General features: G+C 38.3%; 1 protein-coding gene across 1 annotated transcript; it reads left to right on the top strand.

Annotated features, from left to right (window-relative positions):
• The first annotated feature begins 41,425 nt into the window (after positions 1-41,425).
• LOC137736726 (protein SHORT-ROOT-like) lies at positions 41,426-42,796 on the top strand. Its single transcript, XM_068475966.1, has one exon. The coding sequence runs from the start codon at positions 41,426-41,428 to the stop codon at positions 42,794-42,796; it is 1,371 nt and encodes a 456-aa protein (XP_068332067.1).
• The last annotated feature ends 29,293 nt before the right edge of the window (positions 42,797-72,089 follow it).

Below are 72,089 nucleotides of genomic sequence, written 5' to 3'. Positions count from 1 at the left end.
CTTGCTCCTGCTTTGCTCTTGGGAATGTCAGTTCCTAATTACCTTTGGGGACATGCAGTTTTAGCCTCGTGGTATTTAATCAACCAGAATCCTAGCTGAGTCATTGATTTTCGCACTCCTTTCGAAGTTTTACAAGAACATGTCTCACCTATTGCTATCTCCAAACTTCCTCCCAAGGTGTTTAGATGTGTTGTGCATGTACATATTTATTCCCATCAACAGAGTAAGCTAGATCCATGTGCTATTCGATGTGTGTTCATTGGGTATTCAAATACTCAAAAAGGTTACAAGTGTTATCATCCTCCTACTCAAAAGACTTATGTTTCCATGGATGTCACCTTCCCTGAAGAGGTCCCGTATTTTGCCTCCTCTTTTCCTATCTCTCCACTTCTATAGGAGAGGGTTTGTGAAGTGTTAAGTCAAGGAGACGAAGAGAGTACAAAAAATAGTGATATTGTGGTCTGCTCGAACCGATTCGTCGCCCTTCTTCCACCGAGTAGTCGCCATGTACTAATGAAGAAGTAACATGCTTTGATAGTGAAATTATGCATGGAAATGTTGATGAGCAGTCGCCATGCACTAGTGAAGAAGTAATATGCCTTGATAGTGAAATTGTGCATGGAAATGTTGATGAAGATGTGCCAAGCAGTAGTATTCCACCCCCACCCCCCTTTTGCCCTACCATTGTCTTAAACAACTTGTGAAGATGAAAGTGATGCAAATGAGGTAGTTTATACTAATGTGCCTATATCTACTTATGAGTTTGTGAACACGAAAGTTTCTTTGAAACAAGAAACCAGAATAACGTGTACAAAATAATATTTTTGTGTTTATGATTTTGGGGTTACGATCTCTCTCAAATTTGGTCCTCTGATTCTATCTTCGTAGGGTGTAGGTTTGTGGATGAGTTGTTGATCCAAAGGGCCGTAGGGACTTGATCTAAGGATGAACAGTTGATGAACGGATCTTCAAGGGGCGTTGGGCTTGATCTTGAAGAATGGGTGTATGGATTTCTTCAAGGGGCTTTTGGGCTTGATCTTGAAGGTTGATGGATGAGCAGATCTTCAAGGGCTTTTGGGCTTAGTCTTGAAGAACGATTGGATGTGTGGATTTGTTTGTGCTGTTGATCCAAGGGGCCGTTGGGGCTTGATCTTAGGATGAACGATGAACACTTTCTTCGAGGGCCGTCGGGGCTTGATCTTGAAAGAGGATTTAACGAAGAACGAAGAGAGCTTTCTTGATCCTTCGGAATTCTTGGGAATTTGGATGGTTGGAAGCTTTGGAGTTTCAAAGCTTCAAGGATTTGGGGAATTCTCTTCTAATTTTGGAGTAGAGAAATGTATTTGTGAATTCCCTTGATGCTTGATACCTTGATGGAGAAGCCTATTTATAGGCTTTGAGAATGAATCACCACCACAAAATATTTTTTTCCTTTCCAAGCACCATTGCCTAATTTTCCCACTTAATGCAATATTGAAATTGAAGTGGTGTAACTTATGGCCTAATTTCCCACTTAATACCATTTTAAACTTGAAGTGGTCTAACTTATGGCCTAATTTCCCACTTAATGCAATATTGAAATTGAAGTGGTGTAACTTATGGCCTAATTTCCCACTTAATACCATTTTAAACTTGAAGTGGTCTAACTTATGGCCTAATTTCCCACTTAACACCATTTTAAACTTGAAATGTGTATGCTTTGTCATTGCCCAAAATGAGAAGAACTTGCTTTGATCCGTAATGGATTGAAGTGTGCTTGCCTTGTCATTGCCCAACATGAGAAGAAAAACTTGTTTTGATCCTCAATGGATTGAAATGTACTTGCCTTGTCATTGCCCAAAATGAGAAGAAAAACTTGTTTAATCCTTCAAGGGTATTTCTTCCTATTTTGTTGAGTCACACGCCATGTGTACAATTTGTACAACACGTGGCGTATGCCATGTATGCCTTGACACGTCAAAACTTTAATGCGTTGGTGAACATTTGTTTTACTGAAATTTCGATGTCTACAAGTGCCCCCACTTCAAGGCGCGTCGTAGACATGTGCTTGTCACGTGTAGAAGATGCGTTTTGAAGTCCCTTAATGTAGATGTCAACCCAAGGGCCGTCGAGGCTTGATCTTGAATTGGGCTGGAAATTTCTTCAAGGGCCATTGAGGCTTGATCTTGAGTTCGACTGGAAGATTTTCTGGTTTCCTCCAATTGTTGATTTTCCACAGGCTTAGTCTTGAACTGGGCTGGAAATTTCTTCAAGGGCCATCGAGGCTTGATCTTGAGTTCGACTAGAAGATTTTCTGGTTTCCTCCAATCGTTGATTTTCCTTTGTGCTACTCTTGAACTGGGCAGCAGGAAATTTCTTCAAGGGCCATCGAGGCTTGATCTTGAGTTCGACTGGAAGATTTTCTGGTTTCCTCCAATCGTTGATTTTCCTTTGTGCTACTCTTGAACTGGGCAGCAGGAAAATTCTTCAAGGGCCATCGAGGCTTGATCTTGAGTTCGGGCAGCAGGAAAATTCTTCAAGGGCCATCGAGGCTTGATCTTGAGTTCGACTGGAAGATTTTCTGGTTTCCTCCAATCGTTGATTTTCCTTTGTGCTACTCTTGAACTGGGCAGCAGGAAATTTCTTCAAGGGCCATCGAGGCTTGATCTTGAGTTCGACTGGAAGATTTTCTGATTTCCTCCAATCGTTGATTTTCCTTTGTGCTACTCTTGAACTGGGCAGCAGGATTCTTTTGGTCTCCCCCGAAGGTCTGAGCTTTACTCATTTTTTCTGTTTCTTTGTTCAATCTCTCCAATTCGTATTGAAGAGGGTTAGAGGATAGCTCAGCATATGCAGTTGTTGCTTGTCTCCACATGCTTTAATGTATCATTTTCACTTGCCTTACTTGCTCCCCTTTGCAGAAGTGGTCCCTTCTCTGGAAATGTATCAACCGTTGAAGATGACTACTCGAGAGCAACGCTAGGTAAGCAACCAGGGAATAGATTTCAGGCAGTCGGTTCCAGATCGGAAGACTGACTCCAAGTGCCGGCTGATTGCTTCTTTCACTTTGCCATGCGAGTAAGAACAAGGACAAAGAAAAAAACAGGGAAAAAGCATGATATGAGATACTTTTGCTTTTGACCTTGATGATATGAGATATCTTTGCTTTTGAAGAAGCGGCGAATGGATCAGCACATGTATTTGTTGTGCTTGTCTCCACATGCTTCAATCTACCGTTTCCTCCTGGGTCATCTGTACTCCAGGCATCTGGTATCTTCTTTGGGGAAGAAGAAAAAATTGAGTATTTCGAAAGGCTTTGCTGGGAGTGCGCCCTCAGAGGTGAGGAAGAGTTGGGCATTTTTTTTTTTTTTTTGCAGGTCTGCCTTGCCATAAAAGATGAAGGTCGACATATATAGGGATTTCCCAATAGCAAGTGGTGGTTATGTTCTTTTACCCTTGTCGACAAACGTCTCTTCGATTTTTTAACAAGCGTCTCTTCGATTTCTGAGCGAGCGCCTCTTCGAAAAAGTAGTCACGGGTGCGGCTCTGTCACCACGCTTGTTGGCAAAGGCGCGTAGTTGGGATGATAACCTTCACGTGTTTTCAACTTTGTCAGAGATCTTTTGACAAAGTTGAACGCGTTATCTGAAAAGCCGCGAAAGCGTCGCCGAACTTCACACAGGAAAATCCGATTTTTTGAATCGGTGGTCGTGTCGCCTTGGCTTTTTATAGAGGTATCGATCACCTCCAACATGCACACTTTGAAGATCGTCCGTTTGTGAAAATCGTCTTCGGCCTTTTCTGATTTTACTCCATCCACCTTTCTCTTTTAACCTTTTGACAATGGCTAACCCGTCTAACATTTGCTTAGATTTGAGTCTCAGCAGTTATCCGAGTGCGCCGCGTCAGGTAAATGTATGGTGCCCTTCTTTCTTATCTTCTAATGGCCCTTTGACAGGTGAAGATTCTGTGATGAAGGACGCAACAACAGCTACGATAGTAGCTAGGAACTTCCTCACTCCAAAAGATAGTAGGCTGCTTTCAGAACGGTCCGATGAGTTGGCCGTTCAAGAGTCCCTAACTCTCAGTGTTCAGTGCGCAGGCTCTGTGTCCAACATGGGCCAACGCCTACTTGCTCGATCCCGCCAAGTGGAATCATTGATGGCGGAGGTGGAAACTCTTAAGCAAGAGATCAAACAGCTTAAGCACGAGAATAGAAGTTTGCATGTGCTTGCAAATAACTATTCGACGGGCATGAAGAGGAAGCTTGATGAGCTGCAAGAATCCAGTGGTCGAATTCAAAGTGACCGTCAAAGTGACCGTCAAAGGCTTGCTGCTTTCTTCCAGAGGCACCTTTTTCCTGGCTCATCTAGCGTTCCACCAAGTATTGAGGCCTCTTCTTTGATGCCTCCCGCTTCTGTAGTTTTCCCAAGTAGTGGGGCTTCACGTGAACAACCTTTATGAAAGCTCCATCTCTTTTTTTTTTTTTTTTTTTTTTTTTTTTTTGTACGCACTTGTAATTTCTCGGAGATCAATGAACATGCTTTATTTTATTTAGTGTATTGTGCTAAATACAGATAAAACATATACATCACCAAGATGTGTTATTTCCCTTTTTTTTATTTTATTTTATTTTATTTTTTTTATTTTGATGATGTGACTGTACTTGAAGTTTTGAAGTTTCAAGTTGCCTACGTACCCTTGGTTGAGGAGGGATCAAGTCATGACGTAGTTCAAATGAGTGATGGTTTTTTTTTTTTTTTTTTTTTTGATGATTTTTGCCGTACACAGTTTATGCTCTTGCGGGCCAAGAGCGTGGTGCGTTTGCTTTAGGGGTAGTAGCGCTTCAAAAATCTGCCGTTGATGTGGTCGATCTTCAACCCGTCTTCTGCCATGATTAAGTAGGCGCCATTGGTGTAGATCTCTTGTATTACGTAGGGTCCATCCCACTTTGATGTGAACTTGCTTTTTGTCTTATGAGTTGTAATGATAGGCCTACGCAATGCCAGCACGAGATCTCCGGCTTGGAAAGACCTTGGGCGGACTTTCTTGTTGAATGCCTTGGATAACCGTGCTTGGTAGCATTCCAAGTGTTGTTGAGCTTCGAGCCTTCTCTCATCCAGCGCTTCCAACTCCTGAAGGCGCAACTTTGCATTTTCTTCATCAGTCAAGCCTTCTTGTATAGCCATCCTTAGTGAGGGAATTTGACTTTCGAGCGGTAGAACAGCTTCTACGCCATATACGAGAGAATAAGGTGTAGCTTGGGTAGGAGTCCTATGTGTAGTCCTATATGCCCAAAGTGCTTCACTTATTCTTTCATGCCAATCTCTCTTTGTTCGGCCGATTACCTTTTTCAGGAGGTTGCACAACGTCTTGTTGAATGCTTCCGCGAGGCCGTTGGTCGGAGCATGATACATGGAAGACTTGTGCTGCTTGAACTTGTATTTGTCGCAAAGCTCGTCCACGAGTCGGTTGGAGAACTACTTTCCGTTGTCAGTGATAATGTAGCGAGGCACCCCATATCGGTGGATGATATGCTCCTTGATGAAACGAACAACAGTTTCCTTTTTTACTTCCCTTAAAGGGATGGCTTCAGCCCGCTTGGAGAAGTAATCTGTTGCAGCTAGGATGTAAGCTTCCCCTGCAGATGACTTTGGCGTAATTGGTCCTACAACGTCCAATCCCCATGCGTCGAACGGCCATGAAGCAACTGTAGGGTGTAATGGTTCAGGCGGTTGATGTATGAAGTTGGCGTGGAATTGGCAGGCTTGGCACCTTTTGGCGTGTTCCAGGCAGTCCTTCACCATGCTCGGCCAGTAGTAACCCATTCTTTTAAGCCGGAAATGTAGCTTTGGTCCAGACTGATGTGCCCCACACACACCTGAATGTGCTTCTTCCATGGCTAGATTAACTTCTTCCTCACCTAGGCATCTCAGGAGCACTCCTTCAAGAGAGCGTCGATAGAGTGTTCCTTTGTAGTAAAGGAAGCGAGGTGCTCGTCGACGTATTTCGGAACGGTGTCTGAGATCATCTGGAAGCTTTCCGTGCTCTAAGTAGTCGATCAGCGGCTGTCTACACTCTTCAGCATCGACTGGAAGTACTGAGATGACATTTGTATCATCTAGTGACATTTCATTAACGAGCGGAATCACCCATCTTTGGCAAACTGGCACGTCTGCAACTTCATCTTTTCCTAGTGTCATACTCGAGGCTAGATTGGCGAGAGCGTCTGCCATTTGATTTTCCTTTCTTGGCACATGTTCTAGTGTCACAGCTTCGAACTTTTGTAGCAGTTGGGTCGCTAGCCGGAAGTATGGGACGAGATCATCTTTCCTCACCTCATATTCAGTTAAGAGTTGATTGATTATGAGCTTGGAATCGCCATATACCTCAAGAGCTGTGATTTCCATGTTGATCGCCATTTGGAGCCCGATGATCAATGCTTGGTACTCAGCAACATTGTTGGAGCATAGCTCATTCAGTTGGAAGGAGTAAGGTAGTATTTGCCTTTGTGGCGACATGAATACCACTCCTGCCCCCGCTCTGTCTGCTCGTGCGGATTCGTCGAAGAACATCGTCCATGTTGGGAAGATGTCGATGTAGAACACCTCCTCGTCAGGCAAGTAGTGTTTGGTGCTGTTTGCAGTTTCAGCTCGTGCAGGCAAAGAGCGTTTGGTGCCGTTTGCAGTTTCAGCTCGTGCAGGCAAGGAGCGTTTTGGTGCCATTTGCAGTTTCAGCTCGTGTAGGCAAGGAGCGTTTGGTGCCGTTTGCAGTTTCAGCTCATGCAGGCAAGGAGCGTTTGGTGCCGTTTGCAGTTTCAGCTCGTGCAGGCAAGGAGCGTTTTGGTGCCGTTTGCAGTTTCAGCTCGTGCAGGCAAGGAGCGTTTTGGTGCCGTTTGCAGTTTCAGCTCGTGCAGGCAAGGAGCGTTTGGTGCCGTTTGCAGTTTCAGCTCGTGCAGGCAAGGAGCGTTTGGTGCCGTTTGCAGTTTCAGCTCGTGCAGGCAAGGAGCGTTTTGGTGCCGTTTGCAGTTTCAGCTCGTGCAGGCAAGGAGCGTTTTGGTGCCGTTTGCAGTTTCAGCTCGTGCAGGCAAGGAGCGTTTGGTGCCGTTTGCAGTTTCAGCTCGTGCAGGCAATGAGCGTTTTGGTGCCGTTTGCAGTTTCAGCTCGTGCAGGTAAGGAGCGTTTGGTGTCACCTTTTAGGCTCGTGCGAACGAGGAGCTTGTGGTGTCGTTTGCAGTTTCAACTCGTGCAGACAAGGAGCTTTTGGTTGTCACCTTTTAGGCTCGTGCGAACGAGGAGCTTGTGGTGTCGTTTGCAGTTTCAACTCGTGCAGACAAGGAGCTTTTGGTTGTCACCTTTTAGGCTCGTGCGAACGAGGAGCTTGTGGACAAGATGGTTGCTGCTTGTCCAATTTCTTCGAAGCGATCTTCGAAAGGCATTCCTCACAATCTTCATAGCAAGGAGCCTTGATCGAGAAATTGAATAAGTCTTCGATGAAGAAGAGATCGCGCATGAACGATCTTTGTGTTGAAATTTTCTTATCTTCAACATTTTCACATTGCTTTGGAGGTTGGCGAAAGCTGCTTTCCCTCCTTTCTGATTGGTGCACTTGTGGAGAAGACATATGTTTCTCGTGCAGTTTCTTCGGAGTGACATGAGTCCATCCTTCAATTTCACTTGACTTGGAGCATGCCCCCAACAGTCGAGGTGAAGACTTTGAGTCGAAAGAGCCAGAAGTGACATCTTTCTTAGGGATTTCATCTTCAGTGCCGTCCTCTTGGGTTTGTTGGCATGAAGATTTGCCAGTGTGGACGATGATGCGCCTCCTTACTTTCAGTGGTCCTTTTGTGTCGACCTCTAGGATTGCTTGGCGCTTCATCCTTGAAGGAATCAAGCTTCGAACGTCGCCTTTTTCTGCTAACCCATCGAACTTTTCTTCCTTTGGTGTTGTCTTCCTCTTTCCAAAAGGCTTCTCATTATCTTCAAATCTTTCCGAAGCTGATCGTCGCAGAGGAGAGATAGCTGTGTTGCTTTGTTTCTTAGGCTTTAACAACCTTTCAAAAACAGAGCTTTGGGATGTTGGCGCGTTAAGCCTCTTGAAGACAGAGGTTCGGCCTTGACTACCAATGCGATTAAGCACTGAAATTCTGGAGCTTGAATGGCTCATCCTATCGAAGACCGACGTCCGAGGGGCGGGTTTAGGCTCTTTTTGGTCTTGTTCAATGCTCACGCTGATGTGTTGAGCGCCAGCTTTCTTCACTTTGCTTGAAATCTTCACAGGTGTATTTGGTGTGAAGCCAAGTCCAGCTTTGTTGTTGTCAACTCCGTAATCATGCTCCTTCAACTTCTTTTGAGTCTCGGTAAGGTCACGATCTTTGTCATTGACGGTGTTTGAAACCTTCTTTCCAAGATTTGAAGAGGAAGCAAAGTCATGCCTAGCCTTTGACATGAGTTCGTAGGCATTTGGGTTAAAGCCTTCTTCGGTCTTCTTAGTTGGAAGAGAGCTTGGTTTCATTTTGACGCCATGCTGTGCCTCCAGACGGTTGATGAGTCCGGCGGTTTGCAAGTTTTTCTCCTCTACAGTCCGTGTGAGCTTTGCGATTGCTTCATTCATCTGAGCTAGCTGCTCCTCGATTGAAGTTACTCCAGTGGTCATGACTTGCATGGTTGTACTGCCGCTCGAATCAGCGTCGGAGAGCAGGGACTCTGAGTATTTCCTCGGGCTTTCCCCTCTTGATGCCCTTAGTGAGGCTAGGGTGATCACAGACTCGTGCCTCAGGTGCTCTTGTTCCTTTGACAGAGTTAATGCAGGGGCGGAATCCGCGGCAAAAAGAGCTCTTGCCTTACTTCGGGTTATGGTGCCCGAAATATCACCACTTGCGGCGATGATGTTCTTGTTCTTTGCTTTGATTGCAGGAACAGCTTGATCCTTTCTTGATGCCATTTGCGTTTTTCGATGATTTGAGGATAGAGATGAGAGGTAGAGATGTCCCACTGGGCGTGCCAAATTTGTGAACACGAAAGTTTCTTTGAAACAAGAAACCAGAATAACGTGTACAAAATAATATTTTTGTGTTTATGATTTTGGGGTTACGATCTCTCTCAAATTTGGTCCTCTGATTCTATCTTCGTAGGGTGTAGGTTTGTGGATGAGTTGTTGATCCAAAGGGCCGTAGGGACTTGATCTAAGGATGAACAGTTGATGAACGGATCTTCAAGGGGCGTTGGGCTTGATCTTGAAGAATGGGTGTATGGATTTCTTCAAGGGGCTTTTGGGCTTGATCTTGAAGGTTGATGGATGAGCAGATCTTCAAGGGCTTTTGGGCTTAGTCTTGAAGAACGATTGGATGTGTGGATTTGTTTGTGCTGTTGATCCAAGGGGCCGTTGGGGCTTGATCTTAGGATGAACGATGAACACTTTCTTCAAGGGTCGTCGGGGCTTGATCTTGAAAGAGGATTTAACGAAGAACGAAGAGAGCTTTCTTGATCCTTCGGAATTCTTGGGAATTTGGATGGTTGGAAGCTTTGGAGTTTCAAAGCTTCAAGGATTTGGGGAATTCTCTTCTAATTTTGGAGTAGAGAAATGTATTTGTGAATTCCCTTGATGCTTGATACCTTGATGGAGAAGCCTATTTATAGGCTTTGAGAATGAATCACCACCACAAAATATTTTTTTCCTTTCCAAGCACCATTGCCTAATTTTCCCACTTAATGCAATATTGAAATTGAAGTGGTGTAACTTATGGCCTAATTTCCCACTTAATACCATTTTAAACTTGAAGTGGTCTAACTTATGGCCTAATTTCCCACTTAATGCAATATTGAAATTGAAGTGGTGTAACTTATGGCCTAATTTCCCACTTAATACCATTTTAAACTTGAAGTGGTCTAACTTATGGCCTAATTTCCCACTTAACACCATTTTAAACTTGAAATGTGTATGCTTTGTCATTGCCCAAAATGAGAAGAACTTGCTTTGATCCGTAATGGATTGAAGTGTGCTTGCCTTGTCATTGCCCAACATGAGAAGAAAAACTTGTTTTGATCCTCAATGGATTGAAATGTACTTGCCTTGTCATTGCCCAAAATGAGAAGAAAAACTTGTTTAATCCTTCAAGGGTATTTCTTCCTATTTTGTTGAGTCACACGCCATGTGTACAATTTGTACAACACGTGGCGTATGCCATGTATGCCTTGACACGTCAAAACTTTAATGCGTTGGTGAACATTTGTTTTACTGAAATTTCGATGTCTACAGAGTTGCCCCCACGAGTTAATTGTGGCAAACCTAAAATCCAATATTCTCCTAATATACATACAAAATCCAAATATCCCATTAGTAATCATGTGTCAACTCATCGCCTTTCTAAGTCACATGAGTCATATATATGTCAATTATCTACCGTATGTGTATTGACTAAGTTGCAAGATGCCTTATCTGACCCTAAATGGGTGGAAGCCATGGACGTTTAGATGAAGTCTTTGAACAAGAATTCCACATGGGATTTGGTGTCTTTGCCAAGTGGAAAGAAGATGGTTGGTTGTCGATGGGTGTTTACTTTGAAGCATAAAACAGATGGTTCAATTGATCACTACAAAGCCCGATCAGTAGTGAAGGGTTATACACAAACATATGGAGTGGACTACCAAGAGACCTTTGCTCCAGTTGCTAGGCTTAATACGGTTCGTGTCCTTATATCTCTTGCTGCTAACTTGGACTAACTTTTGTTGAAATTTGATGTTAAAAATGCTTTTTTGTATGGTGATCTCAAAGAAGAAGTGTACATGGAGTTATACATAAACCTATTGACACCCTTATGGAACAAAATCATAAATTGGCATTATATCCTGATCAGGTTCCTAGTAATAAGGAGCGTTATCAACGACTTGTGGGAAGATTAATTTACTTGTCTCATACGTATCCAGATATAGCCTATGCTATAAGCGTTATGAGTCAGCTTATGCATCTGCCTAGTGAGATTCATATGGATGTTGTCGTCTATATTCTCAGGTATCTTAAATTGGCTCTTGGTAGAGGTTTACTATTTTCCAAGAATGGTAATTTGAATATTGAAGGATACATAGATGCAGATTGGGCTAGTTCAGTTACGGATTGACGCTCTACTTCTGGTTACTTTACTTTTGTTGGTGGTAATCTCGTCACCTGGAAAAGTAAGAAATAGAAGGTTGTTGCTCGATCGAGTTCGGAGGCTGAATTTCATGGAATGGCGCGTGAGGTATGTGAGTTACTTTGGTTGCGAAAATTATTGAATGAGATTGGATTCAAGTCCAAGAAGGCCGTGGTTTTACATTGTGACAATAAATCTGCAATTGAAATTGCTCATAATCCTGTGCAATATGACCATACAAAACATGTGGAGGCTAATCGGCATTATATTAAGGAAAAGTTGGATTCTGGAGTTATTGATTTTCCTTTTGTATCGTTTGAAGAATAGTTAGCCAACATCCTCACTAAGACTGTCTCTGTTAGTGCTTTCTCCAACTTGCTCGACAAGTTGGGCATGCGAGATATCTTTGCTCTAACTTGAGGGGGAGTGTAGCGATTTGTGTTGATTATAGCAATTGTATTTAATTAGCACTATATTAGGGATTTTATTTGTTTCCTTGTATAATTGATTTATTTGCATAGGATTCCATGTAAACCTATATATACTCCATTCAGAGAGGAATAAAGATATATTATTTGCCCATATACAATTTGACTATCTTAGTATTAATTTATTTATTATTTTGGTGAGATTTTGATACTTTGAATTATATTTCTAATGTAGAATATTCAACTTCCTTTTGAGCAAAAATTATTCAAACGGATGAATTTTGGAGTGATTCCAATTGAAGGCTATTCGTGTGTCTCTCAACTTGTTCATATCAAAGTTTCATAATTTTCTACCAAGCAGTTTAATTATAGCGATGAAATAAAGGAGCAGCGTGCAGTGCTGTCAAAGTGACGTTTTGGGCTTATATGGGCTTTTTGGCATCCAAGATGATGTCTTTTGGGTTTGAGGCATTCTGCAATTATGTTCGAGACATCTCAAGCTTTAATTATAGCCATTTTGGTCCTATTTTGGAGCCCTAAAGATCTAGAAACATGGGATTCTTGCTCATTAATTCTTTTGAGTATCTTTGCCCCTATAATTTGATACCTATTCAGCGGATTTGTATTTCACCAATATAGTTGAGGCTACCGAACCTGTTATAAAGGAGTGATCTGCATAGCCTTGTATTTAGGTTTTAAAACCCATGCTGAGAGTGTTATTTCCTCAGCCAAGGCCATCTGATTTAGAAGTTAGGAGCGCATTCCATCACACCACCACAATTGGAGGTATTCGCCCGGCCGAGCTTGGTAGCGAATTGGCACGCTCACATCAACAATCAACCACCTAAGGACGTAGTTAGCTCATTAAGTTACTCTGCATGCATGCTGGCTGTGTAATTTTTAGGGTCAACATTTTTGCAAACCCATTGAGACCACATTTATACAAACCAGTGAAGCCCATATGATATTTCAAAATTCCAATCCATCTCTATTGGACGAAAATCATTTTTCCAAATGTTAATTGTGAAAGCACATCACCCTACAATAACAATAATGAAGATAGAACCTGATTTAGCGTTAATGCGTGGTTAGATGAGAAAACTTTATTTTCGTTTTCTTTATTACAAATCAATTCCATTTGGAGTGTGGTTGGATCAAAAGACTAGGGGAGCAAATGTTCCATTGCGGCTTCAATCAAGCCTCAGCGTAAGAAAATTGTCATTTTGGCCGAAGACGTTAGGCCACCTATTCCTTCAGTTAAGTCAGGAAAGTGGGTCGGCCTAGAAGAAAGCCGAATATAAAGATTGACTCAGGAGGTGATTTGCCGAGTCTTAGCAAAGAAACTAGGCCACCTATTGTTTCGTATAAGACAAAAAATTTGGTTGGCCTAGAAGGAAAAGTTCAAATTCCTGAGCCAAATATTAAAATTGGCTCAGAAGATGATTTTTCAGAGGTATGTTCTAATAACACACAAAGCCGAAACACGACCTCAGACGTAAAGACCGTGTCAATCAATATGATTATTGGAAATAAATCTGCTATGGAGTGAACCCGTTTGGCTAGGTTGTTCAAGTTAAAAGCCAAAATTGGCAAAGTGACTTGCACTACTTTGCAACAGACAATCAAGAATCTTTGGAAAAAAAACCATCTCAGCCCCAAATCGTGAAAAAGCTACTTGTTATTTCATGTCAAGTCCTAAAACAAAACAGATAGAAGATGATGATATAATAGGAGATTGACCAAGTAAAAAGCATCTTTGGCCTCCTCCTTTGGTTATTTGGTACGCTTAAATTTCTGTTGTATAAAAAAAGAATAAAAGAGTCGAGTTGTGGGAAATGATATTGGTTCCTCATTTTCTCGCCGAGAGGTTGTGGTTTCGGTCAAGAGAATCAATCGATTTCATTTCCTAGGTCATTCAGCTGCAGAAGCTGATATTCTAAGAAAAGAAAGTGATGTACTCAGTGAAAAAATTGTAGGCAATTTATTTCCTTTACCTTTTGGTTGGGCAAGCCGAAGCTCAAAAAAATTGGGGGACAGAGAGCAACAAAACACTCTCGGTCTCAATGTTGCACTATTGGCGCATATACTTGGAGTCGTTGGGTTTAAAAATTTTGAGCGAAGATTATCTTGAATGTGATCAAAGATGTCACCTGCATGGCCAAATTCAATTAAAATTGTGCGAAGATTACAGGAACATTCGGGCTGGCCACATTTCGGGGTTGGTAAAAGAAATTATAAAATCACAGAGAATATGGGATGAAAGCTTGCAAAGTCACTTTCAGTTCTAACCACTTCATCTCCCCCATTGTGATATCAGCCTGTCGAACACCCCTGCCCGCTTTAAGAGTTTGGATCCTCTTCTTCTGCTGCATACTCAACCAGCTTTGGTCGATGAGTCTCATAGTCTATTTCGAGCTAAGAGGTTAGCTTGCTTTTGCTTTCCTCCAAGACGGATATATGCGCCCTTAGTTCAGAAATCTCTCAACCGATTACGGCCATGCTATCTTTCTTTCCCTTGGTCTGATCTAAAATTGGTGCAATGATGATTTGAGTATTGGAAGCCTGCTCACGATCCTTCTCGGCCTGAAGTGCTTTCTTAAAAATTCCAAAGAAATAGCGGGTCTTCTCAGGTAGGGCTGAGAAATAGCCAACACTTTCATTACTAACCAACCCTTCGGCGGCCATGTCGTTGAGACATTCATCGACTGTGTTAAGATGGTTACCGGTCAAGATGTCCATCACCGAGCAATCAATGAGTTTTTGAAGTTTCACCAAAGCACTGATTCAGTGAGAGCCTTGGAGTTGCTAGCCATTCTAGAAGCACAGGCTAGCAGTGCACCAAGCTCGGCCGTCCACGAAGGAAGATGCTGTTGAAGAGGAAAACCCAAATTTGGATTAAAAAAAGGGAGTAATTAGAATCCCCTATGTTTTTTTTTTTTTTTTTTTTTCGCAACTTGTTTAGACTAAACATATGTTCCTTTATAAAATTTGATTAAAATCTTTGATTAATTGCCAACTCAACATTTTTTATTTTATTTAATACTAACCTCTCCGCACTTGCTCACGCACATGAGAGAGGCATTTTTGCATCACTGGCGCTACGCGCCCCAAAGATTTGTTAATTTAGATATTATTTTAATTATGAATTGATTACTAAAAATAAATAGAATCTCATTGCCAAAGATGTCTCGAGTTAGTTATTTTTCATTGTAATTGTGAAAATATATTTTTAATGTATTGCGCGTGCGAGAGGCATTTCTTTATCAGCCCTTGAAAATGTGTTGCTTTATTTTTTTTTCCTTATTTCTTAACTGCTTATTTATATTTTGTGCATGTGAGAGCCATTTCGAAGTTTTTGATTTTGAATTTGTGAGAGGCCAACATCCATCTTTCCTCCTATCTTTTTAATATATGCCTTAAACGTGCGTTTTTTTTACCTTCTGTTGAGAAGCAGTAAGCACAAACATGTAAGCAAGAAATATGCCAGTATAAAAGAACCAAAAGGAGAAAGAATTGCAAATATTTTCTTTTTGGTGACAAATACACGCCAAATTATCTAATCTTTCTACACGTGCTCTTGCACTATTTTTTTTTTTTTTGGTTTACCTTAGGATTAGACTTAGAAATACAATGTTAAGAGACAATTTATTTTACTATTGTGTTGGACAACGTTGAATAGAAGTTACTTTGCAATATTTTGTACTCTTATGCAATAATAAAATGGTAAATAGGTATACGATAGTAGTATATTTCTAAACAGAATAAAAATCATGGTCCATATATACACTTGTATTACATTTAATGCAGACCAAGAATAAAATGAAAATTTCTCTGTCTTGATAACTTACAGAAGTATGCATCTATAAGCATATTGTTTTATGACACTACAAAATAATAGGTGAGGCAAAAACATTATCTTTGTGCAATCAAAACTTATCGGTAGACACTTCAAAAAAATAGTTTGATTTCCACTAGCTAGTAACACCCAAAAAAAAAAAAAGAAGCAACTTCTCCTACATCAACATAAGGAAAAACAAACTCCATGCCACTTATTCTCTTTTCTTATTTTGGTGGGTAAAATGCACTGAAACCAAACTGCATGTAGGCATACTTTGTTCTAGTTCCATGATATATATGCACAAAGAGTAAAGCAAAAAAATTCCTTTAAGAATACAACCAAATATACAAAGTTCTCCGAAATAAGAACGTAAAAAGAAGGCATAAGGAACTCATAAAGCTATTAAATGAAGAAGAAGATAAAGCACAGAGCAATTTAAATAAGTTCCAATTAACCAAATATTAGAACTCTAAATGCAATTACTTAAAAACACAATTGTAAGACATATACTTGACCAATTTTATTGTTTGCACTTGAGTTTGTACCCAAATTGTCTCTGCTTGTGTCATTCTCAATCGGTTTTTGAGCCCCCAAAACGAAAGAAATTAAGCTAACGAAAATGAAAACCGAAACTTAAATTATAAAAGAAAAAAAAAACTAAGAAAACTTTAAAGCCAAAATATACATACAAAAATTGAAAATTAAACTATTTAGGGCATACGTGCCATGATGTCAAATTCACCCATTAATGATGAATCCAGGCATGTTGTTATGAAGATATCTAAGCAAAACTTTGTTAGAATGTTAATAAAAAATAAAAAAAGAGAAGTAATTAGCACGTTAATAGATATTGAAGAAAAAAGATTATTCCTTAAATTTGATTCGATCACTTAAAAAAAAACAATATTTTGTACCCCAAAATCAACTGCCCAACATCAAGGGCGAAAAATGAATCAGTTAAAACCAGCTTCAATCATATAATCATTAGCAAGAAATACCCAACCTTATTCATAAATCTGCAAGAACATAAAAAATATAAAAAAAATAAAAAAAGACCCCAAATGATAAATATCAGTAAACTTAAAGCAATTACCTTATCGCAACCTATATGAACACTCTCCAATGGCTCTCTTCTTTACTCATGAAACGTCTTGCTATTAGACAAAATAAACTCATAATTTTGTAAAAGCAGTCTCCAAAACCAATTAGAATGTTAAAATGAAAATATTGAATTAACAAAATTAATTATGAAAAATAAAAGATTCTCATGCAGTGAGCAATTCATATATACCCTGGAATTCTAATATCTAGTACAAATTATTCTTCAATAAGGAAATTGTAACAGTTCCATAAAAAATTGAAATAAAATAAAACATACAAAAGATGGAATTCATATATATATATATATATATCAATTTACAAAAACCAACATAAAAAGTACTCAGAAAGAGCGTACATAGTTGTGAATCCAAACCAACAAAATGTTGCTCTGCCTATCTCTTCCTCCAGGTTTCGCAGTATGGATCGTGCTTCTTTCCATCCGCTCCCTACAATAGATTTTCTATAATCTGAAATTAAAATGCAAGACGAAGGGGGAAAAACAAATCAAACACTAAGAAGACAAAAGAGAAGGAAAAAAAAGGAAAAAACTGGAGACCTAAAAGACTGAAATGATTCAGTTTTTGCGTGATGCAGTCCTCTTCATCTCAATTCATTTATATAAGTAAGGAACTAATTTGTTTTGTCAAATGTTTCTTTCCGCAACAATTTGTCCAAGAAAAATGACTGCTTGAAATTAAACTTCTGTTAGATACTCTGCCAAAATATATATGTTAATTAGCTTAGGGATTATAATCATGCTACCAACATTTGACCGAAAATTGAAAGGAAAAAAGTTAAAATTCTATGCATATAGTAGATAATTGATAAATTAAACTTTGCAACTGAAAGGTTGACAATGGCTTCAAAATTAACTGAATATCTAAAACAACTTGTAATCCTAATTGTATGGAAGAGGGTAGAGAAAAGCAAAGTGCTTCTACCCCAGGTTATGATGCTTTGCAGACAACTTATATCAACCTGTGAATTTCTTCCTAAATTAGCTAGCTCTTGAATGCACCAATAACATGTGCAACTGAGACTTGGATTACATAGCTCTCAATTCCATTGACTTCGTTTATTAATTTTTAGAGGGTTACCTATAGTCTTTTCAATGACAATCACATGGTTTACACATAAACATGGTTTTTTCTTATTTGTTTATCTATTTCTTTGTTTAATCTACACTTGAATCGATAAAATATGGCCGTTGCAATCATACGGCATTCACAACGATCATACTTTGATTTGTAATTTCTCTGATAATTACATCCCCGATCAAGCTGACTAATAGTCAAGCATAATTAAAAAAGTAGCAACAACGCTAATAAAAAAAATAATTCAGACTCATCAAACGATCGAGTTCCATACCTTGCATCGCAATTTGGCGTAAAATTTAACTCTTTAGCAATAACGAAATAATTCAGTTATCAAATGTAGGACAAACTAAAATGCATCTAATAACTTATCATAAATGGTGAAGTAGCAACCTGATCAAACAGAATGCTCGATAAAACTCGGGATTGAAGAATCTTAGATTGCTTTGAATGCATGGTGAAGTTCCTCCTCCTGAACCCCATGAAGAAAAACTACAGGCTGCAGGATAAGATTCAAAACATATTAAATAAAAAACCAGTACAAAATTCCCAACCCAACACTATTATTATGGTAATTTCAATGCAAGCCGCCTTCTCTAGTAGAGTTCATTTCCAAATCCCTACTACTTTGAGAGGATTTGAAAATTTCGGAATCTCTAATAACTGAAGAATTACACTATATAGTGAATAAGCTTGAAGAAAAGCTTCAAATTTGTATATAAAAAACTTTGAATTCGAACAAAAAATTTAAAAACTAAGTTGTTTATTAAGAAGAAGAATCAAATCTCACATGGCCATGAGGATTTCCAGACTAGTCCTAATAGATTGTGTGGATATTCGAAACCTTAAGAAACTGGGAACTGTATGGCTCAATAGTCGAGTACAAGCTCTGGTTCAACCCCGGAAATTCCTTCTCCGATTCCATCAAATCACTAGATAGTTTTGGCTCGCTCTCAAAGCCCACACTTTGCCTGCGCAAAGCTAAATTTCGAGAATTCCTCTTCCCTGCATTCAGAAACACACCGTGATTTAATTTTAGATTTTAGAGAGAGCGAGAGAGGGAGTGGAGATGGTGTTGGGAGTGAGGGGGAAGGATGTGAAAGAATAGGAATTGAAATCAAGGTGCCGGCTTTGATCTGGTTGGTAGTTCGTAGAACGTGGAGGGTTGTTTGAATCCCACGTTTGCAATTCTCATTCCTCATCCTGCAAAACTCTTCCGCTTTGATGCTCTCTCTTCTAGTTATGGTTTTTTTTACCACTTTGTCCTTCTTTTTTGAATTTTTGGGGTTTTGATTGTGAAAGAAACAAAGGGACAATTTTGGTATTTTGGAAAGCTTCACCATTTTAGGGCTCTCACTTTATATATATAGATTTATCCACTCAAGCTAGCTAACAATTCATTTCTTAGAATCTAGGAATTTAAAATTCATGGCTTTATAAAAAAAAATATTAATTTAATTGATTCCTCATTGTCACTAAAAAAAAATAGTAGCTTTTTATTTATGCTATTATATTTAATTAGTTTCTTTCTTCATTAAAAAGACATTAATACACTTATAAGAATCTGGGACCATGATTTTCTACGGCCTGAGTAAGCCTATAGTTACCTCAAAAGTCTAGTGATTGACTCACAAGCTCCGGGCGGAGTTGGATCAAATGGGATAGCGGTGCCACCATCACCTTATTCCAAGGGAATAGGTGGAGTCTTGGTGACTCAACTGGATGACCATGCTTGTTCTACAAGACATGTGATCTGATCCGGATATGGACACAATCAGATCTTTTTAAGTTTTAAAGTTCTTACAGTTTAGGAATTGGCATGCGCCCGCAAGTAATTATAACTCCTAAGAGGATGCAATATCTACCTCTAGATACCCTCTAGGATTCTCCCTGCTTAGAACAAGGATTTTATCCAAAAATTGTCTCTCTCCCTATGGTATAAGTACACCCATCTAGGGTTCATCTTTGGTAACACAAGCTAAACACTTGAATTCTCTTCCCACTGCTTGAGTCTAAAAAAATTCACTAACTTGATTGTTAGAAAGCATTTCGCCGGCACAGCCCCTAGTCCTAGGCTTACTGATGTGGTAGAAACTAACATACAAATTAAACCCTTTTTAGACAATTGTAGTATACGTAAGTAGGGATCGTTCTAGGCCGGGGATTAGAAGGGATGCTAATCAACACAAATTAGACTTAAAAACACAAAACTAGACTCTAATAACTCAAAATTGACCAGACTGACTCATAACAGCGCAAAACAAACAAATTGACTCAAAACAGGAACTAAAGGGTGATTTGGACGAATTCTAGACTTAACTTGACTCAAAATACTAACAGGGGACAGGTTTGATGAAATTTAAAACTAAAACTAAGTAACTTGCAGAAAACAAATTAATTGATACTAAATTGGGGTGAATGAAAGGGGTAAAAGGCTAGCTAGAGGATTCTTCTCCACACATGACACATATGCAACACAAATCGATTTCCAGTTATTATTCCTATAAACCATGAATGACAATGCCCCAAGTTAACCGTGAACTGCACAAATTAACCATCAGATTTTCCTAAATTCATTGAATTGGACTCAGCGCGCAATCAAATTGTTCTAATCAAGTTCCCTATATGAACTGCATGATAGAGATACATATCAAAGATCATTAAGTTCTATGAAAATCATAAGCATTGACATGGCATTTGTAACTATGTAAAGCATGATACTCCTGCCAGGAATTTACTTAACACAATCATGACTAGTGATTTCCACTACTTATAAATATAAGTTCATAACTATTAGGTGAAATTCCCTTATATTTTAGCATCAAATTCATGCATACAAACTAAGTAGGCCTCCTTAATCAACATACAAGAATAAATTATCAATCAAACAGATAAGTAAATTGCATTCACGATTTATGAAACAGTAACTGGATGTAATTAATTCATTTCACACATATGTTCATGGCTTTGAATTCACCTCTAGCTAAAATGAAATTAGTTCCACATGTCTATCATAACTGAAAACCAAATTAAAACAAACATTGAACTAAAAACTAAAGACAGAATACACCTAGAAATGCTCCAGCAATCCAAAGGCCTTGGATGGCAGGCACGGCTCCAAGCTCTCTTTCCTTGCAAGTTGCGACACACTTCTGTTTATTTCTTTATATTTTTCTCTCTAAAACTCCCCCCTGAGTTCTGCGGCAAGGGTGTACATTTATAGGGTAGACACACAGCACCAATCCTTGGAGGACAAGGATAGGGCACGACACAATTCTAGGAGAAAAGGAATTAAATTGTTTGCATGATTTCACGACTTCTAGAATCAGATATGCATTGTTAAAACATGATAAAGACTCCTAAATTCAGATGGGAAAGATTTAGAATAGGATAAGGACTCCTTTTGCAGCTGGAGATGAGTTTAGAAAATGTTGGATCAAATAGGATAATGTTTGGATAATATGGGATAAGATAAGATAAGACTGGATAAGATAGGATAAGGTTGGATAAGATCTCCTTGTTTTCAGCTGATTCCTTGTCTTCCAAGCCTTAACTTAATTCTTCCAGATTTGTAGACATTTTTAGCATCATTTGTCACCAAAAACGTCCATCCATTATGCTCCATACACATGTTATCCAATCCAAGTCCAAAACTGCTCCAAATTGCTCCTTTTGGCTATTTATTGTCATCTTCACCAATTGAGCCTACAATAATACAAAAATAAACTAAATCACTATAATAAATGGAAATTAACTAAGTAAATGCAAAGAAATAAGATAACAAAGTCGCATAAATATGCTCCTATCAAATTCCTTCACACTTAGCTTTTGCTAGTCCCCGAGTAAAATAAATAAAACAAAACAAAACAAAACCTAAACCTTCCAACAATTGCCTTAGGGATTTCCAATGAAACATGACATGTTAAAAATCACTACCCACATAGATTTTAGCCATCCTTACTTGATGCGATATAACATAGCACACAAATTAAACCTTCTTGTTGATAGTTGTAGTATGTGAAAGTAGGGATCGTTCTAGGCCGAGGATTAGAAGGGATGCTAATCTACACTAATTAGACTCAAAAACAAAAAACTAGGTTCAAACAACTCAAAACAAGCTAAATTGACTCAAATAACACAAAATTAAGTTAAATTGACTCAAAACAAGCACTAGAAAGAAGTTTGGACGAAAATTAAACTAAAAAGACTCAAAATACTCAATGGGGGTTGTTTTAAAACTAAATAGATTGCAGAAACAAACTAAAGTTGGTAAGAAATTTGGGTGAATTAAAGGGGTGAAAGGCTAGCTAGAGGGTCCTTCTCCACACATGACACATAAGCAAATAAATCGATTTCCAGTTATTATTCCTATAAACCATGAATGACAATGCCCCAAATTAATTGTGAACTGCACAAATCAACTCTTAGATTTTCCTAATTTCATTGAATTGGACTCAGTGACGCAATCAAATTATTCTTATCAAGTTCTCTATATGAACTGAATGATAGAGATACATATCAAAGATTATTAAGTTTTATGAAAATCATAAGCTTTGACAAGACATTCGTAACTATGAACTGCATGATACTCCTGCCATGGATTTACTTAACACAATCATAACTAGTGATTTCCACTACTTATAAATATAAGTTCATTACTATTAGGTGAAATTCCCTTATATTTTAGCATCAGATTCATGCATGCAAACTATGTATGCATCCTTAATCAACATACAACAATAAGTTATCAATCAAGCAGATAAGTAAATCGCATTCATGTTTTACGAAACAATAACTAGAGGAAATCAATTCATATAAAACATACGTTTATGGCTTCAAATTCACCTCTAGCTAAAAAGAAATTAGTTCCACATGTTTGCAATTAAACAAAACCAATCTAATTTAAACATAGAACTAAATCTAAGGATAGAAAAAACCAAGAAATGCTTCAGCACTCCAATGGCAGATTGCACAATCCTTGGATGTAGGTTGGCTCAAAACTCCTTCTCTCATTCCTTCCTTGTTGCAGCACAAAGTTATTTTTCTGATTTTCTCTCTAAGGCTCTCTCCCACATTTTCTGTGGCACAAAACATGTATATATATGCTAGGGTTCACGACACAAATCCTTGGAGGACAAGGACTAGGGTTAGGTGCAGCAGAAACTAGGGTTCCTAGAAGAGGGTTGCGACATAGATTTAGGGGAAAGGATAGTACTTCTAGAACCAGATATTTAGGTGTTCTAATGTGAAATTGATTCCCCTTTGCATCTAGAATTAAGGTGGGATAAGATTAGGTTAGGATAAGATAAGATAAGGTTTGGATAATGTTCCTTCATTTTAGCTAATTCCTTATCTTTAATGTCTTGAATCAATTCTTCCAAATGTTAAGCACATTCGTAGCCTCTTTTGATCTTCAAAAACGTCCATCCACCTTGCACCACACTTATGCTATCCATTCCAAGCCCAAAACTGCTCTAAAATGCTCCAAATTGCCTTTTCTTGCCAACTTTGCCATTTGGACCTACAAACACACGAATATAGCTTAAATCACTATAATAAATAGAAACTAACTCACTAAATGCAAAGAAACAAGCTAACAAAGTCGCATAAATATGCTCCTATCATTACTCTTGAGTATACACTTAACTGCAGTCATCACTCACTAGCTCGCATTTAATCAATTAAAACAATATTTGAAAGTAGTAACATGCCTTGGAGAATTCACTCAATTCCTCACTGGATATACTCTCTATTTTCACACAGATTTTCTGACTACACTCCCAATACTAAGTATATGTGAGAAGATTGATGTAGACATGTAGACTAGCACTCACATATGTTATAACAAAAGAAGGCACTTTCTAGAATTATTAATACAACGTGTGTATGATCTCATGAATGGAATGCCACTACTTAGAAGCGAGAACCAGGGATCCTATATGCTCGTACCAATTTCAAACTCCACATATTGAAACACATAACAATCAAGATAGAAGTTTAAGGGTTGTAACGGGGCTAAGGTATTGGCTAACAAAGAAGGGTTAAGGATAAACAAAGGTTCTTAAAGTAATAGTAAGCAACATAATGAAAGCAACACTTAGAATTCAACTTTTGATTGCAGCAGCCAACTTTAAATATAAAGGGAAGATTTATACAACTTTTAGGGTCAAATTCACATTTTTGGACCCTTCTTCAAAGCCAACACTTGTGAGCTCATTCTCACTTCTTTCCAACCTCTTTTTGTTTTTCTGCATAACTTTTTCTTTTCTTTTTCTTTTTCCACGTTTTATTTTTGTTCTTTCTTTTGAAACACAAAACGTACTCCTTCACCAATTCACAAAGACAAATTTTTCCCCCACACTTGTTTTTCTACATATTGTAGATCAAAAGGAATTCCCAACAAGTCATGCTCCACTATTCTTTAAGAATAAGGGTATGGATAGTCCTATACTAGGCTAGGTAGGGATAATGCAGCTAACAAAGAAAATGGGCTAAATAAGGCTCAAAGGGGTTAAACCTACAATACATATGCAATGGATAAGGCTTTTTGGCTTTGGTGGTAACTAAACAACTTCATCTTGTTATTTGTTATGCAATCAATTTTATGCTTTGAATGAAACGAGCATGAGTTCTAGTATTTGGAATTAAAATGATGAAAAAGCATTCTAAGTAGCAACCAAGCAAAGAAATAATGAGATCATGCAACGACTTTAGAAAAACAACAATATCATAGATTAATAACTCTCCAAACAAAGAATAAGCTCAAGTCTCACAGGGTTGTAGCGTTAGTTTGAGTTTCTTCCTTCAAGCATGCTACAAAAATTGATTTTTTTTCTTTTTGTGATTACATGTGAATTCATAAATGACAACTACAACTAAGTATGAACCAAAGAGCATATCAAACTTCCACACATGTTTGTAACTTTCTTTAACAGTCATGCAATTAAAAACCAAATCCTCATCATTGTGTTGGAAGATACCCTAAGACACAAACAATCAACAAAAACGAACGAAGGCTAGAGTTGAAGAGTAACACTTTCTGCCCTACAGAAAACATTTTACTACTAATCATCTTATTAGAGACAGCCTTTGTTTTCTCTTTGTAAATATGAGCGTTCTCATCCTTTGTTTTCTCCTTGGAAATATGAGCGTTCTCATAAGCCTTATTCCGAATTTCCTCAAGCTCATTCAATTGTAACTTCCTATGGATTCCAGTGGCATCAATGTTCATGTTGAAAGTCTTGACTGCCCAATATGCATGATGCTCTAACTCAACTGGAAGATGATATGGTTTCCCATAAATAAGCCGAAAAGGAGACATTCCAATTGGTGTTTTGTATACAGTACAATATGCCCACAATGCATCATTCAAATGTAATCTCCAATCCTTTTGAGTTGGTCCAACCGTCTTCTCCAAGATTTGCTTAATTTCCTGGTTGGAGACTTTGACTTGCCTACTTGTTTGAGGATAATAAGGTGTCGAAGCCTTATTTGTGACATATACTTCTTGAGCAGCGCCTCTATGGTCCAATTGCAAAAGGGAGAACCCCCGTCACTTATAATTACTCAAGGCATTCCAAACCTTGCAAATATGTTAGTTTTAACAAAATTTGCAACCACTTTGGAATCATTAGTACGAGTGGCTTTTGCTTCCACCCATTTCGACACATAATCCACAACAAGTAAAATATAATTGAAACCATGTGAGGAAGGAAAAGGACCCATAAAATCAATACTCCAAACATCAAAAATCTCAACAGAAAAGATAGGGGTTTGTGGCATTTGATCTTTTGCACCTATATTGCCCATTCTTTGACAACGATCACAAGTCATACAAAAAGTTCTAGCATCCTTAAAGATAGTAGGCCAATAAAATCCACATCCTAAAACCCTAAGTGTTGTACGTTGTGTGCCAAAGTGACCTTCATATGCATAAGTGTGACATGAAGTTAAGATTGAATTAAACTCAGAATCATGCCCACATCTACGACTAATTTGATTAGGGCAATATTTCCAGAAATAAGGGTCATCCCACACATAAAACCGTGCCATTTTCTTAAGTTTATCACGTTGGTGCCTAGTTATGGTGCTTGGAACTTGTTTAGACACAATATCAGCATACCATGACTCACCTACCTCAATGATCATCAATTGTTCATCTGGGAATGCCTCTGTAATAGGTAGAGGGTCTTCTTCATGTACCAAACGGCTCAAGTGGTCAGCCACTACATTCTCACATCCTTTTTTGTCCCTAATTTCCACGTCAAACTCTTGAAGAAGAAGCATCCAGCGAATAAACCTTGGTTTGGCTTCTTTCTTTAAAGTACTTCAAAGTTGCATGGTCAGAGTAAATTATAACTTTAGTACCAAGTAAATGAGAACGAAACTTATCTAAAGCAAACACAACAACAAGAAGTTCTTTTTCAGTGGTGGAGTAATTCAATTGAGCATCATTCAAGGTCCGGGATGCGTAGTAGATGACATGTTGCTTCTTGTCCTTCCGTTGTCCCAAAACAGCCCCTAAAGCATAATCTGGAGCATCATACATAAGCTCAAACAGAAGGCTCCAATATGGTGGAACAATGATAGGTGCCGAAGTTAACAATTCTTTGAGCTGATTGAACGCCTTCTCATATTCATCATCAAACACAAATGGCACATCTTTTCGCATAAATATTCTTCTATCACTTACTCACTATTGTTTATTGTTTTGCAGGTAATCGAGTTCGAGCACTTCTTCTACACACGGCGGTGCGCAATTTTGGTTCCAAAAATTGCTCATTTCATTAAGAGTGAACTATTATTCCTCTCGCATATCACCCTACCCTATGGAAACTCTACCCAGATGGTCACCTTACGGTCAAGCTATATACCTAGATAATGAAGATACTACTTTTATTGATCAAGTCTGAGATGATGTGTTGAAAATACAAGCATCAGTGAAAGATCTCAGAAAAAGTATGTGACCCAGAAAGTAGACAAGAATCTGTAAGCTAGACGATATCAAAGATGTCGTCACCTGTCTTGGAAATCCAATTGTCCAAGCAACCTCAAGGATTATTGATCAGAGCCCTAGAATGCTGACCCAAGAACTTGTCTTTAAAGCACACCATGGAAAGCCGTGAAGAACCCAAGATTTACCACTAGCCTGATTTTCTGGAAAGTGGTCATTTCCTGGAGTCAAAACACATATGGAGGAAAACATGAACGTTTCCAAAAGATACATAAAGGATAGAAGGTAGCACGTGAAGAACGTCATCCAAATGTCTCTACAATCTCTGTCACAAGACCAGAAATTGCCTATTTTTCCCTCGACAGAACTCTTACCTCCAAGTTACAAATCTTTGAAGCCATGGTCGACCGAGTTTTGATAAATAATGGATTAGAAGGCCACATCCTATCCAGGGGCACGGTTGAAAGAATGCATCTTCTGTAGGGTCAACTTTAGAAGGGCTACTATCCAAACCTTTGATAAGACCCTACTCTATACTATGGGGACGATACAACATATGGTATATGCAAAGCCGTCTGAACGTCTGATGACTTTTCATGTTATGGATTGCCCATCACCTTACAATGCCATCCTTAGTCGAGAATGGCTATATAGCATGGGCAAGGTTCCCTCGGTTGACAATCTTTTGCCCCACTATCTGAAGGAAGATTTGTGAAAAACAAGTTCATTTGAGCAACATCAACAACATGCAATTAACAATTAAAAGGCGGAATCATGTTTATATGCACTCAAAAACAAAACTTAACCCATGAACTTCAAAGCCTAGTAGATAGGTGAACCAAGACTCAACTCAAAACAAAGTGAGTTGAGAAATCAATACCTTTGTAGATTCCTCTTTGCATAAGCAAAGGCTAATCACCCAAAGAGAGGGCCTTCATTCCTTGCATCTTAGATCCATGGATTTGGATGGATGAAAAGGTTTCTCCAAGTTCCCAAAATTGAGAACCTCTAAGTCTCCACACCAAGGCATATTGTAGAAGAAATGAGTGACCTAGAGGAAGTAAGATTGCTAGATGTTTTCCTCAAGGGTGGCCGGCCATTTCTAGAGAGAAAGGAGAGTTTGTGTTTCTCCAATTTCCCCAAAAACAACCCTTAATGAATTTTGGCTATTAAGTCACACTTATACCTTAATTCATTTGAGTGGCAAACTTGTAAATAAGTCCAAAACCCACTCTTTCTCTAAATGGCCGGCCTTAGGGTATTCATTGGGCTATTTGGGCCTTTGTGAATCATTATTCATTAAGTTGTCACACAACTTACGTCAATGGACTTGACGTTCGAAGCCCATTGGGCCTTAAGGTCCAAAACTATCCCGAGGTCTTTTAACAAACTTATTCGTTTGATTAACTATCATATTAATTAATCCTTGCCATAAATAATTAAACCATTTAATTATTCTTACTCATCTCCGTTGAATCTTCAATCTCTACCTTACACGGTGTACGATCCATTAGGTTCCTTTTAGCGAGGCAGTGGGCGATTCAAACTCTTTCAAATCGATTGTGAATTGAAACTTACTTTCAATTCTCCCGTTAGTGATAATACACTTTTAGGGCTTCCACAAACCATGGTTGACGCCTAGCAGCATGTCATGGTTACCCAAGCTAATCAGAAGAGGTGGAGAACCTATTCAGTTTTAGGATTACAAATGCAATACGGTCTTTCTCTAATACAATACTCTTGACCACATTGTTTGGTTTGATAGTTTATTCATGTCTACTATCCAATGTGAGTCTTGTGCTTATATGATTACCTTGAATGTGATTTGGAACACATTCCTAAATCTCATTCATACTTTGGCCAAAGATTCTTAATCATATCATAGAGTATTCTCCCTCAAACAGTTTGAAGGTTAAAGATCCCTTGTTGCGCATTCACTTTCCTCCATGGCTAAGTGGCTTAACCCCAACAATGCCGTGGACACCCTCCTGATGGAGTGACTTTGACATAATCAAAGATTAAGGACCTAACCACAAGACAACTGTGATGCCTCAGGTCAAAAGACTAATTTGCATTATCCCAACCATGAGTTCTCATGTGACATGAATATGAGAACTCTTCGTTGATCGTGTTCAGTGAACTCATTCTCTATTGAGCACCTACGTGCTTGTCTTGGTGTCACTCACACCAATGACTCGAGACTAGTCACTCTCCCTGAGAGAAGACATAGCACGTACTGATCTTAACGGACTGTCAATGCCCAATTGACAATCCTATGATCAGGAACGTTTAGGATGTGTCAACGAAAGAATGGTCTCATGAATCTAATCTTCTTTAGATCGCATTCTCCCAATCACATATTCCTTGGACTTATCGTTTAAGCATATAACATTTATATGAGACGGCTCAAACAATAATGTTTGCCCTTAATATTAAACTAGATTAGTTTAACATGTGAAATGTCCATAAAGTATCATCATATGATTGGTTTTAGGGCACATTTCCAACAATCTCCCACTTGCACTAGAGCCAATCAGCTTAGTCATCAGTGATGATACCTCTTCTGTAGTCATTTCATAAATGGCTGAGTAGTAGGCCTAGACAATGGATATCTATATGTTATCCATAGAAGCAACCTTGAGAATAACGACGTCACCATTATACATGATTCTCAATCATGTGGTTCAGTCTCTCATTTGAGTTCGGACCTTGATGAGACCTTGATTCCTTGGCTTGAGCTATCGCCCCATTAGTGTCATACACTTTCTGGTTGGAACCGAATAGAGAGTTCATAAATGAACTTTCCCATCCAAACAACATTGTTGTAAACTTCTATATGGCAATATATTTTGCAATCATGATGGAACACATTAAAGTCATTACTTTTAACGTTTCCACCCAAATATCTCTTTAGTCATAATAAAGAGATATCTCATTATCACTTCATTCATAATGAAGAGATATTCTATGATGGATTAGATTCATAATCTAATACATTTACGCTTCCATTACGTTACTCTAATTCTTCCTCATTCTTGAGGAATCCATCCTTAGTATTTCTTAAATACCTAAGGATTCACTTGACAGTTGCCATGGTTCTGATCCTGGGCTTGCACTGATATCATCTTGTACCGTTCTAGGTACAACTTATATCAATGTTTTTCATACAATATGAAATACATAAATCACCTTTCTGCTTATGCATAAAGGATTCTATTTACGTATTATTTCTTTGGGAGTCAAAGGGTACATTCCCTTTGAGAAGAACAACTTCCTAGTCTCACTAGAATTGTCATTCTAATTGAAGTTTATCATCAAATGAGAAACTTCCTAGCATCTCTTGTCTATTTTAGGAATTGATATAATCCAATTATATCTTGAAATATATCATTATAGATTTCCATTCCATTATATAGACTATATCTCCCATATACATTCTATCGTTATAGAATAACTTTAACGAAGAAGTACTCTTTTCATTTCCAAAAATTAATATATCATATATATATATATATTTAAATTTAGGAATACGATTAACTCCCACTAATCTTTTGTAAACCTAGTAAACAAAAGATTCATTTACATCTTTATGAGAAATCAAACAATTGATCTTTTCTCATAAGACGCTTATAGCTCCCACTAGCTTGCTAAGATCCATGATGGATGGATCTCTACAACTAACCTGTCTTGTGATTTATAGTTTTAGACATATATTATCAAGACTATCTTAATAATGGTTTCGGAAACCCATATTATGTCCAAACATTAAATCACCATTTAGTTGTAGCTAGCAATCTTCGAATTAATTGAAACCAAGACTACGTCAAAGATGGTTTCTTCAAAGTCAACCATTCTCTTTGAGTGTAGTCACCTTAAGCTACCAATTAGCTGTGAAGGTTTCATTGTTTCGGGTCAAATGGTACTTTACCATTTCCTTGAGTATATATCGTATATACACTCAATGTAGTCATAAGGATTTTCATTCTTATTTCTTTCGAATTAAGAGGTGTAACTCTATGACATAGTCATAAAGTTCAAACCATTCAACTGAGACGGTTTATAAATCCTTCTGGACTACCTTGGAGCTTGTGGTATAGGAACTAGGTTGTCTTAGAAGTATATATCATATATATATGGGTAATTGATAATGTTCAACGAACTAAATCTTATTCATGTTCATTCTTCTCCTAATGGAGAAATTCATTATCTTACGATGCTACTTTCCTTGATATTTTTCAAGGAAATTAATCTAAAGTGTTACTTTTTCCTTGGATCAAATCTAAGGAGGTAAATACTTTAGACGTATTACTCATCTACTTACATTTCTTGAATTCTTTGAAACCTTTTGCAAAGTATTCGGACTTGTGTTTATTCAAAATAAACTATAGTCCAACCGAGAGTGATCTTCGGTGAATGTCATACAACATGAGTAGTATTCTTTTCATCGTATTCTAAAACAGTTAAACTACCACATCATCTCTACTATAGAGACAACCAATTTAAATTACAATAATCTAATTATTGATTAATAAAGAACAATGTTTTGTCAAACAAAACATTTATCCATCTCTACTATAGTGACGGATTTAAGTTCCTTAAAATTGGAATGTAAAGACAATCTTTAGTATTTTCCAATTTCTTTGGTAGTTCATATGAGGAAGCAAGTACAATCCGCTTTCGCAGAGATCTATATTTTATTCACTTTCCGAATGTGAAGTACTTTCTCTTCTCTCATTAATCTTCTACTTTTTATTAGCACACTTTTACAACAATTGTAAAACATAGTTACTAATATGGAATCAAGCATTCAAGTAGAAGAACCAACTGTTTTGAACTATTTCAAGAACATATTACAACACCTTCGAAAGGTGTGTTCTTGACACTTGCAAGACATTTCTTGCAAATACCCCTTCCAATGTCCATCCTTTCATAAAGAAAGTTTGTTCCCTTGGAGTTATTTTGCCTTCTTCATTTGACTTCCCTTTTGACTACAATAGTCATGGTCCCTAGACTCCCACTATCTCTCTTGAAACTTATTTCAAATGTGTTATACACATCAAACGATTTGGAGAGCGTGCGGTTATTGTTCACTATATAGTTTACAATAAACTTAGTGAACCATTAGGATAGGGACACAAAGGTGAAGTCCTTGCCTAGTTTCCGTCTCGTTAAGTGGTTTAACACTTCAACACTCAATGATTCAAAATCATTATAAGTCCATGTTGATGGACTATTTTTGTCAACCAACCATTATGTTCTAAACATAATTACAAACTTTCAAGAGTTGTTCAAGGCAACTCTCATTTCTTCATACAACAATTTGTTTTTGAAGAATTATGACATTAAAAGTGTTGTCCTTCTCATGTTAGACTTATCTAACATATTCTTCCAATGATACATTATCAATAGGAAGATTGTGAGGATGAGACTACTTAGTTACATCTACAAGCCATTAAAGACAATCTATGGGATTGTAGAACTAAGTCCGGAAATTAAAGCATTCGGCTTTTCTTTGTCAAGTTTTGGATAGCGTTTGCAAATATATTGGTAAACAAATACATAACCAATATAAATTGATTGATTTTAAGCCATTTGATTCGGGTCTTTAAATCAAATAGCACCACCCACTATTTTTGGCAAATTCCATATCCCTCATCGGAATTCGAGAGTTTTGGAGGAAACTCTTAGTAGGGTATGGGAGGCTCACTATTACCAAGCCCACCTCACGATGATACGATATTGGCTAGCATTAATAATAATGAGAGAGTACGCTTACTCATTTGCATCTCTTGCAAGTACCCATCTTATTTGGCCTCTAGAGAATGTTGCCTCACAATGATATGATATCGGCGCCATTGCACTTAGTTAAGTTATTCCCACCATGCTTAGTTCATGAAGGGGTTCAAGAATAGCCTCACAATGATATGATATTGGCCATCATCGTTGCCTACACTCACCTCATCATATGCGTATAGACTCCTCCTGAGTGTAAGCATGCACTTTGTACTCCCCCATGATAGGGTGAAGCCGGTGTACAAGTCACAAACGATTGGAGCCTACCACGGTGGAAGGCCACGAAGAGATATTCAAAGCATCTCTCGCTTATCAACTTAATAATGGTTTGGTTGAGGGTTTTAGGTCTCATCACATAAATATACATTCTAATCCAATTAAAACATTTTGGTCCTATTACAACTATTGGTCCATATGATTGATTTAGTAGTATATAATACTCCCACTATGCTTTTAAAACGGTTTTTAAAGCAAGACTATATGGTACTACTAACATAAGATTTGCATTCATTGATGGACTATATAGTTGCCTTAGGGCCTTAGGATGACTATGAACCTTTGATTCGATTCAACACGAGCCTAGTGTTGAATCTCGGTCTAGGGATGGTGATTGATTTTAGTTACGCGTTTAATCACATTAAGGCATGTTGTCTTATTGGGCGTTGGACCCAACTACTCCAATTTCATGCATATCGAATAAAACAAGAAAGGAGTACTTCAAAGTAAATAAGAGCTTATGCTCTTTTACAACAATTGATCAAATCAAATTACTTTAAAGTAAAGAAGAGCTTATGCTCTTTTACAACAATTGATCATATCAAATTACAACCAAAATTTAATCTACACATTCCCATGGTTCAAACAAATTTGAAACGGCCTTTCACATAGCTCAATTATAGTAGGCTTAGGTTCATAATCACCCTTTCTTTAATTAATTAACGCTTTAACTAATTAAACTTGAATGCAACATTTTCATTTGGTTTTTGTATCCATAGAATTGATTTAAATGGAGCTAAATGAAATGAAAATCCAATTCTCATTTAAAGAGACAAAACAATTTTGTTCTCTACCTAATTTGGGCCAAAATGCTATGACCTCAACTTTTGGGCCATTTTGCAAAACTTTAAACTTTTGGGGTCACTTTGTAAAAACACAAAAGTCCACTACTTCATGTAATTACAACTAGAACCCAAAAATTTCCACAAAAGCTAAAACTTCATTAAAGGAGCAAAACAATTTGTCCTTTTAGTGATTTTGGACCTTTACGTAAAAACGTAAACTTTTGGGTCAAACTACAAATACACAAAAGTATCAAAACTTTATGTAATTGCATAAAAGCCCCACAAGGACCCTAATTGAGTAGGGTGGCCGGCCATTGAAGCAAAGTATATAAAAAAATTTCAAAGTTTTGTAAGTGGGGTGTGTGAAATGGAATAAATCATTACACACCTACCCACTAAAATTTCTTTAATTTTTCAAAATAAATATCTAATATATTTAAACATAAGAAATATTTCAAAACAAAACTTTATGAAATAAATCAAAACTTTGAATCAAAACACCAAACCTTTTGTTCTTGGCAAGAACATATCAAGAACAATGAAGAACATTCATGAAAAACCCATAAGAGCTCCATGAACATTCTTCACCCAAAAACATCCCAAAACCACTCAAACTTAAGGGAAATAACATACAACCATACTAGGGTATATAGGGGTTCCATAAGTCACTTTAAAACACTTTTAACAAGTCAAACAAGAACCCAAAAATCCACCCTTTGGATTTGGCCGAATTTCCCCAAAAACATGGCACCAAATTTTAGCTCCAAAATTCATGCTCATATGAACTACATCTACAACATTTGAGATGGCAAATTTTCTAACAAAATTTACATTCAAAGAAGCACGAATAAAGCTTGTAACAATTACAACATTCAAATCACAAACTATGAACTACAAAACCTAAAAGGATTCACCAACTACTAGACTTAGGCTCTTGATACCACTTGAAGGAAGATTTGTGAAAAACAAGTTCATTTGAGCAACATCAACAACATGCAATTAACAATTAAAAGGCGGAATCATGTTTATATGCACTCAAAAACAAAACTTAACCCATGAACTTCAAAGCCTAGTAGATAGGTGAACCAAGACTCAACTCAAAACAAAGTGAGTTGAGAAATCAATACCTTTGTAGATTCCTCTTTGCATAAGCAAAGGCTAATCACCCAAAGAGGGGGCCTTCATTCCTTGCATCTTAGATCCATGGATTTGGATGGATGAAAAGGTTTCTCCAAGTTCCCAAAATTGAGAACCTCTAAGTCTCCACACCAAGGCATATTGTAGAAGAAATGAGTGACCTAGAGGAAGTAAGATTGCTAGATGTTTTCCTCAAGGGTGGCCGGCCATTTCTAGAGAGAAAGGAGAGTTTGTGTTTCTCCAATTTCCCCAAAAACAACCCTTAATGAATTTTGGCTATTAAGTCACACTTATACCTTAATTCATTTGAGTGGCAAACTTGTAAATAAGTCCAAAACCCACTCTTTCTCTAAATGGCCGGCCTTAGGGTATTCATTGGGCTATTTGGGCCTTTGTGAATCATTATTCATTAAGTTGTCACACAACTTACGTCAATGGACTTGACGTTCGAAGCCCATTGGGCCTTAAGGTCCAAAACTATCCCGAGGTCTTTTAACAAACTTATTCGTTTGATTAACTATCATATTAATTAATCCTTGCCATAAATAATTAAACCATTTAATTATTCTTACTCATCTCCGTTGAATCTTCAATCTCTACCTTACACGGTGTACGATCCATTAGGTTCCTTTTAGCGAGGCAGTGGGCGATTCAAACTCTTTCAAATCGATTGTGAATTGAAACTTACTTTCAATTCTCCCGTTAGTGATAATACACTTTTAGGGCTTCCACAAACCATGGTTGACGCCTAGCAGCATGTCATGGTTACCCAAGCTAATCAGAAGAGGTGGAGAACCTATTCAGTTTTAGGATTACAAATGCAATACGGTCTTTCTCTAATACAATACTCTTGACCACATTGTTTGGTTTGATAGTTTATTCATGTCTACTATCCAATGTGAGTCTTGTGCTTATATGATTACCTTGAATGTGATTTGGAACACATTCCTAAATCTCATTCATACTTTGGCCAAAGATTCTTAATCATATCATAGAGTATTCTCCCTCAAACAGTTTGAAGGTTAAAGATCCCTTGTTGCGCATTCACTTGCCACTTAAATGGCTTGTTCTCGTACATTTACGTTATGTTTCTTTAGTTATTTTAGTTCTTTATGCTTCTTTTGTGTGTTTTCAGGTTCTAAGGGCAAAGTATGCAAAAGGATGCCTTTTGGAGCCTTTTGGAGCAAATTAGAGATTGGAATGGATATCATATGCTTGAAGCCAAAAGGATGGACGAAATTGAAGACTTGAAGTAGGAAAGTTAAAACCTAAAAAGACCTCATGTTTGAGCATCATTGAAAACTCCTACGCATTTTAGAACACAAAAACAACATTCCTAGCAACCTTAGGACATTGTCGTGTGTTTCCTTGTGTCTCCCTTCCTTGCCATGCAAGGAAGGGCTTTGTTCCCTATTTTAAATACTTAAACACTACCACTTATCATTCACCACATATCATTCACCACTTATCATATCATACATTCATTTATCACTTATCATAATCATTCACTTATCACTTAACATATCATACACTTATCACTTATCACTCATAATCATCTACACATTTCAACCATTTAAACACATGTACTTCACCTACAACATCCACCTACTTCACCTACAACATCCACCTACTTCACCTACAACCTCCACTTACTTCACCAACCTCACACACCTACTTCACCTACAACATCCACCTACTTCACCTACAACCTCCACTTACTTCACCAACCTCACACACTTACTTCACCTACAAATGACATAGCCATATGTTCCCTCCACTACTCCTATAAATACCCTTGCATTCATTCATTCAAGAACATCTCATTCCATTTCACAACACAACACCCCTCAAACACTTCCATTATTCCCTAACCGTGAGTCCCCCTTCCACCATTCCTCATCCATTTCCATAATTCCCCAAACCTCACCTTAGACCTTGTGCTACAACAACGAGGAAGATAAGAGGGCCTAAACGTTCATACAATTCAAGTTTGAGTTGTTGGAATGTTTAGGTGTTTCTTTGATTTCAAAGTTTAAATTCAATTCTCTTTGTTTTGTACGTATGAGGAATGGAAGAGAAGAATGCCTAAACGTTCATACAATTCAAGTTTGAGTTGTTGGAATGTTTAGGTGTTTCTTTGATTTCAAAGTAATGAGGAACTAATCCCCCTTTAGCTAGGGGGTGATTCGAAACTATGTTTATATTTGCAATATGAATTGATTACTTTTGGTTGGAATTTCAGAAGTTGTGGATTCAATTCGTTTAACTGTTTGATTGATAACTTATTTATGTATGTTCATTGAGATTGCAAGCTTAATTTTCATGCATGAATATGACGCTAGAATATAAGTGAGTTTCACCTAATCGTTATGAACTTATATTCACAAGTAGTGGAGGTTGCTTATAAACAATCGCGTTAAACGAATTCTTGGCATAAGTTTCATGCGTATTCCATAGTAACGAATGCCTCGTCAACACTTCTAATTTTCATTGAACTTAATGATCTTTGTTGAATGTCTCTATCATGCGTATTCCATAGTTAGGGACTTTGATTAAGAATAATTTGGTTGTAATGCGTATTCCATTCAATCCAATGAATTTAGGGAAATCTGAAAGTTAATTTAAGCGGACCTAATTAACTTGGAGCATTGAGTTTCATAATTTATCGAAAGACCAACTGAGAATCAATCTTGTATGCAAGTATAACATGTGTGGAGAAGAACCCCTTAGCTAACCTTCATTCCATTTATTCCATCATCCATATTCACATTTACATTCTGCTTAGTTTATTAACTTGTTTTGTTATTTCAATTTTCGTCAAATCAAAACTCTTCCCCCCTTTTTCCTTATTGTTCAATTTAGTTTATGTTTTAAAGCATTTTGAGTCTTTGGTTTGTCTTAGTGATTTAAAGTTTAGTTTTGCATTCTTTGAGTCTAGTATAGTGTTTTAAATTTTATTTTACGTTTTTGAGTCAAATCCAAGTGATTAACAATCCCTCCTAATCCCCGGTCCAGAACGATCCCTACTTATACTTATACTACAATTGTCAAAAAGAGGGTTTAATTTGTGTGCGTATAAATCACGCATCAGGCTATAAAGATCGAATGCTAGGGAAACTGACGAATCGAGGCTGAGAGAAAGAACTTATGCTAGTGAAAGGCAAGCTTATAGCAGACCTCTCTAAGTGGCCTAGGTAAATCACCATCTGAACTGCACGCGGTTTGTTCCTTTCCAAGGATATGCAAGCTGTCCATTCTAAACTCAATCTTAAAGTCGCCATATGCGCGAAGACAAGTCCGATAAGGACTCATCTCCCAATGCATCACCATAGGCTTATCGTCAAAAGTGATCCTTAATGTAAGTTTTACATTATATCATCTTTTTTTTAGAACTACACCAGTGATTTGACTCTCCTCCCCGGAGATATATAAGCAAGCCTTCTCAGATTCAATTACACCCCATTGCTAACCAATCCTATTTTCGCCATAAATAAAGAAATTTTATCTGTCTTGATGCTAATGTCTTTTTTTTTTTCTTTTTTGGTGATGGAGGGAATACCTCACTTGTTCCAAACAAAGCATAAACTTTGAAAAATTTCACACAAATGCAAGTTTAAAATTCAAAACAACACTGCTAAAAGAGTTTTTCTTAGCCCATTCTGTGTTAAACAGTTAGCAACTTGGGAAACTCGAACCGAATAATAAGCACGGTTACGATTCGTGGGCTACGGGCACGAGCACATGGCACTCTGATACGAAAGTCCAATGCATCATTCGGCTTCCGAAAAGTCTATACAACTAAATTTGTGGGTTATAACATATAAACCTAGGCTCTATGCCATTCAAAGGAATAATCAAAAGGGCGATCCAAAAATCTTCTGAAGATGGCTCTGAACTCCGACGTACGACTACTTCTATGCCGGACCAATGGACTGAGTCAAGTGTGTCTTGCAACATCGTATGTTAGCAAGTCCGAATGGGGCATCCAAACTAGGAAATCCCTAAGAGGAGTTTTATTCCAATGGAGCTCCGACATGTGAAAACGCTTTGACTTAGCCAGTCAAGTTAGTCTGATAGAAAACGTTCAGATCCGACGCATAGGGTCTGACAAACAAATTCAAAAAGTGTTTCTGACCCACATGTTGAAAGAAGAATTTTGTCCTAGCTAAGAAAATGAGACAATATTTGAAGTTACAATCATACAAAAACTCTTCAAGTAGGCATGCATTCAAAACAATTCTTTGAACAAAAGAAATTCAAAGTCTAGTATATGGTGAATCTAAAGACTATTTGCAAAAGAAAGAGCTAAGATTGAGCTTTTCTTACCTTTGAAGCTCATCCGTGTTTACACAAGGGATTGACCCAAGTGGAGGGCTTTCAAGTCACCTCCTTTTCTTCTTGGCTCTTTGCTCCTTGAATCTTTGCTCCTTTTCTTCTCCTTTGCTCCTTGAAGATATGAGGAAGATCTCCAAAAAGCACCAAAAGCTTGGTGCCTATAAGTCTCCACACCAAGATGTAGTGTGAAGAGAAGATGGATGACTTAGATATATTTTTGATTCTAGTAAAGTCTCCCTAAGTGGTTGGCCTCTATAGAGAAAAAGTTTCTCTTCTTTGCCTCAAGAAAAACCCTAGTGAGAGAATGGCTATAAAGATGCTTTTATACCACCTCACAAGTGAGTGACAAACTTGCAATTAAATCAAGTTCACCCTCTCTATAGTTTGGCTAGTTTTGGCTTTGTTTTTGGGCTATTTTTCCGTTTAGTTTTAGTTTTCATACAACTTAAACTCAATGGGCTTTATGGACCAAAAACCCTTTTGGGCCCCGTAACCCAAAACTAACTTCAAAACCCAATACGAACCTTTTGTATAATTAATTAATCTTGACCATTCTCAATTAAACTATTGAATCATTTATCCATCTCATTTATATTTCTACACATTCATCCTTAATCAGTGTACGATCCATTATGTTCCATTTAGGGAGGCAGTGGGTGATTGTTATTCTCAACGATTGATTGTGAATTGAAACAACATTTCAATTCTTCCTTTGATGAAGATTAGTGTTTGCTAATCTTCAGGGCTTCCACAAACCATGAGTGACACCTAGCAGTATGTCATGGCTACCCAAGCTAAGTAGAAGTGGTTGGAGAACCTATGCAGTTACAACTACAATGCAATACGATCATTCTCTAATACAATACTCTTGATCACATTGTTTAAGTGATAATTTGCTTCATGTCTAGTATACAATGCAATATTTCTCTATATGATTCAAGTGAATAATGATTTGGAACATTCTTCCTAATTCATATTCGTATGCTTTGGCCAAAGACTCCCAAATCATATCTCTGAGTATTCTCATTCTACCATGGAAGGTTAGAGATCCCTTATTGTGCATTCACATGCCTACATGACTAGATAGCTTGACCCCAACAATGCCATGGACACTCTCAATGGAATGCCTTTGACATAGTCAAAGATCAAGAACCTGCTCATCAGACAACTGTGATGTCTCAGGTCAAAGGATTACCTTGCATATTGTAACTTATGAGCTCTTACATGACATGTATGTTCAAACTCTCTTTTGAACGTTGTTTAGTGTACTCAATTACCCTTTTGTGCACCTATGTATTTGTCTTAGTGTCCAACACTAAATGACTTGAGACTAGTCTACTCACGCTTGAGTCAACATAACACATACTAGCCTTAGCGGATTGTCAATGCCCAATTGGAAATCCTATGGCTAGGAACGTTTTAGGAATGAACATAAGAGAAAGGTCTCGTTAATCTAACTTACTTAGATCACTTCTCTCTTAGAACAAATACATTCCTTGGATTCCCCTATTGCTTAAACACATGATGCAATACATAGTGATTAACAATAAGCTTTGCTCTTCATTAAACAAATAGTTTAACATAATGAGTATTCCAAAAGCCATAACATCAAATGAGTGGCTTTGTGGGCATACTTCCAACACATGCTGATGACCAAGTCTCCAAAAAACTATCGTTTAAGATTTATTGGAAATGGATGCAATTCAGGCTAGGAAATGACCCTTTCTTAGCACCACATTGCAAGTATTAAAGCCCTTGGCCCAATGACTGGGGCAGGGCATAGAAGAATTAGCCCTCGCCTATGAGTTATTTTTAGGTACGATTCAAGACTTTTAATCTAATAAATGTGTTTCAATAAGTACATGGCAAAATATTTCTCATGAGTTTAATGTTTAATTCTCGATATCTGAGTAATGTAGTACTACGAATGTGGCTTAACTGTGACCGCACAAAATAGGTGGGGATGAGAGTGTATGGGAACTGGGAGGGCAGAGAAGCCAGGTCCATCGAATACATCCAGAATTCTAATGGTTTTAATAAACTATCTTAGATTCCTGATTGAATACCCCTAGATTTATTAAAAAAATTAAAATCCTTCAAAATCCCAATTCATGAATACCGCCCCGAGGAGTTCGATACTAAGTTATTATGGTTGATTTATATTTTATGGTTCAACCCAAATTCTATGTCCTTTAGTATTAATATATCGTTTTATTCAAAATCTTTTGTACCAAACATTATATATGATTAGTTTATTTTTATTTTTATTGTTCTCTATCTATAAACTTGTCTATTCTTCATCAGATTTATCAAAATAGGAGACTAAACTAACGATGTAGATGTCCATTATTAGTACGGCTTCTTTAAATAAGGCCCAACATAAATTACAGGAAAATATTAGCATGAAAAAGACTTTAAATATAATAGTATTGCTTTCCATATCCTGGCAATTTCTGAGCTCAAATGAGATAGCTAGATAGCTCTGCAAATAATTAGGTGGTTTATACTCTCTTAGAGAGCCAAAGGAGCTTAATTAGCAGGTAGCTGTGCGCTCCATAATTAATTGAAGTGGTCGATTATGGACATATCTCTTTTCTCTCCTAATAAGGAAGCAAATTTTCTGCAGCAGTACTCCAATCAGATCAAGATCAATGGCCTGGCAGCAGCTATAGACATGCAAAGCACCAATCAGCACCCCCAGAATAGCCACACATCAACAAGCCGTTCATCGGGGTCTAGCGAGCCTTGTCCGGCGGGTACTAAATGGGCCTCGAGGCTTCTCATGGAGTGTGCAAGGGCAGTCTCAGAGAAAGACTCTAGTAAAATTAATCACCTTCTATGGATGTTGAACGAGCTGGCTTCTCCTTATGGGGATTTTGAGCAGAAACTGGCTTCTTATTTTTTGCAGGCTCTCTTTTGCAAGGCTACGGATTCCGGTCTCCGGTGCTACAAAACCCTAAGCTCAGTAGCTGAAAAGAGCCACTCCTTTGATTCAGCCAGGAAGTTAATACTAAAATTCCAAGAGCTAAGCCCTTGGACAACTTTTGGTCATGTGGCTTCAAACGGTGCTATATTGGAAGCCTTGGAGGGAGAAACCAAACTTCACATAATTGATATAAGCAATACCCTTTGCACCCAATGGCCTACTTTGTTAGAAGCTTTGGCCACAAGAAACGATGAGACACCGCATTTAAAGCTCACCGTCGTGGTAACAGCCAGCATAGTCAAGTCATTGATGAAGGAAATTGGACAAAGAATGGAGAAATTTGCTAGGTTAATGGGAGTTCCCTTTGAGATTAAAGTGATTAGTGGCTTAAACAATTTGGGACAGCTCACAAAAGAGGATCTAGGTGTTCAGGAGGATGAGGCTATTGCTGTGAATTGCATTGGGGCCTTGAGAAGAGTGGAAGTGGAAGAGAGAGAAGCGGTGATTCGGATGTTTCAATCGCTTCGGCCTCGAGTTGTGACTGTTGTTGAGGAAGAAGCTGATCTTTTTAGCTCATCAGTAAATGATGACTTTGTCAAGTACTTTGAAGAGTGCCTTAGGTTTTACACATTGTACTTTGACATGCTGGAGGAAAGCTTTGTCCCAACTAGCAATGATAGATTGATGCTAGAGAGGGAGTGCATGAGAAGCATCATTAGGGTTTTGGGTTGTGATCATCACGATCATGATGATCACAAAAATGGTGGGGAGTATGAGAGAAGGGAAAGAGGAAACCAATGGTCTGACAGGCTCAAGGCGGCATTTTCATCGGTTGGATTTAGCGACGATGTTGTCGATGATGTCAAGGCGTTGCTGAAGCGGTATCGAGCTGGCTGGGCACTAGTACTACCACCACAAGGAGGAGGAGGAGGAGAAGAAGATATTGATCAAACAGGACTATACTTAACATGGAAAGAGGAACCCGCAGTATGGGCTTCCATATGGAAACCCTCAGCTAATTAAAGTGTGGCTGATTAGTTAATTACTACAATTATCGCAAGCCTAGCTATAAATTCAGTCAGATTCAAGGGAAGTGAAGATCACTTCATACATGGAGTCCAGCCCACCCCGCCGCGCCCCCACCACACCCTCCACCCCCACCACCCCCCCCCCCCCCCCCCCCCCCCCCCCCCCCCCCCGCGTCCTCCCTCCAATTATGTCCTCCTTTTTCTTTTGCTTAGTGCTTGGGAGTTTATGTTCGGTTTTTTTGGTTTTATTTTATTTTTCTTGTCCTCTTTTTAAGTTCCCCATATATACATATAGACATAGCAGTGTTAATTTTTCATTTAGATTGCTTGCTTGCAATCTTGCATTCATCCCTGAGTGGCAATGGCATTCTGTAATCTGCTTTTCACAAGATAGTGAACAACGTTATGTACTTTAGGGTTTATAACTGTTAGGTTTTTTTATTAAAGGTATATTGATCAATGATCTAATGATTAAAGAATTCCAAAATATACAATTAAAAATTGAAACAAAGTTTTAGTCTATGTCTGTGATGTGGCAATAGTATGCAGATGTTGACCAAAATTATATTGGTTTATGATTGATCTTCCTTTGTTTATATTAAAATTATGTATCTGCCGACCGATTTGACATATCTGATAAATTTACTAAAGAAATTGAAAACTGAAGATACAATATAATACTAATTATATGATGGAGGTCAATTTATGATTAGCTATGCTTGTATGTCATAATCGTCAGCTTTGTGGATATTGGAATCTAAACTTAGACAATTAAAATCGAAATAAAAAAAAGGTAGTTTAATTGGTGCATGCATATTCTAAAATAATTGGCAGCTTCAATTACTAAAGAAAAGCATGCTGTGAGTTCAGTATGACCAAGTCAAGAGCCTGCTTTTCCGAAGAGAACGCTTATATATTAGCTGCGTCTAGAGATTCAAAATTGAATTGAAATTCCAATCGGAATCGAAATTTCTGTTCCGTGCCCCAACATTTTCGATTCTGAAAATTTTCGAACATTTTGAATGGCAATTGGAATATGCTATAGAAAATACCACACATATTTTTATTCTATCATGTTTAGTGTTATATTTAGATATGCTTTTATTTCGTATCTATATATTTAATCATATTATTAAATATTAAAATGAAGAGTATAATCATACGTACTATTTTATCTTATATAATACGATTATATGTCATACCTAAACGTAACGACCTACATATATCGCAAAAATTTAGAAAGAAAATGTTGAATGATGGATACATAAAAGTTTGAAAATTTTAGCTTTCAAAATGTAGGAATTTGGAATTATGTTTCCAAATTTCGAGATAAAACCGATTCTGAAAAACCCGATAATTCAAAATTCCGAAAATGGAACTAGTATGATTCCAGAACTTTTTTGAATTGGCATTGAAATGCTTGTTTTCAATTCAATCCGATTGAAAACCACCCCTAGCTATGTGTGAACTAAAGAAGTATAAGAAGGGTTAACTCGCTATCCACAAAATTCGAATTTAATATCTATCACTTATCAATATAAAGGAATACCATTAATCAATAATTTTAAGTGGCGAGAATGGAAAACGAAATATTAAGTAGAAGTATACAAATTAGTTAACAAAAAGAGGGTCCCAAGAAAGAGCTTGGTGACAAGTAGAAGTGTACCCAACTAGATCCCATGTTTGCCCTTTGGTTCCATTGATTTGAAGAGCATATTATTGCTTGCCTTTTGATTACTATATATTTTCTCATGTACTGGCTTTAAGCCAACATTATATAGTGGAATGCTACTTTTCTAGTTTGAGATAAGACGGTGTACCCTAGCTCATCTCTTTGCTTTGTATCGTACTTGTTTATCATATTCTCTTGGTACGTAGTAAATGGTGCTTTAATTCTCTGTCTTTCACACACAAACTCACAGCATCCACATGCATGTGCGTGCATGCTTTTGCTTAATGGATATCTCGATCCGCCACGAGACTTTATTTATGGTAAAAAGTTGTGTGGAAAAGGGTGTCTAAATGGAGGATTGTTTATGAAGAGTTTAAACATCACTATTTCAAGAGGCATGTGTTGGTCAAAATGTGCAATTTTTTTTTAGTGATATCTTTTCATGAAAAATGTGTAACTTATTCTAGTGATACATTTTGAAGTAGTTGTCAATTAATTGTTGAAGTGGTCATACATTTAACAACAATATTGCCTATCGTTCCTAGGCCGCTGATTTTGTTGCTGCTTTCATTTTCTCCGATAGTGGATTTAGGGTTCTAACATTAAGTGGTCCCAATGTAAAATATAAAAAAAAAATTGGACAAAAATAACATTAAAAAAATCAAACAATAAATATTTTCCTTTCATAACCATTAGGGGTTCAATTCTGTTTTTTCTAAAACCGAAAACTAAACATAAATTACTATTCGATTCGGTTTGATTCGGTTTTTTCAATTTGTAAAGGAGAAACCAAATTATTTGGTTTGTTTTGGTTTTTTTTTTTTTAATTTTTTTTACCTAGAAATTGGAGAGAAAATGAAGTAAAAAAATATAATGAACAAGACTTTCAACATATTGGGGGCCTTAAGTTGGTTTTACCTAGGGATGGTTTCGGTTTGGGAACTGAATCGAAAATGAATTCTCGAAATAGTTGGAAATTTTTTTCTTGGCTCAATCCTGAATCGAAATTTTGGGATCCTGAAAATCGGGAATACTAAAATTTATTTCAATTTCTGGCAATTTGGTAAAGTGCAGTTTTGGTGATGACTAAAGTTCAATAGCAGCTGAAACGTGGTGGTTGTGGCTGATTTGTGGTGGTGGTGGTGGCGAGAAGAGGGATGGGAGGAAGCATCTTGGTGATGGTGATGGTGATGGTCGTCGTGCTGGAACAACTGAGAGAGGGAGATAGAGAAACGATCGAGAAACAAAGCTAGAAATGGATTGATAGAGAGAGATAGAGAGATTCTACAAGTCTGTAATTGGAGTGAAGTTGAGGAGAGAGTGAAAGGATGATAGCTAGGGTTTTGAGGGTGTTGGGGCCTTTTCGGTCAAAGGTTTGTTGGGCTTTTGTATCGTAAAGAAGTGACTGGAGCCTTTATGCCCCTCATATCTAAGTTAGCGAGAACTAGGCCTAAAGCATCTTGACAGATAAACAAGTCCTAAGGAATGCTTTGTTGTTGTTCTAACAGCTCCAAAGTGTTGGGTCAATTTTTTGTTGAAATTCTTCTAGCGTCCTTGGAGTTCTGTCGATGGTTATTGAAGTACTTTCCGCGACTGTTGACGCGGTGACTTAATGTTGAAAAGGGCAAGGCATGAGAGATTGAAGTGTGGGATCTAAAGATCCACATGTTTAACTGAGAGTATAAGATTTGGCTTTAGAAGAAATGTTTTGAAGAGATCTTTGGTGGTAGAGATTAGGGTTTCAAGGATGAGAACGTGAGAAAATGGCTGAGGTTACAGCTTGCTGTGAGGTTTTTACAATTGCTAGGAGGAAAGGACTTGAAGGTGGGAAGCTTGAGGCTAGGCTTGTAGCTAGTGCAGGAAGCTTGCCGTAGCCAAGAGAGATTTCCAACAACTGGAAGGAAGGGTTTTTCCTTCTTTGATTGCATTTGAGCGTCCTCTCCTCCCCCTCCCATTCATCTGATATTGCTTGCTTTTAAAGAAGGTGAGCGCTATCTTTTATTTATGCTGGGTAAAAAGATGTGCTGGAAACTACTTGTTTCTAACAGATAAATGAATGGATCAAAACCTTCTTATGTCCTATGTATAGTAGGAGGCGCCAGAAGTAGGTAATTTCCAACTGCTACAATGGTGGAGTAGAATATTTTAGTAACCTATGGATAAAACGATCAGATGAGTTGCAACCACCCGTTCACCTGCAAGGCGGTAAGGCATCATTCGTGCCAGCAGCCAACCTTCTGATAATTATGCTCTAGTTAAATTAAGAAAAGAGAATATCTTTTGATTGCATCTGAAATGACAACAAGTGTGCATTTCCCTATTAAAGCCCTTGAATATTAGGCACAAAGGGCGTTCTACGGTTGAATCGTGTGGATTCACCAGGCACCCATATATTAATTTGTTGAAAACAACTCATTCGCCTATTTGTATTTCTACAATCATGCTTACCAATATGCAACTGACTTTAGTCAGCCTATGCGGTTTACTCGTTTTTCCAGGGACAAGAAGAACTAGCTTTCAACAATAGTCAAAAGCGAGGTGTCTCTATCTATAGTTGACTACCCATTTTTGACCTAAGCCACCTTCGGCCAGTAGAGAGATTTTTTAATGTGACCGGAACACAAGGTGGTACATCATGTGTCACTATACAAATGGTGGGATATATGTGTTAAAAAGTTAATAACTTTAAAAATAAAATTTCTCACTACTTATATAAAAATACGTGGTGTATCACTCGTGTTCAGATCACATTGAAAAATTTCTCCAACGCCCTTACATATATGAATTTCTGAAAGAATGAAGGAGTGGAACCTTCCTCTGAATCATTTCAGTGGCAAGAGATTCCGGAATTACTACGCATGATAAGGGGACTTTGTCACCCTTTAGTTTTTATAAATATTGAGTTTGTACAGTAACCCAACTTTGAGTATGGAATTTACTTCGACTTCGCTTCCTGTTACGTTTTTTCCTTCCCATAAACATTTTCGATCGCTACCATGTAGGGTGCTCAATATAATACAAAACACCTATGTTATTTGATGTATTATCCATTTCCTCTATGCCATTCCCACATTCACTTTATCTATCCAACAAGCTCTATCTCTGATAGAAGACAGGGGTTTTTGAGGGAATTACTAAAGGTGTCGCAACAATAGATTCACAGATAACATATATTGTTAACGCTAGCACTTTTAGACATATCCAGTGGTATAGGTTGGGGAAGGAGCCATGAAAATCCAATTAAATATCAAGAAAGTCAGGGCCTAATGGGCCTAGAAGAAGATACATCCGAGCACAAGAGCTGATAGGAGCATATTCATGCGACTTAATTAGCTTGTTCTCGTGCATTTATGTTGTGTTTACTTAGTTATTTTAGTGTTTAAGGCCACTTTTGTGTATTTTCAGATTATAAGGCCACAGTGTGCAAGAAGATGCAAATTGGAGTCTTTTGGAGCGAAAGAGGAATGAATGAGTTGAGGACTTGAAGAAACGACGAATTCCTACTCAAACAAGGATTCCTACTTGAAGTAGGAAAGTTAACCCTAGGTTTCCCGTTTTGGTAACCTTTCCTAAACTTAAACGTCCGTATTTTCTAGCCACTTTGAAGGCCTTGTAGGCACTTTAGGACACAAAACAATGGCCCTAGCCCAATTACACAACCTTGCCGTGGGTTTTTCCCTTCTCCCCTTCCCTTGCCGTGCAAGGGAGGGCATTTTAGGCCCATTCTATGCACCTAGACCCTAATCCTTTTCCTTGCAGCCACCTTGCCTTTTTATTTGTGAATTAAACCTATTTCATTCCCCTAATTCCAGCCATCTTCCACACCTTTCCAACCTAGCTGCACCCTACATGCATTAATTAGTAATTCTCTCCCATTAATTAATTCAGCCACCATCATACATATATTCTCCCATTCACTCTTCATGGGGGGAGACAGATTCATCACCAAAGAACCATCCTTGGCCGTGCATTCACCCTCCATTCCAGCCACTTCCCTTTGTGCCGCAGCCATCTCCACCCTTCCAGCCACCTTCCACACCTTCATACACCTTCCTATCACCCTTGCCGCACCACCAAACCACCCTAAATCCATCCCCAACCCAGAAAATCTTCCAAACCCCCCTAGACCATTTCTGCCGCAGCAAGGAGAAGGAGAAAGAGGAGCCTAGACGTGCAGAAATTCAAGTGGATTCGGTGGGCATTCTAGGTGTAATCAATCCTTTGTTCGTTATGTTTAAATTCATTTTTATTTCTCTTTTTGTGAACATGAGAGGCTAAATCCCTAGTTAGCTAGGGGGTGATTCGAAACCATGTTTATGCTTGCAATATGAATTGATTACCTTTGGTTGGAATTTCATGAGCTGTGGATTCAATTTGTTTAACTGTTTGATTGATAACTTATTTATGTATGTTTATTGAGAGTGCACGCTTAATTTTCATGCATGAATATGACGCTAGAATATAAGTGAGTTTCACCTAATAGTTATGAACTTATATTCACAAGTAGTGGAGGTTGCTTATAAACAATCGCGTTAAATGAATTCTTGGCACTAGTTTCATGCTCATCACAGTAACGAAGGCCTCGTCAACACTTATAGTTTTCATGATGCTTAATGATCTTTGATTGTATCTTTATTGTGCTTTTCACGTAAAGGACTTTTGGAGAATGTTTTAAATTGCGTTGCGCTAACCCATCCAATTCATTAACTTAAGGAGAACTTGACGGTTAATTTAAGCGGACCTAATTAACCCGGGGTGTTGAGTTTCATAATTCATCGAAAGACCAACTGAAAATCATCTAGTATGCAAGTGTGACATGTATGGATAAGAACCTTCTAGCTAGCATTCATCCATATTTTCATCACATTCATCTTTACAATCTGTTTTAATTCAAATCTGCCCATTTAGTTTAAATTCGTCCAACCACAATCCCCCCATATTTTGCTAAGTCTTAGTCATTCGAATTTGTTTTATTTTGTGTTCTTAAGCATTTGGAGTCATAAACACTTTCAAATTCGTCCAAATTAAGTTCTAGTTTCTGTTTGAGTCAATTTGATTGTTTTAGGCAGTTTTGAGTGTTTCAAAGCTGTTCTGAGTCATAGTAGTCTTGTTAAGAGTCTTTAAGTTTAGTTTTTGTGTGTTTGAGTCAATTCAAATTAGATTAGCACCCCTAGTTAATCCCCGGTTAGAACGATCCCTACTTACTTCATTATTACAATTGTCACAAATAGGGTTTAATTTGTGTGCTTAATTAGTTCGCATCAAATTTTGGCGCCGTTGCCGGGGATTAGCAAAGTTGCTAATCCCTTGTCTTGAGTCTTGTTTAAATTGTTTAGTTTCTGTTTTGTTTTAATTTTTTTTTTTTTTTTGCACCGTGTGTGTGTGTTTTGTTTTTGTGCCGTGTGTGGCACTTTATTTCCTTACTTGTGCCAAGTCTATTAGATTGATTACTAACCTTGTTAGTTTTTGTGTGCAGGTACTAGTTTATGACCCGTGGCTCACAACCTGTTCGTGAGCATATCTCCGACTTTGACGGTGATTTCGAGAGGACTTTGAGAAGGAAAAACAAAATCGCAAGCGTCTAATCCTCCTAGTCCCGAACCTGAATTAGAAGAGCAAGAAGTTGAAGTTGAGGTTGAAGAGGAGGCTGATGCGAGAATTACTTGACACTCAAATTAAACCCTCGTTTGACAATTGTAGTAGAATGGATAAGTGAGGGATCGTTCTAGACCGGGGATTAGGAGGGCTTGCTAAAACCTTCTAAATTGACTTTAAAAACATAAAAACACAATATAAAACACTATTTAATGCTCGAAGAAAGCAAAACTAAAAATAAGAAAGATTAAGACTAAGATTTCAACGAAATAGGGGGGAATTGGATTTGGACGAATTTAAACTAAAATGAATACTTGGAAACAAAACAAATTGTAAATATGGATTTGACGGAAATGAATGGATGGGAAGCTAGCTAAGGGTTCTTTCTCTACACATGATATTTATGCATATGAATCAATTTCCAGTTATTCCTTCGTTGAATTATGAACGACAATGCCCCAAATTAACCGTGACATCACTAGTTAACCCTCAGATTTTCCTTATATTATTGGATTGGATGGCATCATTCGACAACCCAAAACATTCTCAAAAGTTCCCTACATGTCATCATAATAGAGATACAATCGAAGATCATTAAGAATAATGAAAACCATAAGCATTGACAAAGCATTTGCAACTATGACATCATGTTACTCATGCTAAGAATTAAACTTAACGCGATCGTGACAAGCGACCTTCACTACTTTCAAGTATAAGTTAGTAACGATTATGTGAAACCTTCTTAAACTTTAGCCACATATTCATGCATGCTAATTAAGTGTCGACCCTCAATCAACAAACACAAATAAGTTAATCATCAAATAGTTAAGCCAATTGCATTCACGAATCAAGAGTTCATAACCGGAATTCATCAATTCATATCACATAAATAATCATGGTATTAAAATCACCCCTAGCCAAAAAGGGTTTAGTTCCTCATAACTTTGAAATCAAAGAAACACCTAAACATTCCAACAACTCAAACTTGAATTGTATGAACGTTTAGGCACTCTTCTCTTCCATTACAAAACAAAGAGAATTGAATTTAAACATTGAAATCAAAGAAACGCGTAAACATTCCAACAACTCAAACGTGAATTGTATGAACGTTTAGGCCTTCTTCTCTTCGTCTTCGTTGTAGCACAAGGACTAAGGGATGTTGTTGGTGTGTTGAATGGATTGGGGGATTATGGAAATGGAAGAAATGGAGGAGAAAGGGAAGGGAATGGTGCAGAAAATGGAGAGACTCACGGCTAGGGAGAAGATGGAAGTGTTTGTGGTGTGTTGTGTATGAAAATGAGATGTCCATGAATGAATGAATGCAAGGGTATTTATAGGAGTAGTGGAGGGAACATATGGCTATGTCATTTGTAGGTGAAGTAGGTGGATGTTGTAGGTGAAGTGGATGTTGTAGGTGAAGTAGGTGGATGTTGTAGGTGAAGTAGGTGGATGTTGTAGGTGAAGTGGATGGATGTTGTAGGTGAAGTAGGTGGATGATATGTTAAGTGATAAGTGATAAGTGATATGATATGTGGTTATGATATGATAAGTGGTTAAGTGGTGATGATAAGTGATAAGTGATTAAGTGATATGATATGTGGTGATGATAAGTGATAAGTGCATGTGGGTTAACTAATGAAGGAAATGCATGTGCAATGACAATGTGTTAGAATGGATGTGTGTTATGCATGGCATGATTGGGATTAGGAAAGGTTTAAATGTCCTAAAACTAAAGAGAACAAGGTTCCAACACTTTGGCTCCAATTAGGTCTTCAATTTCGTCCAACACTTTGGCTTCAAGCATAAGCTATCCGTCCTTAGCCCAAAAGTGCTCCAAAAGTCTTCAAAATGCATCTTTTTGCTCCTTTAGCCCTTTGGACCTACAAACACACGAAAATAGCTTAAAGTACTAAAATAACTAAAGAAACATAACGTAAATGTACGAGAACAAGCCATTTAAGTCGCATAAATATGCTCCTATCAAATACCCCCACACTTAGCTTTTGCTAGTCCTCGAGCAAAACAGAAAAACAAAACAAAAAGAACAAAACACAACCTACACCTTCCAACAATCGTATCAGGGACTTCCAATGCACATGACAAGTTAAAAATCATTATTCTCACAGATTTGAGCCATCTTTACACTTAAGTACATTCTTAATCATAGTCACCACATACTAGTTCACAATTAAGCAATTAAAACACATTTCAAATGTAGTAACATGCCTTTAGAGAATTCCCTCAATTTCTTACTAGATGTACTCTCGTTTTTCACACAGATTTTCTGACTACACACCCTACACTAGGTATATGTGAGAAGATTGATGTAAACATGTAGACGAACACTCACATATGTTATAATAAGGAAAGCATTTTCTGGAGTTAATAAGCATGTTTAGATATGATCTCATGAATGGAATGCTACTACTTAGACGCGAGAACCAGTGACACCATAAGCTCATACCAAGTTCAAACTCCACAATTGAAATACATAACACTCAATATAGAAGTCAAAGGGTAGTAACGGGGCTAGGGTATTGGCTAACAATGAAAGGTGAAGGATAAACAAACATTCTTAAAGCAATAGTGAGCAAAGTATTGAATTAGGCACTTAGAATTCCCTTAAGAACGCAGAAGTCAACTTTGAACACCCAAGGGAAAATCACACAAAACTTAGGGCCATATTCAACTTTTTGGACCCTTTCTTCAACCATCAACGCTCGTGAGTTCATTCTTACTTATTTTCACTCCTTTTTTTTTTTTTTTTTTTTTTTTTTTTTCTTCGTTTTCTTTTGAATCTCAAAACATACATATAAACGTAAGAACAAACTTTTACTCCCCCACACTCATTTTCTTGCATAATGTAACTCAAAAGGAATTCATTTAAGTCATGCTCACTAAACTTTAAGAACAAGGGTATAGGAAAGTCCTACTCTAAGCTAGGTAAGGGGTGATGTGGGTAAACAAGGAATAAAGGCAAAACGAGGCTCAACGGGGTTAAAACTTACAACATATACGAAGTATGGGAAGTAAGGCTATTTGGCTATGGTGGTGGTCACTACACAACTTCTTCTTGAATATGTGTTATGCAAATCAATAACATGCTTTGAATGAAATGGGCATGAGTTCTAGCATTTGGAACTATATGATGAAACGCCTTCTAAGTAGTAACCAAGCAAAGAATAATGAGATCATGCAACGACTTTAGAAAACAAGAAATCACAGATTATACTCTCCAAAGAACGTTATAGGCTCAAGTCTCTCAGGGTTGTAGCGTTTGTTTGAGTTCCTTCCTTCAAGCATGTTACAAAAACGAATTTTTTCTTTTATGATTGCATGTGAAGTCATACATTATAACCATAACCAAGCATATACCAAGAGTAAATCAAACTTTTCTCTATGTTTATAACTCTTTCTAACCGTCATGCAATTATAAACCAAATCCTTATCATTGTGTTGGAAGGTACCCTAAGACACAAACACACAAAAACGACTCTTAAAACAACTCTTTTTGGGTTTTTCAAAACAATTTTTCAAATTTTTATGGGATTTTCGAATTATAAAACAAAACACACTAAAACACTCTAAAACAACTTAAAAACACCTTAAAACAGTAAGGAACAACATTTGAAGTTATGGGCGATAAAATCCCACGAATTTGCATTAACAACATTAGTTACCCCCCCCACACTTAAATCAAACATTGTCCTCAATGTTTTAAGCTTAAAATCATACAAAGCATAAGTAAACACACAAAAAGCATTTAAACATACTAAACATGGCAGAATGTAATTAACAAAGAGAAGAGTTTAGAGACGCAAATCTGGTTATAGAGTGTAAATTCCATCTTCTCCTTGGTAATTGCATTGAGGCTTTGATCTTTGTGATTCCACAGGCTTACTTTTGAACTGCGCTGCTCCCATCGTTGATTTTCCTTTGTGCTACTCTTGAACTGGGCAGCAGGCTTCTTTTGGTCTCCCCCGAAGGTCTGAGCTTACTCCTTTGGTCTGTTTCTTTGTTCAATCTTTCCAATTCGTATTGAAAAGGGTTGGAGGATAACTCAGCCTATGTTTGTCTCCACATGCTTCAATGTATCATTTTCACTTGCCTTGCTTGCTCCCCTTGCAGAAGTGGTCCCTTCTCCGGAAGTGTGTCAACCGTTGAAGATGACTACTCGAGAGCAACTCTAGGTAAGCAATCAGGAATGGATTCCAGGCAGTCGGTTCCAGAACAGAAGACTGACTCCAAGTGCCTCTGATTGCTTTTGTTTACTTTGCCATGCGAGTAATAACAAGGGCAAAGGAAAAGATAGGGAAAGAGCATGATATGAGATACTTTTGCTTTAGACCTTGATGATATGAGATACCTTTGCTTTTGAAGAAGCGGTGAATGAATCAGCACATGTATTTGTTGTGCTGTTTCCACCTGGGTCATATGTACTCCAAGCATCTGGTATCATCATTGGGGAAGAAGGAAGAATTGAGTATTTCGAAAGGCTTTGCTGGGAGTGCGACCTCAGAGGTGAGGAAGAGTTGGGCATTTTCTTCATGTTTGCCTTGCCATAAAAGACGAAGTCGACATATATAGAGATAATATCAAGTGGTGGTATTGTTCTTTTACCCGTGTCGACAAACGTCTCTTCGATTTCTGAACGGACGCCTCTTCGATTTCTGCACGACGCCCCTTCGATTTCTGAACGACACGTAGTAGTGCGTATGCGGCTCTGTCAGAGCTCTTTTGACAAAGTCGCACGCGTTTTCTGAAAAGCAGAGAAAGCGTCGCCGAAATTTACGCTTGTCGGCAAAAGTGTAGCTGCGATGATGACCTCCACGTGAACTTTTGACAAAGTTGAACGCGTTTCTGAAAAGCCGAGAACGCGTCGCCTAACTTACGTCGGAAATTCCGGCTTTTTGAATCGGTGGACGCGTCGCCTTGGCTTTTTATAGAGTTATCGATCATCGCCAACACACACACTCTGAAGAATTCCCATTCTTGAACATCGTCTCCGGCCCTTTGAAATTTAACTCCATCCACCCTTTCTCTTTGAACACTTTTGAAAAATGGCAAACCCATCGAACCTTAGCTTGGAATTGAGCCTTAGCAGTGATACGGGCGCGCCGCGTCAAGGTAACGTATGGCGCCCTTCTTTCTTATCTTCTAACGGTCTTCTTACAGGTGAAGACTCCGTGATGCAGGACGCCACAACAGCTACAATAGTAGCTAGGAACCTGCTCACTCCAAAAGATAGTAGGCTGCTGTCAGGACGGTCCGATGAGTTGGCCGTTCAAGAGTCCCTCGCACTTAGTGTTCAGTGTGCGAGTTCTGTGTCCAACATGGGCCAACGCCTGCTTGCCCGCTCCCGTCAGGTGGAATCATTGATGGCGGAGGTGGAAAGTCTTAAGCAAGAGATCAAACTGCTTAAGTACGAGAATAGAAGTTTGCATGTGCTTGCAAACAACTATTCGACGGGCATGAAAAGGAAGCTTGATGAGCTGCAAGAATCCAATGGTCGGATGCAAAGTGACCGTCAAAGTGACCGTCAAAGGCTTGCGGCTTACTTCCAGAGGCACATTTTTCCTGGCTCGTCCAGCGCTTGGCCAAGTATTGAGGCCTAGAATGCTCTAGCTCCGATGGCTTCCGCTCCGATGCCTCCCGCTTCTATGCCTTCCGCTCCTATGCCTTCCGCTCCGACGCCTCGTAGTGGGGCTTCACGTAAACAACCTTTGTGAAGGCACCATCTTTCTCCATGTTTAGTATTTTTTTTTTTTTTTTTTTTAAATCAAATCAAACGGCATGGAATTTGTCCTTGAATGGAAGGTGATACTTGAAGTGAACTGGCATTGGTTTGAATTGTAGTGTAGGTGCCTGAATCATTAACCACATGTTAGTATAAAAGAAAATTGAAATTCGGGGAGGCGGCTTACCTGTGTGCTCCAAAATGAACTCCAGAATAAACACCCCTTCGAAAGTTATGACTTGTCCCGTGTCATAAAATCCAACTTCCTTGGGAATTGTGGTTTCAAATATGTCCTCTTTGATGCCTTCTACATCTTCTCCAGCCACTACCTTCTCTTGAATCATTCTTCTTGGTGTACAAAGTCCTTTGAAGAATTCAACACCATCTAAAACTTGCTGTGTTGCACCAAGAATTTGAATAGCATTTTGCTCCTTTGGGAAGGCTTCCACGATGTCCTTTTTACTCTCTTCTTGGTTGGGAATCAAAAACCTGCTAGGAAAAGGGACATTGGGTGGAATAACATCAGAATAACATGGAATTGGGACGTCCTTACTGGTGGTGGGTGGTTTAGAGGGCTTAGGGGGCTGCGGCAAGGGTTGTTCTACCCTTGCCGTGTGCATGTCTTCTTCCTCCTCCTCAATTAGCAGCTCTTCATCCACTTCTAGGCTATGTTTGGACATTTTTAGGTCAGCTCCAACCTCCATAGCACTTCCCAAAGTGATAGCATTATGGATTTCAAAATCTTCCTTCGATTTTTCAATAGTTGAGTTGGAAAGTTCACTTTGCTCTTGGTTTTGTTTCATGAACTCCATAATCTGCCCAAATTGCTCGTCCAATTTACCCAACTTCTTGTCTTGATTTTGTTCGTCCTGCGTCAAAGAGGTTAGTAATTGAAAATTTTTATCATTATCCATGGACATACTTGAACTTGATTGGAATTGTTGTGGGGGAGGTTGTGGTGGCTGCATAGGTGTTGTATTGAACTCCTCATATGGTTGCCAATATGCTTCTTGCTGAGCCTCCTTGGCTTGATTTTGTGACCCCTGCGCCAAAGAATTTATTTCATTAAGAATTTGAATATAATCTATTGGCGAACTTGAATTTAATTGAGCATATTGCATATGAAGTTGTGGTGGCTGCATAGGTCTTGAATAGAACTCCTCATATGGTTGCCAATATGCTTCACGTTGAACTTGTTGATCTTCCCACCATATAGAGTTTGAATGATCCCTCCAATCTTTTTGTGGACATTGATTGGCTTGAAATCCTTGCCTATATGAAGCACCAAATGTAGGGACACTCTGCATTGTGGTCCTTTCGGCATACGGCAACAATTTAGAAGTAAGATTTGCCAATTGAGCTTGAATGCTAGCAAAATCCATATCTTACTTCTCTAGTACCTAAAATCAAAGAAAGAGAACTAAATCAAATATCAAAAGTAACAACAAACAAAGAAAACAACACTAAGTTAGAAACTAAAACGAAAACAACTAAACAAAAAAAAAAAAAAGAACCAAGGGATTAGCAAAGTTACTAATCCCCGGCAACGGCGCCAAAATTTGATGCGAGAATTACTTGACACTCAAATTAAACCCTCGTTTGACAATTGTAGTAGAATGGATAAGTGAGGGATCATTCTAGACCGGGGATTAGGAGGGCTTGCTAAAACCTTCTAAATTGACTTTAAAAACATAAAAACACAATATAAAACACTATTTAATGCTCGAAGAAAGCAAAACTAAAAATAAGAAAGATTAAGACTAAGATTTCAACGAAATAGGGGGGAATTGGATTTGGACGAATTTAAACTAAAATGAATACTTGGAAACAAAACAAATTGTAAATATGGATTTGACGGAAATGAATGGATGGGAAGCTAGCTAAGGGTTCTTTCTCTACACATGATATTTATGCATATGAATCAATTTCCAGTTATTCCTTCGTTGAATTATGAACGACAATGCCCCAAATTAACCGTGACATCACTAGTTAACCCTCAGATTTTCCTTATATTATTGGATTGGATGGCATCATTCGACAACCCAAAACATTCTCAAAAGTTCCCTACATGTCATCATAATAGAGATACAATCGAAGATCATTAAGAATAATGAAAACCATAAGCATTGACAAAGCATTTGCAACTATGACATCATGTTACTCATGCTAAGAATTAAACTTAACGCGATCGTGACAAGCGACCTTCACTACTTTCAAGTATAAGTTAGTAACGATTATGTGAAACCTTCTTAAACTTTAGCCACATATTCATGCATGCTAATTAAGTGTCGACCCTCAATCAACAAACACAAATAAGTTAATCATCAAATAGTTAAGCCAATTGCATTCACGAATCAAGAGTTCATAACCGGAATTCATCAATTCATATCACATAAATAATCATGGTATTAAAATCACCCCTAGCCAAAAAGGGTTTAGTTCCTCATAACTTTGAAATCAAAGAAACACCTAAACATTCCAACAACTCAAACTTGAATTGTATGAACGTTTAGGCACTCTTCTCTTCCATTACAAAACAAAGAGAATTGAATTTAAACATTGAAATCAAAGAAACGCGTAAACATTCCAACAACTCAAACGTGAATTGTATGAACGTTTAGGCCTTCTTCTCTTCGTCTTCGTTGTAGCACAAGGACTAAGGGATGTTGTTGGTGTGTTGAATGGATTGGGGGATTATGGAAATGGAAGAAATGGAGGAGAAAGGGAAGGGAATGGTGCAGAAAATGGAGAGACTCACGGCTAGGGAGAAGATGGAAGTGTTTGTGGTGTGTTGTGTATGAAAATGAGATGTCCATGAATGAATGAATGCAAGGGTATTTATAGGAGTAGTGGAGGGAACATATGGCTATGTCATTTGTAGGTGAAGTAGGTGGATGTTGTAGGTGAAGTGGATGTTGTAGGTGAAGTAGGTGGATGTTGTAGGTGAAGTAGGTGGATGTTGTAGGTGAAGTGGATGGATGTTGTAGGTGAAGTAGGTGGATGATATGTTAAGTGATAAGTGATAAGTGATATGATATGTGGTTATGATATGATAAGTGGTTAAGTGGTGATGATAAGTGATAAGTGATTAAGTGATATGATATGTGGTGATGATAAGTGATAAGTGCATGTGGGTTAACTAATGAAGGAAATGCATGTGCAATGACAATGTGTTAGAATGGATGTGTGTTATGCATGGCATGATTGGGATTAGGAAAGGTTTAAATGTCCTAAAACTAAAGAGAACAAGGTTCCAACACTTTGGCTCCAATTAGGTCTTCAATTTCGTCCAACACTTTGGCTTCAAGCATAAGCTATCCGTCCTTAGCCCAAAAGTGCTCCAAAAGTCTCCAAAATGCATCTTTTTGCTCCTTTAGCCCTTTGGACCTACAAACACACGAAAATAGCTTAAAGTACTAAAATAACTAAAGAAACATAACGTAAATGTACGAGAACAAGCCATTTAAGTCGCATAAATATGCTCCTATCAGAGGCCACGGATTGGGTTAAAGAGGAAGTACCAACCATGGCAGTGGACAATCGAACCATCAAAGAACTTTTTGCCTCGGGTTTGGCCAATGCAGCCCCTCTTTACATCCAATACCCTAGGGCAGCCCCTGAGAAGACCGATGAATTTGAGTTGAAGTCCAGTTTGCTACATCATATACCCAAGTTCCATGGGTTAGCAATGGAGGACCCCAATAAGCATTTAAAGGAGTTCGAAGTCGTATGCTCAAGTATGACACCGGTGAACGTGGACAGCAACATATTGAAGATGAAGGCTTTTCCTTTTTCTTTGTTGGAGAAGGCCAAGGATTGGTTGTATGAGTTGGCTCCCGGAACTGTCACATCATGGGAGAGTATGAAGTGAGCATTCTTAGAGAAGTTCTTTCCGACATCACGAGTCATTCTTCTTCGCAAGAAGATTAGTGGAATTCAGCAAAGCCAAGGTGAATCTTTTCCAACTTATTATGAACGTTTTAAAACTCTTGTTGCTTCATGTCCACAGCACCAAATGAAGGAGAAGCTACTTCTTCAATATTTTTACGAAGGTCTTCTACCACTTGAACGGAAAATGTTGGATGCATCCGCGGAAGGAGCTCTAGTGGACAAGACACCTAGGGATGCCAAAACTCTCATTGCTAATCGAGCACTCAATGCACAACAATACGAAGGTGTTGGGCAGAGAGACACCCCACGGCCACAACATGTAAATGAGGTAAGTTCTATTTCTGAGTTACAATCCCAGATGGCTAACCTTACGTCTATGTTATCGCAGTTTGTTGAAGGCCCTAAAACGCAAGGAACTACAATCTGTGGTGTATGCTCCATTCAAGGACACCAATCTGATCAATGCCCTCAATTAATTGAGAATGGTGGATGGGAGAGCGCAAACGCAATTGGGTTTCAAGGGCAAAACCAACCAAGGAACGATCCGTATTCAAACACCTATAATCCAGGATGGAGAGACCACCCAAACTTCAAATGGAGGGAGCCTCAACAACCACCACAACAAGGAGGCTTTAGACAACAACCCCCGGGTTTCTTCATTAAGCCATTCGCACCCACACATGCTCCACAACAATCTGCCCAAACAAGTTCAGGTAACACCCTAGACAATGATACACTTCTTAAGTTACTAACTAATTTGTCTCAGGGGCAAGATAATCAAGCCAAGGCAATGCAAAATCAAGGAAAAAGGGTGGATCAATTGGAGAAACAAATTGGGCAGATTGCGGAGTTTGTAGGCCAATTCCGAGACCCAGGCAAGCTCCCAAGCTCAACCATTCCAAACCCAAAGGGAGGGTTCGAAACCGCCAATGTAATCACCTTAAGGAGTGGCAAGGAAGTTGGAACCACCCCACAACCACCAAAATCAAGCCAAGAAGAGGATGAAAGGTTGCTGCAAGAGGAAGAGAGCAAGGGCAAAGCCACGGCAAGGGTGGAGCAACCCTTACCGCAACCACTTCAAGCTCCTAGGTCGTCCAACAAATGTAAGGTAGGTCCAAACTCAATTGTTTCTAATGTGATTCCACCAAACGTGCCCTTTCCTAGCAGGTTTATGCAAGCCATGATAGAGGAGGATGAAAAAGACATCCTGGAGACGTTTAGGAAGGTGCATGTCAATATCCCACTCCTTGATGCAATAAAGCAAATTCCAAAGTACACTAAGTTTTTGAAGAAGATTTGTACAACAAGGAAACAGATTCGGGAGAAAGAGGTGGTACATGTAAGTGAGAATGTCTCTGCAATATTGCAAAGAAAGTTACCACCTAAATGCAAAGATCCAGGTAGTTTCACCATCCCTTGTGTAATTGGTAATAAAAGGTTCGAACATGCTATGCTAGATTTAGGTGCATCAATTAATGTCATGCCATACTCTGTTTATGCATCTATGAATCTAGGAGAGCTTAAAAATGATGGTGTCATTATTCAATTAGCCGATCGATCTAATGCATACCCGAGAGGAGTTTTGGAAGATGTTTTAGTGCAGGTAGACCACTTGATTTTTCCTGCAGATTTCTATGTGCTTGACATGGAGGATTCAACCCACTCTCCACCATCGCCACTCTTACTTGGACGACCTTTCATGAAAACAGCCCACACCAAAACACCATCATCAGGGAGGACCACCAAACCACCCTAAATCCATCCCTAACCCAGAAAATCTTCCAAACCCCCCTAGACCATCTCTGCCGCAGCAAGGAGAAGGAGAAAGAGGAGCCTAGACGTGCAGAAATTCAAGTGGATTCGTTGGGCATTCTAGGTGTAATCAATCCTTTGTTCGTTATGTTTACATTCAATTTTATTTCTCTTTTTGTGAACATGAGAAGCTAAATCCCTAGTTAGCTAGGGGGTGATTCGAAACCATGTTTATGCTTGCAATATGAATTGATTACCTTTGGTTGGAATTTCATGAGTTGTGGATTCAATTTGTTTAACTGTTTGATTGATAACTTATTTATGTATGTTTATTGAGAGTGCACGCTTAATTTTCATGCATGAATATGACGCTAGAATATAAGTGAGTTTCACCTAATAGTTATGAACTTATATTCACAAGTAGTGGAGGTTGCTTATAAACAATCGCGTTAAATGAATTCTTGGCACTAGTTTCATGCTCATCATAGTAACGAAGGCCTCGTCAACACTTATAGTTTTCATGATGCTTAATGATCTTTGATTGTATCTTTCTTGTGCTTTTCACGTAAAGGACTTTTGGAGAATGTTTTAAATTGTGTTGCGCTAACCCATCCAATTCATTAACTTAAGGAGAACTTGACGGTTAATTTAAGCGGACCTAATTAACCCGGGGTGTTGAGTTTCATAATTCATCGAAAGACCAACTGAAAATCATCTAGTATGTAAGTGTGACATGTGTGGATAAGAACCTTCTAGCTAGCATTCATCCATATTTTCATCACATTCATCTTTACAATCTGTTTTAATTCAAATCTACCCATTTAGTTTAAATTCGTCCAACCACAATCCCCCCATATTTTGCTAAGTCTTAGTCATTCGAATTTGTTTTATTTTGTGTTCTTAAGCATTTGGAGTCATAAACACTTTCAAATTCGTCCAAATTAAGTTCTAGTTTCTGTTTGAGTCAATTTGATTGTTTTAGGCAGTTTTGAGTGATTCAAAGCTGTTCTGAGTCATAGTAGTCTTGTTAAGAGTCTTTAAGTTTAGTTTTTGTGTTTTTGAGTCAATTCAAATTAGATCAGCACCCCTAGTTAATCCCCGGTTAGAACGATCCCTACTTACTTCATTATTACAATTGTCACAAATAGGGTTTAATTTGTGTGCTTAATTAGTTCGCATCAAGAGCCAACCATCCTAAGCCTACCGCGACTAGGGCATGTAAGGGATCCTTTGACTGTCATGTGCACGTGGGTAGGCTGAAAGCTTTATGGCACAAATCTCCAAGAACATGCCTACGCAGATGTCAACCATGCCATGTGGCAACCCTTAGTCAGTGATAGAGGCCTAGGATGAGATGTAAGGGTATTTAGAACAACGCTTGGGGCGGCAAATTGGATAACCAAGGCCAAGCAGGGCGCTTAGCTTGTACCATTCTGACAAATTGCGCCATTTTGGCTGAACATTTATCACTTCATCACCAAATGTTAGGTTGATAGGTGAAAAGGTGTCAGCACCCTAGTCTACTAAGGTGGTGCATTAAATGCCAAGTTGGGGTAACCCAAGGCAGAAGGCTCATTAAGGGCCTATATAAGGGTGAAAACCTCATGTATTGGGGTCGAACAATTGAGAGAAGAGATAATTGATGTATTAGCCAAGTGCTATTTAGTCTTGAAATAAATATAGATAAAAGTTGCACAGTGGACGTAGCCCACTTTTGAGGAGTAAACCATTTACATCTCTGAGTCCACTTCATTACATTTCGTATTCAAAGCCTACTAGGGGTTCATCATTTAATTTGTTAACATGCAAATTTTGAGTTTTAACATATATCTTGGTGGATAGGCTATTGTTAGGTTATTGTCATGGACAGTGCACAACTAAAATAGTGTTGGAAATTATCTTTGCTTAACCAGCATGAGGTCATTTCAAGTAATGGGCTTGGACTTTGGTGCTCAAAGTAGACCATAATCTCAATTATCAAAACGTTTCTTAGGGCTTTGTGGACCTTCGTAACCTTTCACACCTCAACCCTTTTAGCAAGGCCCACGAAGCCACATGGCTTGGGTCATGTGAACTTTGTAGGTGTCGGGTTTAAACATATGTGTTCGACATGGCGTGACATATTTCCTTGTTTGGCATGGCATGATAATTACTTAAAACTTGTGTAAAACCTTGCTTCATTATTCAATTTTCTGATAAATACGAAAATATATTTGGAATTAGCATGAGTTCATACAACCATACAGAACATTTAGGCCTTCAATCCTTTTGGGCCTTTTGTGAAATTTATAGGCCCTAACAGAGGGAATGTTAAGTTGAGTAATTAATACTTATTTTTATTAGAAAACATACTTTGTACATTATATCACTAAGTTGAGGTTGGTCCATTGGTTAAAACCTTGGAACTCCCAAGGTAGATCTTGTGTTTGAGTCTCGCCAACATAATTTTTGAGATTCCGTTTGAGGTAGTTAACTAATTTCCTATTTAGATAACATTTTTTTGTAGCTTATTTTCTCTAAAGGGAGAGAGAATGGGCAGCAAAGAAAGAGAAGAGACAGTTGATGAATTTCTGGGATGAGTATTTCCCATTGCATGTGCCTTTATATGTACTGAAATTTATGTCACAACATTCCCCCTCGAGTGTGTAAATACTCAAGTAAATGTCGCATCAGATCTTCATAGATGATGTAGAAGCAGTTGATAAAGTCGTCTCATTTAGTTAGCACATGTGCGAATGTGAGTCTCAAAACAAACGAAAGGAATGCAAAAAAAAGTAAAACTCTTAAAACCTCGCCATGGTAAAACCTAGGATAGGATAAAACTATAGTCTAAAGAAAAAAGCGAGAAGTTTCATTAAGCCGAAACTAAACACTTTCAAGACGCAAGTGGAACTCATATCACTAATTTTTTTTATTAAATTAATAAAAATTAAAAATATATATAATTAATTATTTTGTGATTTTTATTATTTTATAAAAAATTTATGAATATAATAAATGTAAGGGTATGACCAGCCCAAAGGATAGGTGCCTCATTAAAACCTCATCATGTAGCAAAAACCTAAAGGAAAAAATGTTCCTAATCGTAGAGAAAATAGTAGATTACGGTAAAATAAGTGTCGTGACCCGATCCCAAGATGCTTTCAGGACCGATACGTGATGTCAAAACGTACCTATCTAACTGTCACGCCTCGCTTGCGAGACAAGACCAAAACCAACCAATCCGTCAATAGTGTGATGACTTTTCTTTTATCACATAGTTGCATCTACCCTCTGTGTTAGACTACCTACGTGGCCTAAGACGGGATCAACCCATTCGCAGTTCACCCTTTATTAAATTCTTACATTTCTCTTAATACTTCCTAGCAGAAAAACATTGAGTTCCAGAATCACTCAATGAAACTCAACGAGCCTAACTGGATTCCAGACTATGTAATGATCCATATAGCAATCAAGATTGTCATTTTGCCATCCACATACATCACAATGTTTGCCAACATCATTCCACAATCACATTAATTAATTGATTCAATGACTCAAAGATGCATAATATAACTATGTTAATCAACCAACCAGATCAAGTGTTAATTCACAAAACTTAATAGAGCCAATCAATGTATTTCCCTACCTGGATCTCAAGCAATATTGTAACCCTAATTTACCAACACAAACGTTTGCTGTGACAATTTCCATTCACAAGAATTTAGGTTTGTACTACATCAACGAAATCGACCAAGAGCTGCGATTTCGGATCACTCAATGGAATCCCACTAGGAAATGGTCGCCAATCGCGAATTTACTAAGCACAACCACTCCTAACAATCCTAGGTAGTCAGTGATCAGATATACCAAGGATGATCACTCCTCAAATATATATGGTCCTTTATTATGAGTATATCAAGCATGGTCGTATCCTATAGTACTAGGTAGTGATCAACCATCACAGATATACCAAGCATGATCACTCCTACTATGCGTTTTGTTCCCCATCACGGATATACTAAGCAGAACCATATACATAGTCTAATAGGGTAGACATTGATCTCCCATCGTGGATATATACCAAGCATGATCACCCTTAAAATACTTATGGTCCTCTATTGCGAATATACCAAGTAGGACCATATCTTATAGTACTACGTAGTGATCACCCATCGTAGATATACCAAGCCTAATCACTCCTAGAATGCGTATGGTCCCCCATCGTGAATATACCAAGCAGAACCATAGTCATAGTTTAATAGTGTAGGCGGTGATCATCTATTATGGATTTACCAAGCATGATCACCACTAAAATACATATAGTCCCCCACTGTGGATATACCAAGTAGGACTGTATACTATAAAACCAGGTAGTGATCACCCATCGCAAATATACCAAGTATGATCATTCCTAGAATGCATAGGCCCTATCGTAGGTATACCAAGCAGAACAAAAGGCTAAGTCTAATAGTGTAAGCAGTGATCACCCATCGCTGATTTACTAAGCATGATCTCCCCTAAAATACATATGGTTCCCTTCACGGATATACCAAGTAGGACCATCTTTGTACCGGCGTACTACATTACCACATGGTGTAGTAACATTATCACAAATCATACATCATACTTCAATATAACATGATTCATGATTGTAGCACACACTATTGAATTAACATGACCAATAATATTTAATCACACAGACTTACAGGTCCTACGAAATAATTCTAATATGGTCCCCGTGTAACATCCCGGCCCGGGCCCCCACCACATCCCGGGCTTAACTCCACTGTAGCACGATATTGTCCGTTTTGGGCCCCGACCACGCCCTCACTGTTTTATTCCTGGGAACTCACACAAAAACTTCCCAGTGGGTCATCAATCCTAGGATTGCTCTCACATGAACTCGCTTAACTTCGGAGTTCCTATGGATCCTAAGCCAGTGAGTTCCCAAAAGGCCTCGTGCTAAGTAGATATGGGAATATACATATAAGGCATAAAGGATCCACTCCCTTGAGCGATGTGGGATGTTACAATCCACCCCCCTTAGGGGCCCAACGTCTTCGTCGGCACACTTCCGGCCAGGGATTGGCTCTGATACCAAATTGTCATATCCCGGCTTGGGCCCCCACCCATTCCGAGCTCGACTCCACCGTAGCACGATATTGTCCACTTTAGGCCCCGACCACGCCCTCACGGTTTTGTTTATGGGAACTCACACGAGAACTTCCCAGTGGGTCACCCATCCTAGGATTGCTCTCACGCGAACTCGCTTAACTTCGGAGTTCCTATGGAATCCAAAGCCAGTGAGCTCCCAAAAGGCCTCCTGCTAGGTGGAGATGGGAATATACATATAAGGCATAGAGGATCCACTCCCGTAGGTGATGTGGGATGTTACACCCTGGCTTATCTCTGCACCTAATAGTTGTACATTTTCATTGATGTCACCTAGAAGCTCAATAAACATGTAAATCCTAATAAGGTGCTGCTTGCACACAATCCAAGATACACATCGCCAAGATGGCTCACTGACCAAGATAGGCCCAATAATCTCTATTGGGGTCTCTAATAATGCTAATTACAGTATTTAAGAATGATTCAGGACATTTTGACTAAAAGTCAACCTTCAGTCAACGTGGTTAACGGTAGGGTCAACAATTCGATATAATCCAATTTGGATGATCCGCACATCAAATTTCAAACCCATAAATTCATAAGAACATCACATTATTCGAACAACAATGTGCTACAATTTCATGACAATCCAACGGTCAAATCTTTGCCTGCCACAAAGGTTGAATCTTTGCCTACCACAAGGGCCAAGTTGTGGCCTTTACAAAGTTGAATTTCATCAAACGGATGTCAAAAATAGATTCAGGGCATCGAATTTAGCTAAAAGGGGCAAAGTGGGTCGTTGGAGTTTTTGACAACTGCCAATATGGCTCAAATTTCACCAACATGAAGAGCACGAGAAGTAGAGTATTTTTCATTTTTTTCATTGGAGTCTAATTTTGACTAGAGGATAGCCAAAATTGCCATTAAAGTGGCGAACCCGGAAATGGGTACACCTTCGTTGCACCGCCACCAGAGCTATAACACCTAACCAAGGCTTAGGATTTGTGGCTGAAGTCACGATGAGTCGATTTATAGTGGTGATCAATATCGAGGTGGTTGGAGATGAGAGATCGCCAACCAAGAAAATTCCAGAAAACGGCGGCATCGTCCAGCCCTCTACAATGGTCAAACCGAGATAATTTTGGGTGGTTAAACTGATATAATTTTGAATGGAAAATGATCATGAGGTTGTGAGAAGTCGAACCCAGATGGTGGTTGAGATCAATGGCGTCAAAAAATGCCAAAACAGGTGTCGGAAATTTGCCCTGAAGCCAAGTTAGTGACACAGGTCAGACAAAAAAAAACTGGTCACCAAGGTCGGTTTCTATTTTGGGTAACCCCCTTTCAACTTTGCTGGAGTTTCCATAAATAGGGTGCCAAATGTTTAATTTTCCCTACCTTTGTAAGCTTATATATCTTTCATTACGACTTCAATTTGTGAGTTGTTTCGCCCATGCTCTCATAGAATCGAACTCTACATAGCCAACTCAAGTGTTGACCCAAAAGGTTGAACAAAAATTAAAATAACCAAAATACCCTTAAATTCAACTTCTTGAAAGCGTAAAATATTCGTAAGTAAAATTCAAATACACCTCAAATTAAAAATACAATAATAAGTAATGAAATTCAAGGATGAGATTTCACAATGAGTGCACTTCTGGATACTCCTCCTGAGTTTGACAAAACTTCGAAATGAAAACTACAAGCATTATAAATTAGACAATTTATGCATACCAAAGTTTTCGGATGGTAGACTTCGGCAATGATTTTGTGAAAAGGCTAGATAAATAACCTACGTCAGCATAACCAACAAGGTAAACATCATTTCGACTAAGGGGGTATGTTCTATTATGAGATGCACAGGGATATAATAAACCCAAATACGTAGTACATTTAAGGTAACGTAGAATGTCTTTAACACTATATCAGTGTCCGTGTGTAGGTGCATTTCTATATCTTGCCAAAAGATTAGCAACGTAAGAGATGTGCAGTCTAATGCACTGAGCTATGACCAATAAAGCACCAATTGCACTCAGGTATGGAACTCTAGGCTCTAAAACTTCTTGTAGCCAACAGGCTTCACATTATGCTTCCTCTCATTATGCTTTCTTATGAAAATCCACTTGGAGCCAACGGGCTTTACATGTGAAGATGTAGGAACTACAGCCTAAACACATTACGCTTCGAAGTGAATCAAAGTTTGACTTGGATAGCTTGTTTCTAGTTTGACCAATCGGTTCTACGTCGACATTCATCAATGGAACGCAGTTCAATGCCATCGCTTAGCATGATATCAGCAACTATTGTGTAAGCAAATGCATCGTCGATTATCATCTCATTTCGATTCCAAATCTCATCCAAGCTAGCATGATGGATCAAAATCTCACAATTCCCAAGAGGCAAATTCATCTCTTCAATGACGTTTCTGTAATTTAGAATAACCTCATGCATTGGAATGGTTGAGCCAACGATGGTCGGATTCAAACTAGTTTCACTAGTTGGTGTCGTGTTTTTCCTCTTCTGGGGTTATGAATCCTTTGACCTATAGGTCTGCCATGCTTTAGGATAGGAGCAGATGATTGGTTATGCGCTAGTGTACCGGGCCACGTAGCAGATGTGGCCAACCGTCTTTCAAGGGCCATTTTTATGTATGTGTGGCCCATATATCCTTTGCAGGCATGTTTACAGCTAGTATATTTAATCTTGTCACTTTCACTAGGCCATTAAAAGTATCGAGCATGCTTTGAGCAATGCGATAAATCTAAAATATGTTGCACTTCAATTTCAGAATGGTCAATACGGGGATCTAGATAAGACATAGTGAAGTTAATTCATAACAATTTGCGGCATTCTCCAAGAACATTAATGTTCTTATCTCCCTATAATGACAAGAAGATTGTCCCATCAAAGTGACAATTCGTAAAATGTGCGGTAAAGAGATCACCTGCTACAGGCTCTAAGTAGTGAATAATTGATGGTGAATCATAACCAGCATAAATTCCCATTCTTCTTTAAGGACCCATTTTGGTATGTAGTGGTGGCACTATTGGTACATAAACTACGCACCACGTAAGTGCGAGACGTCAAGCTCGTACCCAGTAACCAACTATGGCGGTGAAAAGATTGGGTGGTGATGGGTCTCAAGCGTACCAACATAGTTGCGTGTAGAATTGCATAGCCCAAGCGTTTTTTGGAAGCTTGGTTCACATGACCATGGTCCAAGTGATCAACTGAAGGTGCTTTACGAATGGTTTTGCTAGGCCATTTTGAGTGTGAACGTGGGGTACAAGATGCTCAGCATCAACCCCTAACTGGCATTCAATAATCATAAAAGTTTACAATGTAAACACTCTAGCATTATCCAGTCGAATTGACTTAATCAGATAATTAGAGTGATGAGCCCTAAGCTTAATAATTTGTGCCAGGAGTTTTCCAAATGCAGCATTGCGTGTAGACAGTAGGCAAACATGTTACCAACGTGTCGATGCATCAAATAACACCATAAAGTAATGAAATAGTCCACGAGTTGGTTAGATAGGTTAACAAATGTCCCCTTGAATCTGTTTAAGAAAGGTTAGAGGATCGTTTCAAACTTTCTCTGAAGATGGGGGAGTAATAAACTTACCTAAAGAACAAGCTTTGCAAGAAGCGCAACCAAGAATGATGTGCCTACTTTGGGTAAGCAAATGCTCATGTGTAACTTTGAGGACACAACACATTATCCTGATTCCTGGCAATCATGCCAAATCATGTTTTCCAATGCAAGCATGTAGTAGGGTCGGCCACGAGATGAGCCTTGGAAACGCAAATGGTTGTGACTATAATCCATTCGAAAAGTGCTCCATATTTTCATGAATACATTCCTGGCCATTTCATATGAAGTGATGCAAAGGAGTTTAGGTCCATTTTCTTCAGTGGTTTCAACATGACAATTATTATCCCAAATATCTTTAAAACTCAACATCATTATTTCAAAACGAGTGAGTAAAATGCCTCTTTATTGGTTAATTAGTACCATTGGACAACATTATATATCGGCAGTACCATACCCCTCAATCAAGTTAGATGTGCTGAAAGGGTTGTCAAAGATGAATTTTTAGGTTTGAGGTTAGTAAAATAGTGACATTCATGCAAGATGGTGTGTGTGGTTGCACTATCTGCCAAACAACTAACTTCCCCATAAAACATACCTAGAAATAAATTAATTGAATTGATCACATGTATAAGGAAATTTAAATTTCATTCATTCAATTAATCATTGAAGAAATAATATCCATAAAGTAATTATGCAAAAATATAAAACAAAACACCAAATAAATTATCCAAATACATAGAAAATTGTTCAAAAACTTAAACAAAATATTAAAAGGGGTTCGACCACTAGGACTCGATCAGTAGGGGAACTTAACCACATGTTGGCCCATGTCTAAAAGTTCTAATCTTCCATCGTTGTAGATGCCTGATGAAAATCATAAATCTCCACATTGGTCTCTTCAGGATTATCCACTTGAACAAAGTTAGTCTTTATAGGACGTGAATGATACTCAGCAACAACTTGAACGGGAGCTCGACAAATGTGAGACCAATGATTCTTGGAACCATAGTGGTAGCACATGTCCGCTTCTATAGTAGTAGCTGCCTTACCTTTATTCTTGAAGTTGGAAGTCTTGGGAGCCAAGGAATCACGCTTTATTGTCGGATTTCCTCCCTTGGGTTGGCCTTTGCTCTGTCGACCTTGGGCTTGTGGCTTAGGCTTGGAACCTTTTCAATGACCTCGACACTTCTTGCAACCATTTGGGCCTCAAGATGTGTTGGCATGTGTTTCAGGCACAACGCTCGAGCCAATAAGTCTAGTTTGATGATTCTTCATCAAAAGTTAGTTTTCAAGAGATACTGTTAAGTCAAATCCTCATTAAAGAACTTGAGAACTTGGAGAAGTGATCGGGTTCAATAAATTTCAGAATTGTATACATTTACAAGCGTAAATCTCAGAAGCATAAATGTTGCTAGTCGTATCTTACTTCAGGCAAGAAAATATCTTTTTGGTGATCAAAAAGCTCTTCTAGAGTGTGCCATAGAGCTCTAGGATCCTCTTCAACGAGGTACTCAATCTGTAGTATGTCATTGGCTTCGAGTGAAGACCATGGCGATTGCTTTGCCAGCCTCACCAACCGGGTTATCCGTCTCAACTTCAATGGTAGCTAGCCCTAAAGCTCTTTACGGTGAGGTGGGGCTCCACGTCTTAAACCCACTTCAAATAGTTTCTTACTAATACTTTATAGAGCGGTAAATATGAAATTATGATTGTCAGTCCTCGATGTGCTTTAGTAAGAAGATTTTAACTTATGTGCATTTTTGTCAAAGAGGACTTGTAAATATTGACTTTGGGATCATCACTATTTTCTGTTGGTGGGTTGTAAATAGGTTACTAAAGCCAATTTTCCAAATGTCACTTAGTAATACGGTCTAGTGGTATTCGTATTCAATTGTAAGTGAGAAACCTTAGGTTCAATTCTTACCAAAGCAGAATTTGAACTACATTATTGC

Source organism: Pyrus communis, chromosome 6 (assembly GCF_963583255.1).
Source record: "Pyrus communis chromosome 6, drPyrComm1.1, whole genome shotgun sequence".
In the NCBI taxonomy this organism is placed as follows: domain Eukaryota; kingdom Viridiplantae; phylum Streptophyta; class Magnoliopsida; order Rosales; family Rosaceae; genus Pyrus; species Pyrus communis.
This window is presented reverse-complemented; position numbering and strand designations above follow the sequence as displayed.

What these genes read in the sequence shown, in the direction of transcription:
- LOC137736726 (XM_068475966.1), top strand. Translation starts at nt 41,426, where the DNA reads ATGGACATATCTCTTTTCTCTCCTAATAAGGAAGCAAATTTTCTGCAG.